The 72089-nt window shown below is 39.4% G+C and overlaps 1 protein-coding gene across 1 annotated transcript; it reads right to left on the bottom strand.

The window, feature by feature from the left end:
• Positions 1-24308: 24308 nt before the first annotated feature.
• Positions 24309-52782, bottom strand: LOC133448480 (uncharacterized). The gene is made up of 6 exons (XM_061727048.1): positions 52638-52782; positions 50163-50495; positions 46747-47016; positions 40155-40424; positions 27043-27168; positions 24309-26928 (listed from the first exon to the last, which is right to left on the bottom strand). Exons 1-6 carry the CDS (start codon positions 52732-52734, stop codon positions 26837-26839), a joined length of 1188 nt encoding a protein of 395 aa, XP_061583032.1. The 5' UTR covers positions 52735-52782; the 3' UTR covers positions 24309-26836.
• Positions 52783-72089: the final 19307 nt, after the last annotated feature.

The following is a 72089-nucleotide window of genomic DNA, read 5'->3' as shown; positions in this document are numbered from 1 at the left end:
TTCTCTGTGTATGTTTATATCTTCTATAGTTCAGATAATTACAGATTAGTACAGAAACAGCTTGTTTTCAAAAGTTTATACACGTTTTTTTCTTTCTAAAAGCTTATTACTAAATATATCAAATATGTTGAGTTTTTTTTTTGCATGAGGACCCTTTACATGAGGTCCAGGCAGGGCCAGCTCTATCTAATTTAGTGCCCCAGGCGAGATTACTCTCCAGCGTTCCCCTCCCCACAAACAATTAAATTACATTAGCCAAAAGAACAATCACAACAATTTAATTTGACAGCAGTAAACTTTCAGGTAACACCTTCCAGTGAGTTTTTCAATTCAACTAAAATTGTACATGTCTGGAATTCCTTTCATTCTATTTCACTTAAAAAAATCACTTAATTTTAATTGACTAAAAACTACATTTACTTGCATTACTAGCAATGTTGCACAATGAAGTAACAACAACAATAACATAGTAGTGTGTCAGAGACCAATTCAAATTACTGTCTTATCTCACCTAAAGCAAGTGCAAGAAATAAACAACTGCATTACCACAAAACAAAAGTTTAATAGAACAACAAAGCTTTCTTTGTTTTCTGTAACTGTTGTAGCCAATTTTTGTGCTGAGTGTGTATGTATGTGTGGGTGGAGGTTGTCATTGCATCACCTGCGCACCTGTGGGCATAGGAGGTAATTGTCATTCAGAGGTCAGGTAAGCGAGACACAGATGATCAGGTGCAGGGGAATTAGGAGCTGGGAAGCCACACAGTTTTTCAACCGTGCATGGAGTGTGTGTGTCCGCATGGTTTGTTCTGTCGCCAGCAGCTTAATGTGTTGTCTTTTTTGATAATATGCAAGTTTGCACTTAATCTTTCATTCAGCACCCTGGTTTTTGTAGGTGTTGTTTTCTGAAGCTTTGCACGTGTAAAATAAAGTGTTGAACGCAGCTCCCTGTCGGACCACTGTCGGTTTTTGGAACCAGCATGAGTTGGAAATGGCTTCAAATTCCCTCACGTGGCATTTTTTGTTGTTAGAGTGCCATTACAGTAACAACAGCATCTGTTTACTATCTATATTTTTATTTCAGTGGACCTGGGGGGTATTCCAAGAAGGAGGTTTAGTGGCTAAACTGGGTATGTTAACCCAGGGTAAATGGTAAACCTGGGTTTTCCGTTCCAAAATGGTCAGGTTAAGTAAGTCACCATGGTAACATAGGCTCTGAACCTAACCTGGTAGGGGGTAGGTTTTATGCCGGTTTTGTTCAGGTTTTGTTCAGATAACCCAGTTATGTTCGGGTATCTAGGCGCAAGTTTAGGAGGGCTGCTGCTTGTTACACATAGAGGCCCAAATCTTCCGTGCAATTCACCGTGAGAGGGTGATAAGACCACGATATGACATTTTATCTTTCCCCGAGGAGTATTTGTGAGAGCGCTACCGTTTTTCAGCAGAATCCCTGATTTATTTGAGTAACCTTCTCCATCCATACACTGTAAACCCTAATAAGTTCACAGAACTCAAAATGTTTTTGTAACTGATTTCCCAAGAATATTTTTGTGATATTCTTAAATGTTTTAAGTTTATATAAAATGAAAATTACAGTTGCCTTAAATTATCTTAATATCATCTTTAAAAAAGTAATATTCCACAACTTATAGTTTGGGAGAAATACACTCACAAATTTCAATATTCCTCAGCTCATAGTCTGTGAGACATACACTCAAAATTCATTCTAAAATCAAATACTGATGCCAGCCCACTACACATATAATCAGCTAATAATGTTAGAAAAAATGAAAGCGACACCACTGTTACAATTCAACCATTTTTAACGTTTAACGTTTGCAATGTATACATTGGAGCACAAACGCGCTTCAACGTGGCTCACAGCAGAACCCGGGTCAAAATGATAGTCACAGAGTGCGTGATCAAATCTGTCTCAATCATTTCAATTAAAGAAATACACTTGACAGAGTTTTCACTTTTTTTATTTTTATTTTTTCAATTCATTTTCCCATTGTTTTCTTCATTCATTTAATACAGGGGTGTCCAAAGTCGGTCCTCGAGGGCCGCAGTCTGTATGTTTTAGTTGTTTCCCTGCATCAACACACCTGATTCTAATTATCGGTCGTCACCACCTTGTCATCAAAGTCTGGATATTTCTGTTGATGACACAGCTCCTTGTATCACGGTTTGATCAGGAGGACTTGCTGCTCCATTTTTCAACCCTCGATAGATGATGTCTTTATGGATTCACCGGGAACTCGCACAACTCTGGGTTAAACAACTCTGGGTTAGTTGAGTTAATTCATAACCGGTGTGTTGGAACCAACTGAGTGGGTTTAGTCGTCATGGGTTCAAGTAACCTCAAGATGAGACTTTAACTCAGTGTTTGTTAAACCTCCTTCTTGGAATACCCCCCCTGAACCGTTAGACGAAGAAACTAAAAACGACCACCAGATGGCGACAAACAGTAGTTTTATTTAGTGTAAGGCCCAATCCCAATTCAACTTCACTCGCCCTTCTTTTCTTCCCTAACCCCTAAAAAAGAAGGGGGAGATTTTAGGGCACTTGAAATCTAGGGCACTTGGCCCAGGTGCTTGTCCCAATTCTCCTACTCCCCCTCGTTTTCATCCCTACCCTGATCAGGAAGCTGAGGCTCAAAAGTAACCGTTAAGATCCCCAACCTGGGCTCAGTTTATCCAAATAACGCCTGAAATTTGACTCGACGTTTTCGGAGATGAGAAGAGCCCCCGCCCCAAGGGAGCAGCAGCAGCTCACAGCCAGGGGGACAGACGTGTCCGCCGGGTCAACCCAGTGCCGTCGTCCCGGGAGAGAAACCTGCAGCTCTGTTGTTACGTGCCACAGAGGTAGGATTTTCTGTGGCTCTGCATTTCTCTTCCACCTTCTCCTCCCCTCCCTACCACTCATTCTCTGCAGGTGAGGTCCATAACCAGCAGCCATTCACCACCCATCTCCCATTGGCCAGCCTCTGGTTCCCTGTCTCTGCCCTCCACCAATCATCTCCATCTGTGCCCTCCTCCAATCAACTCCACCTGTGCCCTCCTCCAATCAACTCCACCTGTGCCCTATAAAAGGGCTGTTTGCCAGTTCCTGCTGGCTCTCTCTCATAGCAAGTTGATGGTTGCTTGCTTGCTTGCTTGCTAGAGTCCAGAAGCACATCCTGCTGTTATTGCTATTATTCTGCTTCATAGTCTGGTGTATATGCCCTGCCTTGGGACAGGTAAGATCGGGGCCCCTATACACAGGCATCACGTAGCAGAATCTATGTTTAGTCACATTAGGTAAGGGATGGTTGCCACTATTGTATTTTTGTCCCACTGGTTAGAGTAGTTAGGCAGACAGGCTTTTGGTTTCCTTATTAGACAGTTAGATAGAACTGTGTTCATCCTTAGCTGCTTATTTGTTATTTTGGCATCATCCACGTCCCCTGGCAGTGGCATACTTTTGTTTGGTCATTTTGTACACTTGTAAATATTGTAAATATCTTGCTGGAGTGTAACTAAAATCAAGCACACCAGTTTAAAACCCTGTGTTGTCTCAGTTATTTGCACCTTTTTATGCTTGGGTTCCCTACTGGTTTAAATGTCATGCTATGTGACCCTTGGTCTCAACACCTGTACATGGCCTGACCAGGGGTTTCGTAACATGAAAGTGGGGGCTCGTCCGGGAAATTTCTGAGCATTTGGGGGTGCAAATACTTGGTTCTCTAGACTTGAGTTGATAGTTGGTTTTTGTGCGTTTTTTGTTGTACCATGGCATCCGGTTTTGATTTAAACCAGTTCATTGCAAACCCTTCCCGTGAGTCATTTGAGAAGTGTCGCAAGGCTGACCTGATTTCGGTGGCCAAACATTATAGTATTGTGACTGACAGTGGTGCCCTTAAAAGGGAGTTAAAACCAGTGGTGCTGGAGGGGTTAGTGGACAGAGGTGTTCTGGGTGGCCCTCTGGAGGCTGGGCTGGTTGGTGCAGCCTCCCTGGAAACAGTGGTGAGGGTAAGGTCGACGCCGACCTTGCCAAAGGGGGACCCTAACGCTTACTCACCGTCCCCAACGGGGTCCCTGGATGGCGCTAAGCTCAAGTTGCGTCTGGCTCGCCTCGACAGAGAGCGGGAGCAGAAAAGGGAACTCCAAGAAGCTGCGGAAAGAGCTCAGAGAGCTGAACTTGACCAGCAGCTTGCCATCCGCAGGCTAGAGCTGGAATTCCAACTGGAGACAGCCATAAGGCTGCGTAAGTTGGAGCTGGAGTCCTCTCCCCAACCTGTGGCACCGTCCACCTTCTCCGCCTTGGTCTCTCCATCCACTGTGGCGGCTCCTGCCTCTTCAATTGGCACCCATGGTCCACTCACCTCCACTGCCTCGCCAACACCACCTGGTAGATATGATTTATTTCGGCACATAGAACTTCCTCCCTTCCGAGAAACGGAAGTGGATTCTTTTTTTCATACTTTTGAACGCCTTGCGACTGTTCTTAATTGGCCAAAAGAGAACTGGTCCACTCTGCTGCAGTGCAAGCTAACCGGTAAAGCACAACACGTAATAGCCTCATTGCCTCTTGCCGATAGTCTTGATTATGATGTGTGTAAGTCTGCTGTACTCGGAGCCTACGAGCTCGTACCCGAAGCCTACAGGCAGCAATTTCGAAACTTCAAGAAAAGTCCCACTCAAACTTTTGTAGAGTTTGCTAGAGAGAAGGGCGAACGGTTTGATAAGTGGTGTGCTGCTAGCAAAGTCACTGATTTTGCTGGACTTCGAGAGCTAATACTCTTAGAGGAGTTTAAGAAGTGTGCTTCAGAGCGTTGTGTTGTTTATTTGAATGAGAAGAAGGTCTCTCAGCTTCATGAAGCCGCTATTTTTGCTGATGAGTACATGTTAACCCATAAGGAGGTGTTTGGGGCGCCTCGAGGTAAGGGTTTTGGTGTGGTTAACTCCGCCCCTCCTGCCGGTGCTAAGGAGGAGAGGGAATGCTATTATTGCCACACTAAGGGTCATGTCCAGAAGGATTGTTTTCAGTTGAGGAGAAAGAATTCTGGTTCCTCTAAACCTGCTAATGCTAAACCGATGGGTTTTGTTAGGACAGTGTCTGAGCAGACTCCAACCAGTGCGGTTCCTACATGCTGTGACGGCTTCAAGCCTTTCACATTTGAGGGCATGGTGTCCTTGGTTGGTGACCCCGGTAGTAAGAAGCCGATTCGTATTTTGAGAGACACTGGGGCGGCTCAGTCCTTCCTGCTAAATGAGGTGCTGCCTCTGTCGGATGCTACATTTTCTGGTGCACACAGCATTGCTCAAGGAATTGATATGAGTTTCATTAAAGTTCCACTACACAATGTGTTTCTTGACACAAAACTGGTTTCTGGCTGCTTTAAGGTAGCTGTGTGCCCTGCTTTGCCTGTTCCTGGTATAGACCTCATTATGGGGAACGACATTGCAGGTGACAAGGTTTGCCCGGTGCTGGAGATTGTTGAACACCCCAATGCCATGGCTATGCCAAGTGGCTCAGATGTCCACCCAGGTACATTTCCAGCCTGTGTGCTTACACGAGCTCAGGCACGTAAGGAGAGTGGGGCGGTTCACTTGTCAGACTCCATTTTGGCCACTCCACTTGCGACTGACGTTTTTCCCCAGCATTCAACTGGCCAAGCGAAGGTAAAATCACAGCCTGTCTATATGCCTTCCATTACACTTCCAGTTACTCGCAACGAGATAATTGCTGCCCAGAAAACTGACCCCTCTTTAGCTCATTGCTTTGCATTGGCTGTTTCCCCTGTGGCTGCAAGGGGCAAACCAATAGCCTATTTTGTGGAAAATGACTTGCTAATGAGGAAATGGTCATTGCCTGCTGCAGCTGGCATGGACTGGGGTGTGATGACCCAGGTGGTTATGCCTACCCCCTTTCGTCACCAGGTTCTGCTGTTGGCTCACGAGACTCCTTGGTCTGGTCATTTGGGGATAACTAAAACTTACGGCAGGGTACGGAAGCATTTCTTTTGGCCTAAGTTACGATCTTCTGTTGCGCAGTTTTGCAAAACCTGTCATCACTGTCAGATCACAGGAATAAACCTGGCCAAATGTGAATTTGGTAAAGCAACAATTACTTATCTGGGCAAGGAGGTTGGTTTGGGAAAGGTACGGCCTGTGCATGCTAAGGTTATGGCTATTGTTAATTATCCAGCCCCAACGAACAAACGCGAGCTGCGACGTTTTATTGGGATGGCTGGCTACTATCGCTCGTTCTGCCGTAACTTTTCCTCCGTCATAGCTCCTTTAACGAGTTTGCTCAGTGATGCTAAACAGTTCGCTTGGACTTCAGATTGTCAGCAGGCCTTTGAGAAGGCCAAGGCTTTGCTTTGCAGTGCCCCGGTGCTTGCTGCTCCAGACTTTACTCTGCCCTTCAAGTTAGAGGTAGACGCAAGTGCTTTGGGAGCTGGGGCTGTATTGCTTCAAGAGGATGCTGATGGAATTGATCACCCCGTCTGTTTCTTCTCTCGAAAGTTTACTAAGCCACAGCTTAATTATTCCACCATTGAGAAGGAAGCACTGGCCTTGATGCTGGCTTTGCAACATTTTGAAGTTTATGTTGGCTCGAGCTCTGTACCTGTCGTCGTCTTCACCGATCATAACCCACTAACATTCTTGTCCAGAATGTATAACCAGAACCAGCGCTTAATGCGATGGGCTCTCATCGTCCAGAACTACAACCTGGACATAAGACATAAGAAAGGTTTAGACAACGTGATGGCTGATGCGTTGTCCCGCATCTAAGTGTCACAATAGTTTTTGTTTTGCTTGTGAACAAACTTAGAGTAAGTTTGTTCTTGTCGGTGGGCGTGTTACGTGCCACAGAGGTAGGATTTTCTGTGGCTCTGCATTTCTCTTCCACCTTCTCCTCCCCTCCCTACCACTCATTCTCTGCAGGTGAGGTCCATAACCAGCAGCCATTCACCACCCATCTCCCATTGGCCAGCCTCTGGTTCCCTGTCTCTGCCCTCCACCAATCATCTCCACCTGTGCCCTCCTCCAATCAACTCCACCTGTGCCCTCCTCCAATCAACTCCACCTGTGCCCTATAAAAGGGCTGTTTGCCAGTTCCTGCTGGCTCTCTCTCATAGCAAGTTGATGGTTGCTTGCTTGCTTGCTAGAGTCCAGAAGCACATCCTGCTGTTATTGCTATTATTCTGCTTCATAGTCTGGTGTATATGCCCTGCCTTGGGACAGGTAAGATCGGGGCCCCTATACACAGGCATCACGTAGCAGAATCTATGTTTAGTCACATTAGGTAAGGGATGGTTGCCACTATTGTATTTTTGTCCCACTGGTTAAAGTAGTTAGGCAGACAGGCTTTTGGTTTCCTTATTAGACAGTTAGATAGAACTGTGTTCATCCTTAGCTGCTTATTTGTTATTTTGGCAACATCCACGTCCCCTGGCAGTGGCATACTTTTGTTTGGTCATTTTGTACACTTGTAAATATTGTAAATATCTTGCTGGAGTGTAACTAAAATCAAGCACACCAGTTTAAAACCCTGTGTTGTCTCAGTTATTTGCACCTTTTTATGCTTGGGTTCCCTACTGGTTTAAATGTCATGCTATGTGACCCTTGGTCTCAACACCTGTACATGGCCTGACCAGGGGTTTCGTAACATCTGTTGAGAATTACGCTGGCTGAAATAAATCATTTAGGAAGATGTTGGTTTAATAGATGAAATCTAACAGTTGTAGCTACGCCTGTTAAGAAATTTGCTCAGAAATTTCGAGATTTCTGTCTGCCGGCTCGGGAGCTTGGGTCCGCGTTAAATCGACGCAGTGCCTACGGCGTAGGGTACGGCGCGCGTCGCCGCGTACATCAACGCAGAACTTACGGCGAAGGTTACGTAACCTACGCCGTAGGCTTTGCGTTGGTGTAACGCGGAACCATAAATCCCTTTATTCTGGCGTGATCTTCGGCAACTTTATCTGAAAGTGTGTAAATTACCCAGATAACAGCTGGATTACTTGGTGGTTTCTGAAAACTATTAGTTTTCTGAAAACTGAAACATCCAAAACAAATCTGACGAGTCACAGGATTATTTCTCTCTATTTCTCACAAAAAAATGCTTGCTCCCTTGGTCACAATCTGAGACGACTCTGCCTGTTTCTCGGTCGGCGAGTCAAATCGACGCAGAGCCTACGGCGTAGTTTACGTAGCATTCTGGGAAATTTTCATAGCCCCTCGCTCGCGAAGTCAGCATGTGAAAACCCTCGATTTGAAGGGGATATTCTCAGCCCCTCGTCCTTGTTATGCCCCCTCCCCCTAGGTGAAAAGAGGAATTGGGACACCACTACCCACACGGGAATGCGCAAAATTTAGGGGAAGTGAAGAAAACGAGGACGAGGGGGTCAATTGGGACGCAGCCTAAGTGTCTAAAGATTTACATTTTATCTACTGTGGCTAACTTTAATGTTCCTAGTTTGAAAAAATTAAATTGAATCACCAGATAATAATTATAATAAAGGTTATTTCTATTATCATTTCATAAAAAACAGACAACTGTTTTTTTCATCAATTAGTTAGATCTCAGTTGGAAAAGTAGAATAAAGTATATAGACGTGGATGGAAATTAGTGTTTGTTTATGATTATGACAGATATCGTCCTCCATATTTTTGTTCTACAGGTGTTAATTCAATTGTACATGGTATTACTGTAGGTTAAAGGTCCATGTTTCTTTTTATTTCCCAGAAAATAATTATCAGATACGTATACAGGAGCATAATTAATTTTAAACTACTGTATCATCATATTTGAAATAAACCATCTGGTGAAAAAAGCCTTCAATAAACGCAAAGTAACAGTAAACTAGATATAAATAAATTAGATCTAGAAAAAGATGTGATCTTAATTTAAATGACTTTGTAAAACTATTAACTGCATCTGCAGACAAAATATCAAGTCTGAGGTTTAAAATTATGTTTGGCTCATTCTATAAAAGACCAACAATAATTTAACAAACAGGTGGCAATTTAGATAATTCATAGTTAACATATTGTTTATATAAGGTAGCGAATCATAACATTTGCATTTTAAAGGAGGAAGTTTACTGAAAGTTATGCTGTTATAAGTTTTCAAACACATGTACAACAAAAAAAAAAGTAAAATAAAGACAAATCCCATTATTTACACACTAAAGAGACTAAACATGCATGATGATGATGGGTGCATGAACGAGAGAGAGGATGGGAGGGACGAGAGCGTGCACTTCAGATCAGCAGCTTAAAAAGTGTGCAGCTGGATTCAGCTAATGTACTGTACAGTTCCTTTCTTGAAGAAAATAAAAGCGCCGCAGCTCCTCCAGCTGGATGTTGTCCGGCTCTTCTTCAGCTGTTTTTGTGAGCAGGTCTTATCCACGAGCGTTGGTCGTCCCTGGAGCAGGTTCTTACGACCAAGGTCACCAAGCGGCAGCAGGAACGGTTAACAGTGGAGTAAAAAAATATAAAAGTGGTCATCAAAATAAACTTTATACAATATACTTAAAGATCTAAAGAAAGCTCTAACTGACTTGATGTAAATTATATTTATTCACCGGCCAAGGAAGGTTGTAACATCTTCATCACGTCACAAATCTGATGTCTCATCTTCTCACAAAAATATCAATATAGACAAAAAGTAAAGCTTAAAATTCATCCATGTAACGAAACTTGAATACTACTTGTAGAAAGTTAATGATTTTCACATTGATATGTAGAAATGATCAGAGAGTTTAGGGAAGTGTTGGTTTTCTGTGAAAGTTGTCATGGCAACTGAACACAAATCATGTTTTCTACATTAAAGCAGAATGAGCTTCATACGAGTTCAACCGTTTCAGATCTACAACAATCCAAAAAACACACTCATCTCTCAAACTGGAAGGAAGGTTGTAACATCTTCATCAGGTCACAAATCTGATGTCTCATCTTCTCACAAAAATATCAATATAGACAAAAAGTAAAGCTTAAAATTCATCCATGTAACAGGGAACTTGATACAAAACAGACAAAGAGAATAGAATAACAACAACAACAGAAATAATCACAGCATTTGAACAAAGTTAATGATGAATTTTAAAGTTTGTCAAATTTCCAACTGCAGTGTTCAAATGTTGTTCTTGAAAACTACTAAGATAGGTAGTTAGTTAATCATTTTTACATTGATAAGGAGGAACAATCAATCAGAGAGTTTAGGGAAGTGTTGGTTTTCTGTGAGAGTTGTCATGGCAACTGAACACGAATCATGTTTTCTACATTAAAGCAGAATGAGCTTCATACGAGTTCAACCATCTCAGATCTACAACAATCTAAGAAACCCTCTCATCTCTCAAACTGGCTGAAATAAAAGGAGACAAATCAAAGTTTCTGCTCTGACAGAAAACACAGTAAAGATGTAAAACATGATGCAGACTACAGGGTCAAAGGTCAATCAGTTTCGTGTTGCTGAGAAAGATTCCTGATCTGGTGGGTTTTACAGATGCATGTGAATTTATTTATTTATTTTTTGGGTGGTTGATTCTCATTTCTGATTTTTCACTTGCCAAAACTGATTTTTGTGGTTCTGATTTCCCTAAACACTGTGATTATACAATTTATTGTAGGCTACACAAGTTGTTTTTTTTTATATATCACAGTTTGTTTTATTCAGCATATTATATTATTAAGTTTCACTCTCAGTAAAATATTTCCACATGAACATGTTATTCCAGCTGAATGTGCTGCTCTGCACGACATGTGCACCAAACGGAGGTGAATGGACTCGGTTGAGTGAGGATGACTTGCAGGTCAACAGCAGGCTGTCAGGCTGAACTCAGGTACTTTCCTTTTCCTGAATGTCCAATGGTGTTGTCTCATTTTGCTCTTTGTTTTTCTCAGAGGAGAGGCTTGTTTCTGTCCGAGAACCTGCAGGGAGAAAAATAAAATTCCAATCTGATAATTGCTTTGTTGGTGTGAATACAAACAGTTTTCACGATAATTGTATAAATCAGTATAAAAAGATCAATAAACCAAACCTACATCTGTTACAACTCAGTTTTAAGCACCCACTCTTTACAAGTAAAAAAATGATGACTGCTCCAACTACGACTGTAGCTAGGACTGCAGTTATAACTCCAACTACAACATACCATCCGCTGTTGGAACCTGGAAAGATCACAAAAGATCAGTTCATCACTCAGGATGTAAATTCTAAATGATAAACAGTTGATTTCAGACCAAACAGCAAAGTAATTGTGTGTATATTTCAAGAGAAATGTAAACTTTAAATCTAACATTTACAGAATAAATCAGTCTCTGTGAGGAGCTTCTCTTCTCTTTTTTTTGTGAAAATGAGTCTCTGTTTCTATTTGGAACTGATGTTAACTATTGATAAAGACCAGAGGTTTAGGTCCAGCTCTTAGTGGACAGAGATGACAGATTTCCTGATACCAAGTGTGAGAGGAAACGCAGGAGGCAAGAAATAAAAATGTGTGTCACCAAGCAAGAGACTGGACAAAGGCGTGGTGAACACGTGCACTTACAGCTGGGAGTGGAACTCAGTTTGGTACTCGTATTCATGACAATCTACGGTAATTATACATTTGTAACAAACTTACTGGCGCTTTAGGTGAATGTGCTCAGCAGCGCTTTTGCTTTGTTAAGTTAATAAATCCCTGTTTTTTGGAACTCCTACCTCCTGCCTCTCTCCTGCATCTGGGTCCTCCTCAACCAATGACCTCAAGTACTTCATCTTTCTACTTTTCAGTGCACTCGCTCATTTCAATTATACACCGAGTTCTGCATCTTCCTCTGTCACAACGATGAACTAAATAACCTCTTTCTTTACATTTAGAAATCGTCATTGGACTTAAATACCATGTACTGATTGATGAGCATCGTTGATACGGTATATATTTCAAATTATTTTGACAGTTTCACGCTAAAGAGGTACGTTAGTAAGTTAATGCAGTTCCTGTGGTGCAAAAACACAAGAGTTAAACTATCTCCAACAGTCATAGGGGCTGTCACACTGGATATTTGCGAGTACATTTCCCAGACCTATAAGCCTGGTAGAGGTGTGCCCAAATTCAGAGAGCACTCCATTGCGCTTTGCCACCTCGGTGGCGCTCTATTCTGGGGTGCCAATGACGTGATCTGTAGTTTGCATTATTCATTTTGGAATACTCAATTTAGGAATATACTGCATGGGATTTGGACTCAGAATAATTGCTATAATTGCCACGGTCAGCTCGAGACAATTGTCTCGAGCTATGTACTCGAGCTGACTGGAGCATCGAGACTGGAGAGATGATTAAAAATGTGATGTCCGCGCACCATGAGCTTAAAAATGGATTGCCACCTTGACAAAAGTACCTTGTGTCCATTTTTCTACATTAGCCGCCCTGACGGTTATTTTGCACATTAGCCGGCTATTTTACACATTCACCTTTTGGCCGGCTATTTTACACATTCACCGCCCTGCCGGCTAATTTACACATTGACCGGCTAGTTTGCAAAATAGCCGTTTTTCTACATTAACCCTAACATATATCCTACTTTCTGGTCAATTTCATTTTACCATTAAAATTGGTACTGTTCGTCATCAGAGTCTGGACTTACCCGTATTTTTTAAGGTGGAATCTAAAAGAGAAAAAACATAAGACATTTTAGAGTTTATTCGTATGATTTGAATTTGAATTAAAATTTTATTTCATGAAACAGTAGTGAAATTGCTTCAGATCCACACTCAGTCTGTTCCATAGCCTTACTCCATTATTTGTTATGCAGAATCTTTTCATTGTAGTTCGATATCGCTGAATCTTGAAATTTAATGTTTCCATTAAATCATACCCTCCCTCTCTTTCATGAAACAGTGTCTGCAAGGGATTTGGTAATAAATTGTTCCTGGCTTTGTATACAAATTGTGCTGTTTGGAATTCTAACATATCATAAAGTTTTGTTATTTTAGACTTTACAAATAATGGATTGCTGTGTTCAAGATGGATTGGTGTGTTCAAGATAACCGACCGACATTGTGAATTATTTCCTCAGTCAACAAGAAAAATAAAGTCAAAAGTATTAACCCTAATTATGAAACTAAAATTAAAATGAAGTATAATTAAACCCTAAACAATCTTAGATCACATAAAGATCACAGCTCCTTTACAGAAGAGACTCGTTTACATCAGTCCTGGATGGGTTATAATCTTATCATTAAGTTCTTACAAGCTAATATGACGAAGTCGTCGGTAAGTTGATGGTAAAGTGCTGGATGAGTCAATTTCTTGATCTGATTTAATAACGTATAAATTGTAAATCAGTATAAAACAGAGGTGTGACAACATACATTTGTGTTTTTACAGTGTGTGCAGCTAATTATCTGTTAAACAGCCTCCTTTAAAATAAATAAATAAATATATACAATAAATTAATACAAGAAAAAGTAAATGCATTTTTTTTTCCACTTTGTTTTTTCTGTAAAATTACTGACTAATGACTTTCAATGTCCTTGACTCTGCCTTAAGGGACGTGTTGCATTGAATGAGTTTACCAGATGTGGTGCAGGAAGATTCAGCAATAGGGTGTTCAACTTGACATATTTAAGCTAAGCATTTATACCTACTATACTGACTAGCATCCCTGAGTTTTGCTCTTTTATAGGATACTTATTGTATCTCCCTTAGAAACATTGAAGCAACAGTGTTTGGAGACTGACCTTGAACTTATACAGAGTTGTATGGGGGAATTAATTTCTGGACTCAAGAAAAATAAATAATCAGTGCTATGTTTGTGTGATGAGTAACAGCTATGTAATTACACTTCACCCCAGTACCCCCCAGTCTGGTGGTTCCTTTTGCTATGTAACATTTATAATGAGTATTACGTGTGTTTTAACATTTCTAAACAGCTCAATTGCGTGGCAAAACCAGTCTTCGTGACCTAATTTTGGTTCTGTGATAAAAAAAAGCCAACAAAAAAACCAAAACAACCAACTCTCATCTCATGCACCGTGTATCTCCTGTAAACTGTAAACTTAAAGTAAAACTCACCAGGGAGGTGCACAAAGGTATCTGTGGAATTAACTTCATGACAGATTTCTCTCTGCTTCACAACACAATGATACTTGTCTTCCTTGGTCACAACAGCAGTCAGGACAACGGTGTAGTAGTTTCCATTTTCAGAGACGTTCTCTGGTTTAGCAGGAACTTTGGTTCCAGTACTGTCCCGCACCTCCACTGTTGGTTTTGGAGAAGCATCTACAACCTTACACTCCAGATGCCCTCCGTCATTAGTTTGAAGAATTTTGATAACAGGAGTTGGACAGGCACCTGTAAACATAATAAAAATAAAATACAGATTTAAACAGAAAATAGTGTGATTGTTTTTCTTGTTATGAGAGGTGTACATTTTAGGTTTTGTCACTCGCAAAAAGACATTTTCAATTAAAAAGAATACTTCATGACTTCAATGACAAGTGCATATAAAGTGATTTATAGGAATATTGTTATGCAACAATCAGCTTGTGGATTCCTCACCAGAATAAATGTTGCTGTAATTTTGTCACATATCAACTCAATAAACCTTCGGCTTCAGAATTGGTCCTATTCTCTATGTATTTCTCAGGTTAATATTTTAAAAAATGTGCTTGTATACCCAACATTTTACCACTGTTTGTAGGATTTGTTTGCAATAGTGTGTTTTAGTATGGTGTTAATATAATCAATAAATCACTCCATTTCAGTTTCTGGACCAGGTTCTGTGCTGCTCAGCTCATGAGTTCTAAATAAGAGGCTATGAAAAGAAAACATTCATAGATAATAAATGGAAACACAGATATATAAATAAGGACTCCATATAAAAACTGTAGAAAATAGCATAACAATGACAATAATCTGCTGTAATATATCCCAGGGCACAGTTCTATGTTTCTTTGCAAAATAAGCATAATGTAAATTTTAAAAAAGAAAAAAAGTTTTCACTAAGAATCAAATCAACATGGAAGAATGTTCCTCAGTCAGTGCTTTTAAATTTCTTAAAAAAAAAAAAAATCCCAAGGTTTTACTTTAGATGCAAGAAACCTCTAAATATCTGGTAAGAGGAGTGTGAACGTGAAAGTCTGAAACGTGGAGGAGTGTTTATACCTGGTTTTTAATATACATTCTAAAATAAACTAGTAAAACAGGTTAAACATGATTGTTGCAATGATTCCAGTTAAACACCTTGTTGCAGCATGATACACAAAAAATCTATGGAAAATAAAAAATATTTTAGTCAAGAAAAGCAAAGTGTGTTGCTGCTAAAATAGGAAATAGTAAGAAAAACAAAAAAACAAACAATCTACAAATCTGGTAATGACACCATCCTAGTTTTGAATCTCCCTTAAGTAAACATCTGGTTTACAGTCTGGACTGTGGGAGGAAACTGAAGAACCAGAAAGCGACGTTAAACACAGAAACACCATAATCTATCCGTCCATATGACACAAACAAAACCGGAAAACTTTTTGCTCTCCGATAACAAGGCATTCCACTACATTACTATAAATACAATCACCCCAGTTGATTTTATAAACTTTATATGGTAGATCTGATATTTTAATATTAACTGTAATTAATTTCGAGGTTTCCTACATCATCGGAGTCGGCATCCTTCACTATTAGAGATAATGTTGAATAAATGTGTCCGTTTATGGAGGAGATGACCTGTGTCGTCATCAGATTAGACTCACCTGGGATGTTTTCTTCAGTTCTGTCTTTTAACCAAATGTAACGCGGAGGTTGTATGCGACCCAATATAAGCATGTTAAAGTTAATAATTAAACAATATAAATGTTTGATGTCGACCGGAAACGTGAAAACAGAAGTGTGACACACCGTTTCAAAGTTGAAATGTTCGTTTTCTTAGAAACGTTCATGTGTCTCAGAAAACAAAACGCTAAATATAATTAATATGGTCTCGTATTAAATCAGTAAATACTTCCAAATTTAGGTGACAATCTGTGTTGTTACATTAAAACGTAATTCATGTTCTAAACACACAGAATTCAGTACAGACTTTAGCTAATACTGAAAAGTTAAACACCAACAACTAAATTTACTTCATTTTCGTTCTACTGAATGTAAAACATACCTGTTTATAACTTGTTTATCTCCATTTATTACATATAAAGTAATTCCTCAAGCCTTTAGGAAGAAGTTTAATTTGGTAAATTCAAAGACTTTGACAAAAACCTGACCAAAGATCCACTAAATATCCGACACCAGTAAACGCCCAGGAACAAAACAAACCAATCAGCATCGATCTTTAATCTAAAGTAACAAATTTATCAGCCTTTTAACTCAATCAGCCAATCAAGGATCAGCATGCTTGAGCGAGGTAAATCCCAACGTTATTCTCCTCTGGTTTCATCCAATGAGAAGTCAGGATGATGATGACGTACAGAGTTTGTCCCCAGAGGAATTACCTGTCGGTCCATGTAATTGAGTTGAAGTATCTGCTCTCTTTGAGATGAGGGAAGTTAAAAATACCCACAAAAATGGGTTTTATCCAATATTTTACACAAAAAGTAATGTTAATAAATATTCATAGGCTGTGGTACACATAAATAACGTTTCTTAGACCTACATTTGAATTTAATTGACCGTTTTAAGCATTATTAACAAGAGTTATCATCGTTATTTGTTAACTTTGAAGAGACTTGTAGAGCTCTGTGTCCATCTGCTGGAGATACTTTGTGCTACACTTTCTGAAATATCTTCCACCCAGATCACTTTATCCAAATACAATTTGGCAAATATGCTGTAAACAAAATAATTATTGTATTCTGTGAATTTTAACCTGATATGTTGAATTATGTCTGATATACTGCATTTAGATCATGAATGTAAAAGTTAAAAACAACAGAGCACCTGTTTTTTATTTTAAATCCCACAGATGATTAACTTTGTTACTCTAACAATTAAGTTTAATACATGATACAACACCTGATAAAACGTATGTTACAGTGATGCTATGTGCAGATAAGAGTTTGATGGTCTTGAAATGACAAAAAACACCAATCTGTCTGGTCTACAGCTGAAGATATGTTTATTACTGACATCAGCCCTAAGAGGTTAAGATGCAATCTAAAAGAGAAAAACATAAGACATTTAGAAATAGTTTTTGTGATTTGATCAATCTGACAGTCACATAAAACTCAAAAGTGTAAAATTAAACAACATTAAAAAGAAGAAAATCAATCTTAGATGACATGAACATTGCAGTTGCTTTACAGAAGAGATTATCAGTTGTGGATGGGTTATAATCTTACTATTTATACTAGTTTCAGACCAAATATCAAAATCATAACAAACATCAGAGAGGTGAGTTGATGGTTAAGAGCTGGATGAGTCACCTCTGATCAAATATTAGACACAATTTATTTATCTGATTTGCATCCTTGACAATTGTATATCAGTAGAAAGTAGAGGTGTGGGAACAAAAAAATGATTTCCAACATGGACAGCTGATTCTCTGACATACAATCCCTTGATATTGAGAAAAATTGTATATTTTTGGGATTGGCAAAGCAGAAGGTCGATTTGTATCTTATCTTGTCATCTGCATCTTCGCCTGTCATAACAACCAACTATAATCCTTTCTTTCTTTCTTTCTTTCTTTCTTTCTTTCTTTCTTTCTTTCTTTCTTTCTTTCTTTCTCTCTCTCTTCTTTCTTTCTTTCTTTCTTTCTTTCTTTCTTTCTTTCTTTCTTTCTTTCTTTCTTTCTTTCTTTCTCTGTCCGTCCGTCCGTCCGTCCGTCCGTCCGTCCGTCCGTCCGCCCGCCCGCCCGCCCGCCCGCCCGCCCGCCCGCCCGCCCGCCCGCCCGCCCATCCATCCATCCATCCATCCATCCATCCATCCATCCATCCATCCATCCATCCATCCATCCATCCATCCATCCATCCATCCATCCATCCATCCATCCATCCATCCATCCATCCATCCATCCATCCATCCATCCATCTATCTATCTATCTATCTATCTATCTATCTATCTATCTATCTATCTATCTATCTATCTATCTATCTATCTATCTATCTATCTATCTATCTCATCCATAGATGTGTTATTCTGTTCTGACACTTCAACAGTCTCTCCTGTAAGTGAGCAACTTTAGAAGTTACATAAAAGTACTTACCGACAATAAGTTCAATCTCAGATCGTCTTGTTGGTTGTTCACGTGGAAAATCACAGGTGTAGTTTCCACTGTCAGCTAACTTTGTTTTCTTAATAACTATGGATGCATTGCCAGACTGTAGTTTATCTGGAAAATGAGTGACTCGACCTCTGAACGTCTCATCTTGACCTGGACGGCCGTTATTGTAATGTTGGCCTTTGTCAAACATAAACACCTCCTTGTCTCCATCTTTCTTCCAGTCAAATAGTTTATCTGTAATGCTTAAAGAACCGAAGGAACAAGGTAGAACAACTTGATCATCTTCTTTCACTGTGATCTTAGTGATTAATGGTCCTGAAAGACAAAATAAAACATGTATTGATTACATATTAGACATAAAGTGATCAAGATAGAAAACATTAGACAAATATAAATGTCTCTTTAATTTACAGTGCTAAAGTACACTAAAATAAAAATAAAGATTGTTTTTAATCTTCTTGAATTTGTTATTTAATTTCATGATGAATTTATTTATCACATTATGAAATATCACTGACATCATTAATGAAACATCAGTCCTGCACAAGTTCTCATCATGGTACTATTGGAACTGCAGGCAAGAAGTAGAAATGTCAAGTCACTTTGCTGTTATCATATTGATGAATAACCCAAACAAGCACAATGATACACAAGACATCAATGATTTGGGAAAGATAAACTCAAAATAGAAAAATAGAAAACCATTAAAGGTGTAAGAACTGGTGAGTACAGTTACAAAAAGCATTTTTGTTTGTTTGGCACATTGTGATGACACAAAAAAATGCCAGTTAGTGTGGAGAACAGTTTACATTACAGTAAGAGACTTGAAATTAAAATGTACATTATATTCCGGCTCAAAATATCCCACAAAATGTTAATATTTTGTTGCATCTAAAAACTATTTCATCATCTCATAATCTCCTTTGTAAAACTTCCTTCAAAATCTATAGGCCTATGTCAGATAAATCTAAAATAAATGATTTATGCATCTTTCTTTTTCTTTCCTGAAATAGTGTGAAACTGATAACTGATAGAAATATTTGCTTGTAAAAAGCTAAACATGATAAATGACTTATCTTTTTTATGAGCCTATCCTGTAAAAAAAGGTCTTTGGGAAGTTAATGATTCGTCAGAGATAAACACTGAGCTGCAGTTCACTTCCTCCTCAAATACTCTGCAGACCCAATGACGTCATATCTAAAGTTATAACATATCTGGAAAAACAAGCATCAAAGATGAAATATAATGATGATGATGAAGTCCTCCATCGCTTTTGTTGCGGAGATGAAGTATTTTATATCATGTCGCTATTTTACAACATCCTCTCAGGAAACCAGCTACAATCTGCAGCTGCAGGTCCACGTTTCCGCATCTCACCATGAACCTGCAGATCATCTTAAAGCTCCAGACTGCCGCATCCATTTGACTCAGATGCATTTGTAAATATGATCTAAATGTTTTCCTTTCCTACCGTTTGCATCAGCAGATATTCCTCCAGACCAGGTCAGGACCCAGAGACACACGAGAGGAAGCAGCTCCATCACTGAACACACCCGAGGATTGAGCATCGCATCTCTGGATGATTTCCGTCTGTGAGCGATCTGATCTCTATCCGAGCTGCAGCCACTCCTTTAAACACCACCCACATGGTTTGTAGTTTCGTTTTAGATTGGCGCGAATAACAGGAAACACATCTCTTCTCGAGAAACATTCAGGCCACGTGTAATTTCATGTACCACATTAAAAAAATGTCTGAGGGGGGAATAAAAATAAATGTCATGTCATCACTTGTAGCCAAATACCAACAAGAACTTCTCTGCAAACACTTGCAGAGATGACAAGTGTTGTTTAGGCAAGTGAAGTTTATTTGTAGAGCACATTTAATGTACAAGACATTTCAAAGTGCTTTACATAAAAAGATGTAAAAAATGCATGAAAAAGTAAAATAGTTTAAAAGCAGAAATTAAAGGCAGACAAATATAAGTTAAAAAGAATAAAACAAATGGGATAAAATAAATGAAGGTGGGTGTACATTGTTGGAGATTACTGAAATGCAGCAGTTTTTAACCAAAACTGTTAATAAAATACCCCATGGCAGTGTGGGGTGTGCAATGTGGGGTTCTGTCTGCAGCTGGAGAGGAACTGCTTTACAGATTATCACACCAAATAAAAAACGCCTGGACATTTAGTGCAAAAACAGGCAAAAAACAATTGAAAACAAAGTCCAGGACTGACACACTTTTTTGTAAATATGTAAAATAGTTCAAAGTTCAAATTGTTCATGTGAAATTGTTTGTTCATGTAATTTCAGAGTTCTTATCCTGCAATAAATTTGAAAAATCCAAATCCGTTTTTATCTTTTCATTCCTTTAAACAGTTATTACACAGTCACAACACACAATATTGAATAACTGCCAGATATTGAAAGTTGAAGTTATCTTGGGAAAAAAATGGACAGGAGCACTGATTCTTTGCACATTTGACAATTCTACACCCATAAAATCAAAATAAATCCAGGCGGCCTGAATGTAATTACAGATATAGGAGGGTTAAACACCACCCACATATAGCCTACGGTTTGTAGTATTGTTTTAGATTCGCGCAAATATCAGGAAACACATCTCTTCTCTGGAAGCAATCAAGTGGCGTGTAAATTCTTGTGCGACAACGACGACATGTCATCACTTGCAGCCAAATTAGAAAACGGACTTCTCTGGGAGATATTTAAATCATACCTCACATAGTGCCCTATCTAGGCTATGTTGTAATTTCAAAGGGTCTTTTTTCTCTTGCAAGTTTATAAAGTCGTGATTTCCCTTTTCATTGTGAGTTATAAAAGGTCAGTTCCTTTTTTATATCTCTCTCTCTCTCTCTCTTTTGCAGGTGTTTTGTCTCTATAAAGTCATGATTTCCAGCTCAGGTGACTCAGGTGTCTTGTTAGGATTCATCCTGGACACCTGTCACCAAGACTCCATCAGCGTGTTAGTGATGGAGGTTTTCTAATCAACTTACTATCAGACTGGAAACTGGTCTTTCAAAGTACATTCGTTGTAGAAATGTGTGGAAGGACACAAGACATGATTCACTTACAGAGAAACTGCAGAAATCATCTTTTTAAAGCTGTTTCATTCAGAATCCAAGACAATCTCTTTTTATTCAGATGGAGTTCTGTGGGTGAAGAGTTTCTCTGATGATGCAACAAACAGGAAAATCATCCATGCAGATGAAGATTTGCATCTGTAACTGGGAAGTTTGAGTAAGAGGAAGTGATTTTTACTACTGTGATCATTACTTAGACTGAGTTTGTTAGTAGCATTAAAGTTTTATTGCAGTGTTTGGTTCGTCCTGTTTTTCTGGTTCTGGAGTTTTAGAACAATCATACTTTTATTTGAACAGAACTTGTCCTCCCGGCTACAACTCCACTTTCACTCATTCATGTCTTTTCTGCTGTTGTTTATCCAAAAACTTATCTGGCCATCTTGCCTGAAACTGTTCGTTCCGCTTGAGATAAAACGGCATTTTAATCTTGAGTTTTTCTCGTCTTTCAGCCTGAGAGCAGCATGAACGTGAACTTTGACCTACAGATCCTGCACACTCACAAGTTGCTTTACATCAGTTTTAGTGTAAAATGGTCTTGTTTAGAGAATCAAACTGCTGTAATTTAAGATGTTATGAGGCAGATAAAGTTCACGTATCAGAACAAGGTACCTGAGATCGAACCACAGAAAAGAGGGAGACCAAACACATTTTTAAATGTCTTTAAAGAGGTTCAGCAGTTGGACGTTGTGACAGACGAAGATGAAGATGACGAGGTGAGATAGAAATTAATCCTCCAGGTGACTTTAAATCAGAGAAGCTAAAAGACTGAAACCACAAACTCTGTTTTATACTGAGTTACAGCTTCCAAACAAGCAAATCAAATAAGGAAACGTGGTGAATATTTAATCAACAGTGACTCATCCAGGACTTTACCATCAACTCACGGACACCTTTAGAGTAGCAGGTTATAAAATACTCCCCTTTGATGTTTGTTCTGACTTCATTCAGACCGACATTAACCCTCTACGTCACACTGTCACGCTGGCATGATCAAATCAAATGACTCATTTTTGATTTACATTTGATTTCATACAGCGCAGGCTATAGTTGTAAATATGTATTTATAGATAATGACATGAACAAATGACTAATTATACTACCTGCTTTTCAAAGAAAATACATATTTATTTGTTATCTTGAGTTCACTTATTACACATTTGTTTGTCAGCAGTCTAAACTCAGATTTCCATTCTTCAACAACCTTCTCTGTGTATGTTTATACGTTCTATAGTTCAGATAATTACAGATCAGCACAGAGACAACTTGTTTTCAAAAGTTTATACAAGCAGGGCCGGCTCTACCTAATTTAATGCCCCAGGCGAGATTACTCTCCGGCACTCCCCTCCCAACACAATGAAATTACAGCAGCCAAAAGAACAATCACAATAAATTAATTTGACGGCAGCAAACTTTCAGGTAACTCTTTCCATTGAGTTTTTCAATTCAACTAAAATTGTACACGTCTGTACTTCCTTTCATTCTATTTCATTTAAAAATCACTTAATTTTAATTGACTAAAAATTATGTTTACTTGCATTACTAACAATGTTGCACAATTCAGTTACAATAACATAGTAGTGTGTCAGAGACCAATTCAAATTACTGTCTTATCTCACCTAAAGCAAGTGCATAAAATAAACAACTGCATTACCACAAAACAAAAGGTTAAAAACACAACAAAGCTTTCTTTCTCTGTTAACCATCTATGTTTTTATTTCAGTGGACCTGAACCGTCACTGAGGAAGAAACTAAAAACAACCACCAGATGGCACAAACAGTAATTTTATTTAGTGTAAGTATCTAACGATTTACATTTTATCTACTGTGGCTAACTTTAATGCTCCTAGATTTAAGGAAAAACAAAAACTGAATTGAATCACCAGATAATAATTATAATAAAGGTTATTTATATTAATTTTATTTCATAAAAAACAGACAACTGGTTTTTCCATCAATTAGTTGGATCTCAGTTGGAAAAGTAGAATAAAGTATAGACGTGGATGGAAATTAGTGTTTGTTTATGATTATGACAGATATCGTCCTCCATATTTTTGTTCTACAGGTGTTAATTCAATTGTACATGGTATTACTGTAGGTTAAAGGTCCATGTTTCTTTTTATTTCCCAGAAAGTAATTATTAGATATACAGGAGCATAATTTATCTTAAACTACCGAATCATCATATTTGAAATAAAGCATCTGGTGAAAAAAGCCTTCAATAAACGCAAAGTAACAGTAAACTTCAAGCAGAGCTGCTGGGCTGAATTTTACTCTTGTATCTTAAGTGGTGACATGAGATTAAAAAATGTGAGTTGATAAATTAGATCTAGAAAAAGATGTGATCTTAATTTAAATGACTTATTAACTGCATCTGCAGACCAAAGATTCAGTCTGAGGTTTAAAATTATGTTTGGCTCATCCTATAAAAGACCAACAATAATTTAACAATCAGGTGGCAATTTGGATAATTAATGGTTGATACAGTATATTGTTTATATAAGGTAGCTATTTATAACATTTACATTTTAAAGGAGGAAGTTTACTGAAAGTTTTGCTGTTATAAGTTTTCAAACAAATGTACAACAAAAAAAAAAAGTAAAATAAAGTCAAATCCCATTATTTACACACTAAAGAGACTAAACATGCATGATGATGATGGGTGCATGAACGAGAGAGAGGATGGGAGGGACGAGAGCGTGCACTTCAGATCAGCAGCTTAAAAAGTGTGCAGCTGGATTCAGCTAATGTACTGTACAGTTCCTTTCTTGAAGAAAATAAAAGCGCCGCAGCTCCTCCAGCTGGATGTTGTCCGGCTCTTCTTCAGCTGTTTTTGTGAGCAGGTCTTATCCACGAGCGTTGGTCGTCCCTGGAGCAGGTTCTTACGACCAAGGTCACCAAGCGGCAGCAGGAACAGTTAACAGTGGAGTAAAAAAATATAAAAGTGGTCATCAAAATAAACTTTATACAATATCCTTAAAGATCTAAAGAAAGCTCTGACTTGATGTAAATTATATTTATTCACCGGCCAAGGAAGGTTGTAACATCTTCATCACGTCACAAATCTGATGTCTCATCTTCTCACAAAAATATCAATATAGACAAAAAGTAAAGCTTAAAATTCATCCATGTAACAGGGAACTTTATACAAAACAAAGAGAATAGAATAACAACAGAAATAATCACAGCATTTGAACAAAGTTTTTTTTAAAGAGTAAATGATGAATTTTAAAGTTTGTCAAATTTCCAACTGCAACTACTAAGATAGATAGTTAATCATTTTTACATTGATAAGGAGAAACAATCAATCAGAGAGTTTAGGGAAGTGTTGGTTTTCTGTGAGAGTTGTCGTGGCAACTGAATCATGTTTTCTACATTAAAGCAGAATGAGCTTCATACGAGTTCAACCATCTCAGATCTACAACAATCTAAGAAACCCTCTCATCTCTCAAACTGGCTGAAATAAAAGGAGACAAATCAAAGTTTCTGTTCTGACTGAAAACACAGTAAAGATGTAAAACATGATGCAGACTACAGGGTCAAAGGTCAATCAGTTTCGTGTTGCTGAGAGAGACTCCTGATCTGGTGGGTTTTACAGATGCATGTGAATTTATTTATTTATTTTTTGGGTGGTTGATTCTGATTTCTCACCTGCCAAAACTGATTTTGTGGTTCTAATTTCCCTAAACACTGTGAGTGAATGAATGAATGAATGAATGAATGAATGAATGAATGAATTTTATTTTTGTGTCATGTCCGAAGACCCATCCCTTACAGGATTATAAGACACCAGAAACAGAAAATCATCAATACACAATATCACACGCACTTAATTGGGAGCTGCACAGTCAGCAAGTGCAAATACTTTATGATCAAAAATCCATTTGAGTTTCTCACTCACACACACTGGCCGGGTTTCCCAGATCAGTTAAGTAGTTCTTAACAGCGAAAGACTTCTTTCAAACCTTCTTAAGGAGCCTGTGAAAGAAAATCGCGTTTCCCAGAGTTGCTCTTGGCTTAAGTATCTCTTTCATTAAGAAGGAAATGAAAGATGCTGCTGACCCAGTCTTTCCAACCATCTTAGTGAACAAAGACTCACAGATCCAGCCGCGTCAGGCAAATCAATATCACACCAAGCAATGAGATATTAAAACAATGCACCCCGCACAAATTTTGATTTATTTTATACTTCAGATTTATATTGTTTAGCATTTATTGGTGACAGCAAAGGGGGAAAAAAAGAAAAATAAGGAATAACAAGTGTGTTCCTGTATATGCTTTATGCGCACAAATAAAACGATCATCATGAATATCATTTATTTGATAATTTGGCTGCTATACAGCATGTTCTCGCTGCAAATCAACTGCGCCACCATGCGCGAAGCAGAACTGTTTTTATGAACGCATTCGTGCGTCAGCACTTCAATCCCCTGGACGTGTGTCGGACCGGGCTGTCAGGCAGCCGTGACACCGATCCTCCTGCGCCGTGGCCGAGCCCGAGCGCACCTATGTGATAACAGGGAAGCAGCAGCTGAAAGAACGGGATCCTTTGATGAATCGTTCATTACAGTCTCAAATATAATCAATGGTGTCGGTTTATATTAAAGAATCTTTTTGCCCAGAAGAAAAAAGAGCGAAGACAACGACCCATAACTATTTTCTTCTCTTGAAAAAACCCACCTGCCGACTCGCGCTGTATGGATGCAGCATCATTCAGAAGAGGAGGAATACGTGCGAGGCGGGGATGATCTCTGCAATCTGAAGCCCTCTATAATTGTAAAAAGAATTTCACTTATCACGGGTTCTTTTTGGAACATAACCCCTGCGAAAAACCAGGGTTTGCTGTAATTCCACGTTGCGATTTGCGAAACTCGCCTTCTCTTGGCTCATGTTTTTGAACGCACACACACGCCCACCCCGTTTACTCCCGGTCTCCGTGTGTGGGGAAAAAAAGCCTCACTGTAGCCAGAAATAACGGAGTAACGCACCGTTTGGATGAAAAAGGGTCATTGAATTATATTTATCATCTTAATTTTTTATTATAACGCACAGGCAGCAGTGAATTAGTGCGTTAGGCAGCAGTGCTGCGTGTGAAAATGCGCTGATAGTGATCGGTGATCGATTTGCCTGGCATCGATTCATTTGGTTTCAGAACCGTACAGCTGCTCCAAAGAGCGTCTGAAAGAGCGAAACTAAAGGACGGTGTTAAGAAGTCATCTGGGAAACACCCATATCTTAGGGTTCTCTCTTAGTTCAAACCTTCTTTGAACCTCTCTTAAATCCTTAAGAGAGGTTGGATCTGGGAAACCCGGCCACTGTGATTATACAATTTCTTTTAATACTGTAGGCGGCACAAGTTGTTTTTTTGTACATCATAGTTTGTTTTATTCAGCATATTATATTATTAAGTTTTACTCTCAGTAAAATATTTCCACATGAACATGTTATTCCAGCTGAATGTGCTGCTGTGCACGACATGTGCACCAAACGGAGGTGAATGGACTCGGTTGAATGAGGATGACTTGCAGGTCAACAGCAGGCTGTCAGGCTGAACTCAGGTACTTTCCTTTTCCTGAATGTCCAATGGTGTTGTCTCATTTTGCTCTTTGTTTTTCTCAGAGGAGAGGCTTGTTTCTGTCCGAGAACCTGCAGGGAGAAAAATAAAATTCCAATCTGATAGTTGCTTTGTTGGTGTGAATACAAACAGTTTTCACGATAATTGTATAAATCAGGATAAAAAGATCAATAAACCAAACGTACCTCTGTTAAAACTCAGTTTTAAGCACCCACTCTTTACAAGTAAAAAAATTATGACTGCTCCAACTACGACTGTAGCTAGGACTGCAGTTATAACTCCAACTACAACATACCATCCGCTGTTGGAACCTGGAAAGATCACAAAAGATCAGTTTATCACTCAGGATGTAAATTCTAAATGATGAACAGTTGATTACACAAAAAAGCAAAGTGTGTGTGTATATTTCAAGAGAAATGTAAACTTTAAATCTAACATTTAAAGAATAAATTGAACAGTCCCTGTAAAACTTGCACATTTAGCCAGCCATTTATAAGTACATAGTCTCATTTTGATCTATTTATATCCCTGTGTGTGTATTTGTGTGGGTGTGTCCATTGTTACATTTTAGTAACTGTATGAAAGTGTAATTGTATGTTCTATAAATCTGTGACTACTTGAAGCTTCTCTATCAATAAAAAAAACATGTAAATACAGGCATATTAGAAAAGATTCAAGTCCCAATTCCTAAGAGCAAAACATCTCTTTCTTTGTGGCTTCTGCAGATACTGGAGCACATTAGAGCAGATCAATCTCAAATTATTAATCATCCTTTTCAGACTGCAGTAGAGGTGTCAAACACATTATTGGTAACAAAAGAGAAACAATAGTGACGATTATGAATTTTGCCTATGAAGCTGTTTTAGATCTTCAAATAAATTCAGAAGAAATCATCACATTCACTTCTGCTGGTTTAAAGCAGCACAACGTAACTTTCAGCTTTTCTGAGTTTGGCGGCATCTTTTGAACAAAAGCGGTAGTGCTTTACCAGAAAGAACACTACGTTTCCCATGAGCACCAGTGCGTACTGCCGGAAAACTCCTGTCCCGTCGCTGCATTTGTTTTGAGAGAAGACGGGACGCTTTTCTGTTTCACCAAGTGAACAGACGGAACACAAAAAAAAATATGTTAAACTGCTGGAAAGGAACTGGAATTTACCGGGATACTTTAAACAAGGAAGCCAGGGAGCGGTATATGGAGAAAATAATGATTATTAACGGTCTGGATCCATATGAAATCCCTACTAAAGAGTGCAGCTCCTTGTCGGAGCGCCACTCTTTAGAAGGATTTACTGCCGCAGTTCTGCACAACCCACGTTTTACTACCTTGTTTAGGAGTGTTTGGCAGCTGCTTTGGTAAATGTTTGATTCGCCATGTGTTTCAATAAATTAGTATAATAGTACAACATACAGTACATGTTTTGGATTACTCTTACTTTTCTTTTCTTTTTTTTTGACTGCTTTGAAGAGGCTCCGAGGCGTGAGCAATATTTTTTTTTCCTCGTGAGATTATTTTTTTTCCTCTGCAGCTACAAATCAAATAGTTAATATTTTTTCCTCAACAAAATTAATCGCACCGCAGAGAGCTGGTCAACAACTGCGTTTAGCAGGAGAAGTGGGGAATAAAACCCGTTTGAATGATCCAACCCCGGTCTGTGAGTGTTTGTTTGTGGTTTAATAAACCCGTGTTTTGATCCGACGCCCGTCTGTGTGCGTGTTTGTTTGTTTACTGAGGAACGTTATGTTTGGTCGGACCCAACGAGAGCCAACGACTCTTTTACTCTTTTAATTTGTTATATCAGATACTTGGCCTGCGTGGTTCTGCCTCCGAGCAGGAAAGCAGTGAAAAGTTAAACCATTAGCGATCTTTTCCCCACGTCTGTTGTGTGTGGAGCTGCCGCAGCCACAACGCAGCAATGGGTTACCAGCTTCTGCGGAGCTGCGCTCCACGCCCCGCCCATTTTCGTCTCGACTACGAATCGGGAAGGAGGGGGAAGTGACGTATGCCGTAAAGCAGTCAAAGCCGTAAAAAATTGTAGTTTTTTAGTGTGGCAGGGTTCCTACCATGCTCGTCAAAGTTACATAGTGCCAGTGAAGGTGATACAGACCCCTCAGACCATGACAGAGGTGTCATTAAACCAATTGGAAGATGATGTACCATCACAATGACTCTGGAAATATGATATTAAGGTTGAAAAGTTACGTAGTGTCGCTTTAAATGTCATAGTTACCACAATTATAGTCAGATGATGAAGCGAGCAGATGATCATTCGAGTGATTAATTAGAGGCATAATGATTACATATTATAGCACAACTACTGTACATCATACTAATGAAGCCAAAATCAGCTGGAAACTAGATGTTAATGACTTTAGATTGACCGGTTATGTAACATCCAGCGCTGCCAGAGACGTGGAAATGTGCAAACAGTGTTTCCATGACACTTTTGCAATAACTGGATTATTGAATTGCCTGAAAACATATCTTGTAAAAGCATACAAAAGGTTTTTGCGATATTTGAGAGTTGTGTTTTTTTGTTTTGTTTTTTGAACAAGAGCCATTTCCATTACATGTTTTCTATTTCAGTGTTTGGATTTTGTGAAAATCTAGGTGACTTGAAATATTTAGAATCTCACTTTAGCTAATACACACTTTTAGACTATTATATTTGATCATTTTAACATACAGATCAGGACACTTCTCACTGCTTTCAACACAATAATTCCCCATCTCATCCCAATCTCATAAACAAACCTAAACTGGGATCAACCACCAAAACTTTGATCATGGATCCTGCACTTTTTCTCCAACAGACCACAAAACATCACAGCAGGAAGTCACAAATCAACCTCTCCCACCCTGAATATTAAACACCTCCGAGCTGCATCTTCAACCCAAACCTTCTCAAACTGTCCTCACAGGACTGAATGACTATCTCCTCTTCAAAGAGTACGATGACGTTCAGATAACACCACTAAAGTCGGACTCAACTCAGAAGGCAGAGACACAATCAAGAGAAGAGGTTCAACATGTGGAGACCAACAGTAACTTGGTGCTAAGCACCAGTAAAAGAAAGGAGACTGGTGAATTTCATGATAGTTAGGAAAACAACATCTTCCTCTCTGCCTAAATGGTGAGGAGGTGGAGGCTGTCAACAACTTCAAGTTCCAGGAGTTTCAAGTCACAAGGGATCTGACTGAACAATTAGCACCTTTTTTCCGTCAGTCAGATGAGAGGATGATTTGTGATCAGGGTTAAAGATCAGCGTGAAAAGCATCATTACTATTCTGTCTTTTTTATCTTCAAGTCAAATCCAGGATCATTATGTCTATACATGGGGTTGCAGACTCAAACAGGCTCAAGAAAGTGATACAAAAAGCGTGAGATGTTTTGGGGGGTGAAGCTGGACTCTTTAGAAACTAATGGAGAGACAGATACTTCAGAAACTACAAAGCATCCTGGGTAACACCTCCCAGTCCCTCCATCAGCTCCTGGTCCAACACAGGAGCAGACGGACTAAAAGACTCAGACCAACCACCTCAAAAACTGAGCGGTGGCAATAAAACTGTACAACTTCTCACTGTGAAACCAATGTTTTACCATACTGTCACTTCAGTTTTAACGGGTTTACAATCTATGTTACAGTTTACTGATTGTTTGCACTATGTTTATAGTCTGGTCTTTTTTGTATTTATTTTATTTATCTTAAAGTGTTGGTTAAATGGAGCACTATTACAAATGGAATTTCCCTTGGGGATAAATAAAGTATTGTGATTCTGATTCATACATTTGCTATAGATGTAGAGGGATTCTCCATTTCAGCTTTAATTTATTTACATAAAAATAAAAACTTTCATATTCTTGTATCGTTTTCAGAGTGTAAACTGGTGTAAACTAACATCCACATTTACAGCAAATAACAATCCTACTGAGCTTCTGTGTATTTTGGATAATTCTTCAGCTTTCTCACCTTAGTTTTATTTTCATTGCTTTTCTCATTTGAAATAAAAGATGTCAGTGAGTTATTGATGATTTAAATATGTACAGTAAATCTCCAAGTCTCTTCAGGGTCAAGATGCAGCAGCTGGTTATGTTCTCGTTCCTCCTCTTGTCTTGTGTTTAGATTTACATAAAGTCTCAGATTATTATCACAAATCAGGACATTTTTAACTGACACAAATGTTTTACTGTCCTACCAGAAAACCTGTACTCACCTCAACTTTACGGTTGTACCATCACTGTGTTTGTCATGATGTTAAAATAAGTCATGCTACTTATATATGCTAATAAACGTTATAGAACTGTGTTTATTTATTTCTATTGTGACATAGATGCTCGTTATTAGCTATTAGGCTTAGCCACATGCTGCTTCGCCATATTTGCTAGTTTCAGATTCTGTTATTCTGTTTATTTAGTACTGTAAATGTATGTTCTTGATTTGATTTCCTTGTCCTCTCAGTTTCACACTTTTCTTGGCATTAATAAACCTCTGGACAGCAGCTTATGGTCTACAGAGTCTTGGTGTTGGAGAAGAGTCTAGCTGACTGTTAATCAGGCGTATCCAGGGCAGAACATACCATGACCTGCATGGCAGAGTCAACACCAGCGTAAACAGAAACACCACCAAACAGGATCTGTGAAGCAACAGTACAGGTCTTTGTTCAGTGGATACTGACAACGACTGGAAACATGCTGCCAAATGTAAATGAATGGAAGCTTAGCGTTTCAGTTGACCTTCAGTCTGTGTAGGGAAAGAATTAACAAATGGATTCAAAGTGAAGTTGTTTTTGCTAGATTAAAAAACAAGAATAGTTTAAACATGTAAAATGTTTTAATATGCTTTCTGCTGAATTTACAACCCTAACCCAAACCCACTGTTTAAGAAGAAGGTTTATCAGGATTTCAATGACACATTTTTGCAAAACAAAAGCCACAATTATAAAAAAACTGTGACAAGACACCACTGCGGTCTAGAATCTGATAATAACATTTTTAAAGGGGGTTTGTTGAATGAATTTGAAAATAATCCATCATGTATGGAGGACAGAGAAATGTTAAAATCATGTTCCATTATTTTACTCTCAGTAAAGAAAATTATTTGTAGTCCTTTCTGCAAATTAACCTGCTTCTTTTCATGGGAGTTATGTCCACTCATCTCATAGATACTCAGTGCACATGATTTAATAAAAAAAGAAAGAAAGAAAGAAGAAAAAGGGTAGGACAGGATGGTGCAGGATTAAACAAGAGTTAACATCTTTGTGTCTTTGATGTGAAGTGAACAGAAGAGACTGAACAGTGATTCCATCGTGGTTGTATTTCTGTTGGACAGGTGTTTTCATACCTTCTCACATGTTTCATATGGTTCAGGTATTCTGATGTCTAGTCACTCAGGGAATGATCAGGGAAACTGTTCATGTCTGCTACTTTGTACACCAACATGAACTAGATTGTATAACACCTGTAGTCTGTGGTAGTTACATGTTTGTGTGTCCTGGAGGCGTTTATGTTGGACGTTACATAGAAGGGGTTGAGCATTTTGATTCATAGTTTCATTCTTGCTCTTTACGTATACATTTCTAATTATCACCATGTTTGCTTTTAAGTTTATTTTTTAGCAACTTTTGTGGATTAATTTAAAACATTTCTCTATCTTTGTTGCGACCGCCTTTTCTTTTTAATAATAATAATAATAATAATAATAATTGTTATGGCAATCTATCCACAAAAAATGCCATATGAGGGAATTTGAAGCCATTTCCAACTCATGCTGGTTCTGAAAGAAGTGGTCCGACAGGGAGCTGCGTTCAACACTTTATTTTGCATGTGAAGCCTCAAAAAACACCTACAAAAACCTGGGTCTGACGAGCCGGTGTATTATCAAAAAACAACACAATAAGCTGCTGGTGATATAACAACCATACGGACCCACACAAACTCTGCACGGTTGAAAAACTGTGTGGCTTCCAGCTCCTAATTCCCCATCTGATCACCTGTGTCTCCCTTACTTAACCTCTGATTGACAATTACATCCCATGCCCACAGGTGCGCAGGTGATGTAATGACAACCTCCACCCACACATACATGCACACACAGCAGAACTCTAAATTGGCTACAACACACCGGCCCCTAATTGTTACTGTATAATAACATAACAATTCAATATCATAGATATACTGGAGCCAATGACAAATCAATAGTGCAAGCGTAATTCAATCAATAATGGTAATGCCAGGTACAGTATGTTCCCATAGCCAGAGGCAACCCCAAGGTTGGGATAAGTCTTTTACATCAGTCTCTAGTCAGCTTCCAGCAGAAGACAGATCTTCGTGACCGGTCGCTCCAGAATGTTGAACTTGGTCTGAACCTTAACAGACCGCACCAGTCCTTGTGCGTCAGGAAAGGTCTGCAACACCTTCCCCAACAACCAGGATCCACGAGGGGCAGTAGAGTCCACAACAAGAACAATGTCCCCTGCGACAAAGCTCCTCTTGTCCTTTGGCCACCGTTGTCGCTCCTCCATCTTTCCAGTATGGGTTAAGCTCCAGTTTGTGCAACCCAGCCTGATCAATGACCTGAGCCTTGGCTCTCTCTTCCTCTTTCTGTCGTTCTTTCTCAGCCCGCTTCTCTGCAGTTTGGATTCCTCTGGAATTTGCCATGCTTTAGTTGACTGTGTCTGAGGCTGAGCCTCAACCCATTCCTCTGCCGAGTCTTCTGAAATGTCACTTGAGCCATCTATGGCCTCTCCTGTCGTTTTCTCCTTCTTGGCCTTCCTCTTCTCCTTTTTTGATTTCTTGTCTTTCTTTTTCTTCTTAATAGATCCCTCGTCCTCTATCTGCTTCAACCTCTGGTTGACTTCAGGGAGAAACCAAGTATATTCCCCTCTCTGCCTCTTCAGCTCCTCTCTGTTCTTTTTTCTCTCATACTGCTGCTTGGCCTTTTTCAGCACCTCTTGTCGTTCCTGTCGTTTCTTTTCTTTTTTTTCTTCGATGCTGTTAGCACTCTCAAAACTGACTCCTCTGAGTGGTCCATTGATAACCCAGCCCAGTAGAGTTTTGACAGCATATGGTCCTTCACCATTGCTGTTTACCACTTGCCATGGTTCCATTAGTTTTGGAGCATTAGTCCCAATTAATAATTCCACATCAGCATCGATAACAGGAATCTCTACAGAGTTTAAATGTGGCCAAGCACTTAATTCTTCTTGCCGTGGAATGTTGTCACGGGTCACAGGCATACTGTGTGTACACATCAGGCAAATCAAAGTAGTTGTTGCTATTGAGTGCAGCTATCTCCAGTCCTGAGATGACATGACTGCCAACAAATTTTTCTTGGTTCATTGTTCTCAACAGAAATTTGGCATTCCTTCCTCTGATCTTTAGCTCCCTCATGAGTCGCTCGGAGCAGAAAGTGGCGGGGCTGCCAGGATCTAGGAATGCATAGGTGGTTAGCATTTATGCTGCCTTTCTTAGCTTTGATGTGTACGGGCACAATTGCCAAGACACAATCCTGTGCTCCAGCCCCTATATGGCCACATGTCTTTGGAGAAACTGTAGGGCTCTTCACTGATGTTTCTTGCTGTGTGTCCTCTAATTTGTTTTTTTCTTTCCTTTGAATGGATGTGGAGGATGGTAGGATGCTTCAGGTTACACACTTTGCAAGACAGACGCCTTTGACAGTCTTTGCTCATATGTCCAACTGATAAACACCCAAAGCACACACCTTTCTTTCTTAAGAAGTAAATTTTCTCTCGATGCAACTTCTTTTCCATTCTGGGACACAACTCCAGTTTGTGATCCTCTTCACACAGCAAACAAAACACCTTTGTTAGCTTATGAGGTGAGTTTTTCTCCCTTTGCATTTGAGTCACAGTTTCAGAATTGACAGGTGCCACGGTGGTAGTAAAACTGCTTCCCTTTCCCTTAGTGCAAACCTGAAAGACCTTATTTCCACCTTTATGCATTGGTGTTGAGATAGATGTGTCCTGAATGTTTCCAAACAGTGGAGGAGACACAATAGCCACTTGTCTCTCAATGAAGTTGACAATATCACTGAAACCTGCTGGACGATGCCTCTCCTGCAGCTCATAAGCAGTGCTTCTCCATCTTCCCCTCAGTTTGTATGGTAGTTTGAGGATTATTGCACGCATGTTCGATGGCATATTGATCTCTGACATGTAGCTTATATCCTCCATAGCATTACAGCAAACGCGTAGAAATAAGGAATAAGCTTGCAAAGCTTTGACGTCCTCTGATTTTATCAGTGGCCATCCAAGAACTTTCTCCATATATGCAGTGGCTATTTTTTTATCATTTCCAAAGCGTTCTTGTAAAAGGATCTTTGCTCTTTGATATCCCCTGTCAGGTGGCATGTGTTGACAGCTCTTGACCAGTTCTTTAGGTTGTCCTTTGGTGTACTGCTCCAAAAAGTATAAGCAGTCTATGCTGCTAGCAGCCTTACCTTCCAATCCATGCTCAAATGCTCTGATAAATGTGTTGTACTCAAGAGGGTCTCCATCAAAAGTTGGTATACTGTACCTCTTGGAGGTAAGGATAATGAAGACTGTTGCTGCCCTAACAGAGCTGTTATATGATTTTGCTGTTGCATGATCGTAAAAAGATCTCCTTGGTCCACGTTAGCTTGCATCAAGCCAGTGCACCGCATAGGTTCTTGTTTAGGATGCGTGGCATGATAAGTTTCCTGAAATCCTTGAAGCATGCTTGGTTTGGGATTCAGAGTGTTAGCCTTTGGTCCAACATGTTGACAAAAGGTTTCCTTGGGTCGTGCACCCAGTGTTGTAGCAGCTTTGTTGACATCTATAGGGGATTGATTGAGCTGATAGTTTGAGACTTTAGGCTGTGCCTCCATTAGCACTGTGGTGTTGCTGCCTCCTGTTGGTGGATGATTGAATTGATACTTGGAGACTTTAGGCTGTGCCTCCATTAGCACTGCGGTGTTGCTGCCTCCTGGATGGTGGATGATTGAATTGATACTTGGAGACTTTAGGCTGTGCCTCCATTAGCACTGCGGTGTTGCTGCCTCCTGTTGGTGGATGATGTGATTGATATTTTGTACTATGTGGAACAAATTCCACAGCAGAGGGTCTGAGAGAAGATTTACATTTTGAACCTTCCAGATATGAATTCATTCCATCCGAATGTGCTCTGGAGCTCTGTACATCAGAACCTCGGTATTGCGCGGCTTTTGCGGCCGCTAAACCGGTGCAAATGACACAAAAAGAGAGCGTCTAATTCACAAAGAACCCGCAAAGGGCGAATTGCATCACAAACTGCGCTGCCAAGCAAATAGTAGCATTGTGCGCCTGTGCCATTTGCATGCATGTAAATTAGGTAATATTCATACATTCGGCGCAAAATTGCCCCCTTTCTATGCAAATAAGCCTCATTGCAAAAACCGTCTAATTCACAAAGGCCAGGGCTATTTGCCACACGCAAAAATAGTGGAGCAAATACCGTCTTTTTGACGCGTGTATTAACTGCGCGCAAACTCACTCCTCACTCCCCATCTCTCTGTTTCTCTCTCTCTTCAATGTCATTCAAGCCTGTGTGATACTGAATGATATTAAGGGTGAAATCTACAGTCAGACATGACTGTAGACAGTCAGATCAAGTGGGGTTGTGGACTTATCTCGGATTTAAAAATAAAAATAACAGGATCTCAGGATTCATCCATACAGTAGGGGCTGCTTTATTACAAACAATTCCACCATATAAACATATAAATCTAGAATGTGTGTGTTTAACAGCTTAATAATGTCATCACATATCACAACATATATCAGACTTATAATAAAATAGCGCTGATCGTGTCCCTGTGAAGCTCAGCGTCAGTCAGGACTCTCAGCTGCTGCTGGAGATGCAGCCGCGGTGAGTGGGCTGCCACCCATCCCTTGAAATACGGAATTGTTACGTAATTTGGAATTAGAATTCATATAAAACAGTTTATTCCGTATTTCACAATCGTTCCATGCACGTCTGTCACATACTCACACACTAGTTAAGCCTAATTATGCCTAAATAATGGTCCGCGTTAAATCGGCGCAGAGCCTACGCCGTAGGGTTGCGCCGTAGGGTTACGCCCAGGGTTTCCGTTGTCCGGTAATTGCCGGACTTTGTCCGGTAAAATATGCCGAAGTCCGGTATTTTATAATCTCTCCGGTCAAAATGTCCGGTGAAAATACTCACTGGGGCTGCGGGACTAGGGACTAGAGTCCCCGGGACTACCGCGGAGGGACACGCCGAGCCTCGGTGCCGAAAGCTGGGAGGAAGCGGAGCTGCGGCGCCGACATCCACGTGTGCTTGATTTATGGTTCCGCGTCGCACCGACGCAGAGCCTACGGCGTAAGGTTTGCGGCGACGCGCACCCTACGCCAGACCCTACGGCGTAGGCTCTGCGTCGGAGCGACGCAGAACCATAATTCCGGCTTAAAAGTAAACAACATGCGCCCAAGTACCCGTGCATGACAGGCAGACACACACGGGGAGAAGAGACAATTTCTTTAATTTTAATTTTTTTAAAAAACTTTATCCTTATGAACGCAATTGTTATATACTTGTTGGTAGTCCAACTTTCCTTATTTTAATCAGAACACTTTCTTTTTTCCTCTTCGGCGTGGAGTAGTGGGCTTGGAGCGGCAGCCATCGGTTAGTTTTTTCTTTTTAGATCCGAGGCTTTGCGTAGATGGCGGCTTCCGCAACTTTCAGGCGCTTTTTCTGCGCAAGCAAGCTTTATAGATGAGGCCCCAGGACTGTTACCGCAGTACCGCGGAGTAGTACTCGGTGCCGGGAGCCGGGAGGAAGCGGAGCTGCGGCGCCGACATCCACGTGTGCGTATATTTATGGTTCCGCGTCGCACCGACGCAGAGCCTACGGCGTAGGCTCTGCGTCGGTGCGACGCAGAACCATAATTCGCCGCGTACCCTACGCCGTAGGTTACGCGCAAGCTTCTGCAATATTTATGTATTTTTTGAAGTTACACTCGCGAGTCAATTGAAGGGACTTATTTTATTTAAAAAACCCTTTTTTTAAATAAAAATACTATTAAATGACTTGCATTGATATCGTACTACTGCATATGATTTATTTTTAACCTCAATAAATTCATATAGCCTATGTGACCGGAATTTCAAACATTTGTCCGGTAAATTGAAACCCTGCCGGTCACATTGTCCGGTGCCAATTTTTTCTAGCGGAAACACTGGTTACGCCGTAGGGTACGCGGCGACGCGCACTGTACGGTGCGCCAGCCGCGTAACCTACGCTGTATGCTCTGCGTCGATTTAACGCGCAACCATAAATCAGCCTTGAACAGCACTGAGGGAGGAGGGAGGAGAGGGAACGGGGCTCTTTGCACAGTGTCTTGAGGATTTACAGGCTGAGCCTACCGTTAGTTCTTAAACTGTAAAAAAAAAAACGGGGGGGGGAGACAAAAGCATGAGTTTGAAAAGTGGGGGGGGACATGCCCCCCCTGTTCCCAGTGGAAATTGCGCCCTTGCGCCTCACGGCGTTTTATTTTCACTCGCTTTATTTTTTATTTCTGCAGTTTTCATTATGGACCAATCTGTGTGCTGAAATATGGAGAACACTGGAAACAGCTCCGCTCGACTCAGACAAGTGCAAATTGCACTCAGCTCCAAAACTTTAGGGGCGTGTCAGCGCCGGTATATCATTAGTGCAAAATCTTTTGTGAATAGGACCTTAAAGCGGGGCAAATTGCGGGCGCAAATGCGGCGCAATTCACAGCGCTATTTGCGGGCGCAATCTATTCTTTGTGGATTTGGCCCTTAGCGTGCACCTCTGACACATTTTGCTTTGAAAGCATCAGTTGCTCAACTTCGTTTGCTATTTTGCAGAGTTTCTTTAATCTGGAATTCCTTTCCTTTTGGTATGATATAATTTTTGTTTCCAACGCTTTAACTGAGAGTTTGACAGGTCTTTTACCATGTTCATTTTCCGGCACACTTTGATTGACAGCTGCGCCCACTCATTTTGCTTTGATTTAGCAGAACTGTCGAAGCTTTTATTCAGAATTGTAGCAGGATTTACCTGTATCCTTTTTGTGAGAAGGCCAATCTCTTCCACACAGCCTTTAACAATTCAGATTTTGTCCTACCATGAGTCTTCGGCGTTGGTTTGCACAGGCTGTCTCTTGTCTCCGTCCCCAATTGAGTGGAATCAGCTGGCACGCACTGGAGCGCAGAGCTTTCCTTGGGTGTAGCGGATCAAAAAACTAAATGAAGCTGAGTTTTTCAACAAAATGATATGGCAATCTATCCACAAAAAATGCCATTTGAGGGAATTTGAAGCCATTTCCAACTCATGCTGGTTCTGAAAGAAGTGGTCCGACAGGGAGCTGCGTTCAACACTTTATTTTGCATGTGAAGCCTCAAAAAACACCTACAAAAACCTGGGTGCTGACGAGCCAGTGTATTATCAAAAAACAACACAATAAGCTGCTGGTGATATAACAACCATACGGACCCACACAAACTCTGCACGGTTGAAAAACTGTGTGGCTTCCAGCTCCTAATTCCCCATCTGATCACCTGTGTCTCCCTTACTTAACCTCTGATTGACAATTACCTCCCATGCCCACAGGTGCGCAGGTGATGCAATGACAACCTCCACCCACACATACATGCACACACAGCAGAACTCTAAATTGGCTACAACAATAATAATAATAATAATAATAATACATTTTATTTATATAGTGCTTTTAAAAGATCTCAAAGACTCTTAATTATAATATTAATTATATTTAATTTAATTAATTAATTATAATTATATTTAATAATACATATTTGATTGAGTTCAGGGATAATAAGATGTAGAAAAATGAAATATTCCCTACATAACTAATGTTACTACTCTACATATGTTACACTTAGTAAGTCGTAAAGTTTATTTTGTATCAAACTAGTTTTGTCAGTAAGTTTCGTTTGATATTTAATATTTATAACAAATATGTGTGTTTTAACATTTTTAAACAGCTCAACTGTGGTGAAACGTTTTATGGTGAAGTTATTTTGATTCTGATAAATAAAAACAAACTCATCTAATGCACCTTGTTTCTCTTTTATAGCCTGATGATAACATATTTATCTATTTTCAATCCCAATCTTATTCATAATTCACAACTTAAATACAGTTTGGGTCCAATTACAGTTGTAATGAGTCACAAACAGAATGACTAAGTTTGTATGTTCCAATGTGCAGAAAAACTGATTAAACACAAAATGACATTCATTGTAAAATGTAAAGTTTAGATGAAACTCACCAGGGAGGCGCACATATATCTCTTCTGATTGAACTTGATGACATATGTCTCTCTGCTTCACAACACAATGATAGTAGTCTTCCTTGGTCAAATTAGCCATCAGGACAATGTAGTAGTTTCCATTTTCAGAGACTTTCTCTTCTTTAGCAGGAACTGGGGTTCCAGTACTGTCCTGCAACTCCATTGCTGGTTTTGGAGAAGTCTCTACAACTTTACACTTCACATGCACTCCATTTTTAACAGGTATGATAACAGGAGTTGGACAGGTACCTGTAAAACATATATAAACATAATGAAAGGAAAGTACAGTTTTAGAAAGAAAATACTGAAATAGTTTTTCATGTTCAGGGTTATGATGTGTGTTTTTAATATTTTTCACCCACAATAAGACATTTTTAGAAAAAAAGCAACAAGTCACTGAAAATACTTAATGACTTAAACAACAGTGCATATAGTACATATGGAGTGATTTAGAGGAACAGGAATATTGAAGTTGTGGATTCCTCACCAAAATAAATGTTTAAATTGATGAAATATAATTAAATATTATAGCACAACTACTGTACATCATACTAATGAAGCCAAAATCAGCTGGAAACTAGATGTTAATGACTTTAGATTGACCGGTTATGTAACATCCAGCGCTGCCAGAGACGTGGAAATGTGCAAACAGTGTTTCCATGACACTTTTGCAATAACTGGATTATTGAATTGCCTGAAAACATATCTTGTAAAAGCATACAAAAGGTTTTTGCGATATTTGAGAGTTGTGTTTTTTTGTTTTGTTTTTTAAACAAGTGCCATTTCCATTGCATGTTTTCTTTTTTAGTGTTTGGATTTTGTGAAAATCTAGGGGACTTGAAACATTTAGAATCTCACTTTAGCTAATACACACTTTTAGACTATTATATTTGATCATTTTAACATACAGATCAGGACACTTCTCACTGCTTTCAACACAATAATTCCCCATCTCATCCCAATCTCATAAACAAACCTAAACTGGGATCAACCACCAAAACTTTGATCATGGATCCTGCACTTTTTCTCCAACAGACCACAAAACATCACAGCAGGAAGTCACAAATCAACCTCTCCCACCCTGAATATTAAACACCTCCGAGCTGCATCTTCAACCCAAACCTTCTCAAACTGTCCTCACAGGACTGAATGACTATCTCCTCTTCAAAGAGTACGATGACGTTCAGATAACACCACTAAAGTCGGACTCAACTCAGAAGGCAGAGACACAATCAAGAGAAGAGGTTCAACATGTGGAGACCAACAGTAACTTGGTGCTAAGCACCAGTAAAAGAAAGGAGACCGGTGAATTTCATGATAGTTAGGAAAACAACATCTTCCTCTCTGCCTAAATGGTGAGGAGGTGGAGGCTGTCAACAACTTCAAGTTCCAGGAGTTTCAAATCACAAGGGATCTGACTGAACAATTAGCACCTTTTTTCCGTCAGTCAGATGAGAGGATGATTTGTGATCAGGGTTAAAGATCAGCGTGAAAAGCATCATTACTGATTTCTGTCTTTTTTATCTTCAAGTCAAATCCAAATATTAAGATTACTTCCTGCTGCACTCAGCCAACATGGATTTATGAGTCTTCGTGGTCTCATCATCACCACAGGATCATTATGTCTATACATGGGGTTGCAGACTCAAACAGGCTCAAGAAAGTGATACAAAAAGCGCGAGATGTTTTGCGGGGTGAAGCTGGACTCTTTAGAAACTAATGGAGAGACAGATACTTCAGAAACTACAAAGCATCCTGGGTAACACCTCCCAGTCCCTCCATCAGCTCCTGGTCCAACACAGGAGCAGACGGACTAAAAGACTCAGACCAACCACCTCAAAAACTGAGCGGTGGCAATAAAACTGTACAACTCCTCACTGTGAAACCAATGTTTTACCATACTGTCACTTCAGTTTTAACGGGTTTACAATCTATGTTACAGTTTACTGATTGTTTGCACTATGTTTATAGTCTGGTCTTTTTTGTATTTATTTTATTTATCTTAAAGTGTTGGTTAAATGGAGCACTATTACAAATAGAATTTCCCTTGGGGATAAATAAAGTATTGTGATTCTGATTCATACATTTACTGTAGATGTAGAGGGATTCTCCATTTCAGCTTTAATTTATTTACATAAAAATAAAAACTTTCATATTCTTGTATCGTTTTCAGAGTGTAAACTGCTGTAAACTAACATCCACATTTACAGCAAATAACAATCCTACTGAGCTTCTGTGTATTTTGGATCATTCTTCAGCTTTCTCACCTTAGTTTTATTTTCATTGCTTTTCTCATTTGAAATAAAAGATGTCAGTGACTTATTGATGATTTAAATATGTACAGTAAATCTCCAAGTCTCTTCAGGGTCAAGATGCAGCAGCTGGTTATGTTCTTGTTCCTCCTCTTGTCTTGTGTTTAGATTTACATAAAGTCTCAGATTATTATCACAAATCAGGACATTTTCAACTGAGACAAAGGTTTTACTGTCCTACCAGAAAACCTGTACTCTTGCCTCCCTCTTTAATGCAGGCGTCCATTGCCCTCCTTTTGAAGAAGGACAAGGACCCTGGATCATGCACTTCTTACAGGCCCTTGTCTTTACTGAATGTGGATGTCAAAGTTTTAGCCAAAGCACTGGCGATTCGTCTTGATAAGATCCTTCCTAGCATCATATCTGAGGAGCAGAATGGTTTCATCAAGGGACGCCAGCTCTTTTATAATGTTCGTACACTTCTAAACGTGATTTTCTCTAAAGATTCTTACAGAGGTGGAACTCCCTACCACTGTCGCTGATAGGAAGAATTAACACAGTGAAAATGACTGTATTGCCTACATTTCTTTTTTTGTTCCAATGCACTCCTTTATTTCTACCAAAATCTTTTTTTAAATCACTTGACCAAATTGTTTCCAACTTTTTATGGGCCGGTAAGACACCCAGAGTGAGGTATTCGCTTCTCAAAAAATTTAAATTTAATGGGGGTCTAGCACTACCAAATTTTTTGCTTTACTATTGGTCAGCGCATATTCACAAACTCATATATTGGCTTCAGTCTCCTGAGTTATTATGGTGCAGATTGGAGGCTCAGTCACTCTCTTCATCCTCTCTAACGGCCTTACTCTCCTCCTCTTTACCATTGAATCCCTCCAAGTTTACAAATAGCCCTGTGGTGCTTTCCTCCCTTAAGATTTGGTCACAGTTTAGGCGCCATTTTAAATTTGCTTCTCCATCCACCTATACACCTGTTACTAAGAATAATTTGTTCCCTCCATCACTAATAGACACCACTTTTACGATTTGGTACAGTCGGGGCATTAAGCACTTCAGGGATCTGTATAAGGATGGTATCTTTTCCACATTTTCAGATTTGAGGTCAAAGTTCGATTTGCCTGCCTCCCATTTGCTTCGTTACTTCCAGCTTCGACACTGTGCCTCTGGCTCTGTTTCCATGCTTCCCTTCCCTTCCTGCGAACCAACCGTGGGATGATCTTCTAACTATGAAACTCAGTCAAAAGTCTCTGATATCTAGGATATATGCACTGTGTATGACATTTGATGGTCATTCTGTAGATAAAGCTCGGGAGGGTTGGGGACGGGAGTTGGGCCTGGACTTCATAGGGGAGCTGTGGGATAAAGCTATCCGTAGCATACGAGCTAGCACGCCTTCTGCTAGACTTGAACTTATTCAGTTCAAGGTGCTGCATAGAGCCCACCTATCAAAATCCCGATTATCGGAAATATATCCGAATGTTGCAGACCTATGCGACAGATGCCAGGGTTCTCCCTGCAATTTAAGTCATATGTTTTTCTCCTGTCCTAGGTTACAGAAATTTTGGAGTGACTATTCCGTGATCATGTCTAAAGTTCTGGGGAAAAAGGCCTCTCTGTTGACTCCTCACATATCAGCCCCATACAGTCAGAAGTATTGGCTTTCACATCTCTTTTAGCAAGACGTCGTATCCTACTTTCATGGAAATCCCCCAAGTCTCCGTCAATTTCTGTCTGGCTTAGTGATGTTATGTTTTTTCTCAAATTGGAGAAGGTGAGATACTCAGTAAAAGGCAACTCAGCTAAATTTGTTCATAAATGGCAATCCTTCGTAGATTACTTTAACTCGTTGAAGACTCTACCCACCGACTGACCCCCCCCTTAATTTTCTTTGCATTACTTTTATTTGTTCTTATTATTGTGATTTATGTTGCATTTTATGTTTTATTTATTTCCATTTAATTGGATATCAGTGATGGGCATTTGCATTCACCACTGCATTTGTTCTTTGTATGCCACATTTGCTCATCCATTACTTTCTTCCATTGATCATTTCTTGCTCATCTGTTTATTTATTATTTAACGCTACAGAGACTCTGTTCCTTAGTTAGGTTTTGTGTGTTTATAAAAAAAAAAGGGGACAATGTATAATGTATAATGCGTATCTTTGATTACATATATCCATGTTGTCATTATATGTTGTTTTTTCTAAAAAGATCAATAAAAAAAAGAAAAAAAAAACAACCTGTACTCACCTCAACTTTACGGTTGTACCATCACTGTGTTTGTCATGATGTTAAAATAAGTCATGCTACTTATATATGCTAATAAACGTTATAGAACTGTGTTTATTTATTTCTATTGTGACATAGATGCTCGTTATTAGCTATTAGGCTTAGCCACATGCTGCTTTCGCCATATTTGCTAGTTTCAGATTCTGCTATTCTGTTTATTTAGTACTGTAAATGTTTGTTCTTGTTTTTATTTCCTTGTCCTCTCAGTTTCACACTTCTTGGCATTAATAAACCTCTGGACAGCAGCTTATGGTCTTCAGAGTCTTTGTGTTGGAGAAGAGTCTAGCGGACTGTTAATCGGGCGTATCCAGGGCAGAACATACCATGACCTGCATGGCAGAGTCAACACCAGCGTAAACAGAAACACCACCAAACAGGATCTGTGAAGCAACAGTACAGGTCTTTGTTCAGTGGATACTGACATCAACTGGAAACATGCTGCCAAATGTAAATGAATGGAAGCTTAGCGTTTCAGTTGACCTTCAGTCTGTGTAGGGAAAGAATTAACAAATGGATTCAAAGTGAAGTTGTTTTTGCTAGATTAAAAAACAAGAATAGTTTGAACATGTAAAATTTTTTAATGTGCTTTCTGCTGAATTTACAACCCTAACCCAAACCCACTGTTTAAGAAGAAGGTTTATCAGGATTTCAATGACACATTTTTGCAAAAGAAAAGCCACAATTATAAAAAACTGTGACAAGACACCACTGCGGTCTAGAATCTGATAATAACATTTTTAAAGGGGGTTTGTTGAATGAATTTGAAAATAATCCATCATGTATGGAGGACAGAGAAATGTTAAAATCATGTTCCATTATTTTACTCTCAGTAAAGAAAATTATTTGTAGTCCGTTCTGCAAACTAACCTGCTTCTTTTCATGGGAGTTATGTCCACTCATCTCATAGATACTCAGTGCACATGATTTTATAAAAAAAGAAAGAAAGAAAGAAATAAGAAAAAAAGGGTAGGACAGGATGGTGCAAGATTAAACAAGAGTTAACGTCTTTGTGTCTTTGATGTGAAGTGAACAGAAGAGACTGAACAGTGATTCCATCGTGGTTGTATTTCTGTTGGACAGGTAACTGTTTTCATACCTTCTCACATGTTTCAGGTATTCTGATGTCTTGTCACTCAGGGAATGATCAGGGAAACTGTTCATGTCTGCTACGTCGGACACTAACATGAACTAGATTGTATCACACCTGTAGTCTGTGGTAGTTACATGTTTGTGTGTTCATGTGTCCTGGAAGCGTTTATGCTGGACGTTACATAGAAGGGGTTGAGCATTTTGATTTATAGTTTCATTCTTGCTCTTTACGTATACATTTCTAATTATCACCATGTTTGCTTTTACGTTTATTTTTTAGCAACTTTTGTGGATTCATTTAAAACATTTCTCTATCTTTGTTGCGACTGCCTTTTCTTTTTAATAATAATAATAATAATAATACATTTTATTTATATAGCGCTTTTAAAAGATCTCAAAGACGCATAATTAAAATATTAATTATATTTAATAATACATATTTGATTGAGTTCAGGGATAATAAGATGTAGAAAAATCAAATATTCCCTACATAACTTATGTTACTACTCTACCTACTCTACCTACCACTTATTAAGTCGTAAAGTTTATTTTGTATCAAACTAGTTTTGTCAGGTGGTTTCTTTTGATATTTAATATTCATAACAAATATGTGTGTTTTAACATTTTTAAACAGCTCAACTGTGTTGAAACATTTTATGGTGAATTTATTTTGATTATGATAAATAAAAACAAACTCATCTCCTGAACCTTGTTTCTCTTTTATAGCCTGATGATAACATATTTATCTATTTTCAATCCAAATCTAGTTTATAATTCATAATTTAAACACAGTTTGGGTCCAATTACAGTTGTAATGAGTCACAAACAGAATGATTAAGTTTACATGTTCCAATGTGCAGAAAAACTGATTAAACACAAAATGACATTCATTGTAAAATGTAAAGTTTAGATGAAACTCACCAGGGAGGCGCACATATATCTCTTCTGATTTAACTTGATGGCATATTTCTCTCTGCTTCACAACACAATGATAGTAGTCTTCCTTGGTCAAATTAGCCGTCAGGACAATGTAGTAGTTTCCATTTTCAGAGACTTTTTCTTCTTTAGCAGGAACTGGGGTTCCAGTACTGTCCTGCAACTCCATTGCTGGTTTTGGAGAAGTGTCTACAACTTTACACTTTACATGCCCTCCATTTTTAACAGGTATGATAACAGGAGTTGGACAGGTACCTGTAAACATAATATAAACATAATGAAAAGAAAGTACAGTTTTAGAAAGAAAATACTGAAATTCTTTTTCATGTTCAGGATTATGATGTGTGTTTTTAATATTTTTCACCCACAATAAGACATTTTCAGAAAAAAAGCACCAAGTCACTGAAAATACTTCATAACTTAAACAACAGTGCATATAGTACATATGGAGTGATTTAGAGGAACTGGAATATTGAAGTTGTGGATTCCTCACCAAAATAAATGTTACCGTAATTTCTGTCACACATCAACTCAATAAACCCTCGGCTTCACAAAAAATAAAACGTTTTTAAGAAGAATCAATTCAACATGGAAGAAGTTCACCAGTCAAAGTGCAATTTATTTAAAGAAAAAAAAATCTACAGGTTTTACTTTAGACACAAGAAACCTCTAAATATCTGGTTAGAAGAGTGTGGGGAGTCTGAAATGTGGAGTGTGTTTACACCTGGTTTTTAATATGCATTCTAAAATAAACTAGTTAAAGAGGCAAAAAACGTGATACTTGTATGTATTTTTGTTTGTTGCAATGATTCCAATTAAAATACTTGTTGCAGGATTATACAATCTATAGAAAATAAAATACTCTTTAGTGAAGAGAAGCAGAGTGTCGCTGTAGTCTAAACTAGAACATATAGGGAAAAAAACAACACAATCTACAAATCTGGCTTTGACATCCTAGTTTGTGATGTCCTTTAATTTAACAGTTGACTGGTTTACAGTCTGGAGGATGGGAGGAAACTGAAGAACCAGAAAGCCACGTTAAACTCTAATAAAGAAACACCACAATCTACGATATGCATAAATCTAGAGACCTTTTTGCTCTCCGGACACAAGGTCATCTACTAGATTACTATAAATAAAATCATTGCTGTTGTTTTAGAAACTTAAATGGTAGACCTGATATATTAATATTAATTGTAATTCATTTTTGAGGCGTCCTACATCATTGTAGTCGGCATCCTTAGAGATAATGTTGAGTAAACGTGTGCGTTTATGGAGGAGATGATCTGTGTCGTCATCAGATTAGACTCACCTGGGATGTTTTCTTCCGTTCTGTCTTTTAACCAAATGTAACGCGGAGGTTGTATGCGACCCAATATATGCATGTTAAAGTTAATAATTAAACATTACAAATGTTTGATGTCGACCGGAAACGTGAATACAGAAGTGCGACACACCGTTTCGAAGTTTAAATGTTTGTTTTTTTAGATACATTCCGGTGTCTCAGAAAACAATACGCTAAATATTATTAATATGGTCTCGTATTAATTCAGTAAATAGTTGACAATTTAGGTGACAATCTGTGTTGTTACATTAAAAAGTAAATCATGTCAAAAACACAGAGAATTCAGTACTAACTTTAGCTAATATGGAAAAGTTAAACACCAACAACTAAATTTACCTCGTTTTCGTTCAACAGAATTTAAAACATACCTGTTTATAATTAGTTTATCTGCCTTTATTACATATAAAGTAATTCCTCAGGCCTTTAGGAAGAAGTTTAATTTGGTAAATTCAAAGACCTTGACAAAAAACTTTCCGATGATCCACTAAATCTCTGACATCAGTAAACGCCCAGTAACAAAACAAACCAATCAGCATCGATCTTTAATCTAAAGTGACACATTTATCAGCCTTTTAACTCTTTGGCCAATCAGAGAAGAGCATGCTGGTGCTAGGTAAATCCCAACGTTATTCTCCTCTGGTTTCATCCAATGAGAAATCAGGATGATGATGACGTACAGAGTTTGTCCCCAGAGGAATTACCTGTCGGTCCATGTATTTGAGCTGAAGTATCTGCTCTCTTTGAGATGATGGAAGTTAAAAATACCCACAAAAATGGGTTTTATCCAATATACACAAAAAATAATGTTAATAAATATTCATAGGGTGTGCTACACATAAATAACGTTTCTTAAACATACATTTGAATGTAATTGACCGTTTTAAGCATTATTGACAAGAGTTATCATCGTTGTTTGTTAACTTTGAAGAGACTTGTAGAGCTCTGTGTCCATCTGCTGGAGATACTTTGTGCTACACTTTCTGAAATATCTTCCATTCAGATCACTTTATCCAATTAAAATTTGGCACGGATGCTGTAAACAAAATAATTATTGCATTCTGGAAATTTTAACCTGATATATTGAATTATGTCTGATATGCTGCATTTAGATAATGAATGTAAAAGTTAAAAACAACAGAGCACCTGTTTTTCCATTTTAAATCCCACAGGTGATTAACTTTGTTACTTTAACAATTACATTTAATATATGATACAACACCTGATACAATTTACATTACAGTGATGCTATGTGCAGATAAGAGTTTGATGGTCTTGAAATGAAAAAAAACACCAATCTGTCTGGTCTACAGCTGAAGATATGTTTATTACTGACATCAGCCCTAAGAGGTTAAGATGCAATCTAAAAGAGAAAAACACAAGACATTTAGAAATAGTTTTTGTGATTTGATCAATCTGACAGTCACATAAAACTCAAAAGTGTAAAATTAAACAATATTAAAAAGAAGAAAATCAATCTTAGATGAGATGAACATTGCAGTTGCTTTACAGAAGAGATTATCAGTTGTGGATGGGTTATAATCTTACTATTTATACTAGTTTCAGACCAAATATCAAAATCATAACAAACATCAGAGAGGTGAGTTGATGGTTAAGAGCTGGATGAGTCACCTCTGATCAAATATTAGACACAATTTATTTATCTGATTTGCATCCTTGACAATTGTATATCAGTAGAAAGTAGAGGTGTGGGAACAAAAAAATGATTTCCAACATGGACAGCTGATTCTCTGACATACAATCCCTTGATATTGAGAAAAATTGTATATTTTTGGGATTGGCAAAGCAGAAGGTCGATTTGTATCTTATCTTGTCATCTGCATCTTTGCCTGTCATAACATTCAACTATAACCTCTTTAACATCTATCTATCTATCTATCTATCTATCTATCTATCTATCTATCTATCTATCTATCTATCTATCTATCTATCTATCTATCTATCTATCTATCTATCTATCTATCTATCTATCTATCTATCTATCTATCTATCTATCTATCTATCTATCTATCTTTAGATGTTACATAAACGTACTCACCGACAATAAGTTCAATCTCAGATCGTCTTGTTGGTTGTTCACGTGGAAAATCACAGGTGTAGTTTCCACTATCAGCTAACTTTGTTTTCTTAATAACTATGGATGCATTGCCAGACTGTAGTTTATCTGGAAAATGAGTGACTCGACCTCTGAACGTCTCATCTTGACCTGGAAGGCCGTTATTGTAATGTTGGCCTTTGTCAAACATAAACACCTCCTTGTCTCCATCTTTCTTCCAGTCAAAGAGTTTATCTGTAATGCTTAAAGAACCGAATGAACAAGGTAGAACAACTTGATCATCTTCTTTCACTGTGATCTTAGTGATTAATGGTCCTGAAAGACAAAATAAAACATGTATTCATTACATATTAGACATAAAGCGATCAAGATAGAAAACATTAGACAAATATACATCAATTCAATTTACAGTGCTAAAGTATACTAAAAATAAAAATAATTATTGTTTTTGCCTTCATTCTTCCGGCTCTCGGCGAAGGCGGACACTTTTTCTGCTCCTCTCCTCCCTATCTGCCCTGCTGCTGCTTTTTGTCCTGTCTTGTCTTTTCAGAGCCTCTCTTTTCACTCCTCCGAAACTCTACAATCATGGAATTGGTTACCTGGTCTCTCAGCACAATTAACCAAATTTTTCAGACAAGGCAGCCCTCCTGCCCCGACGGGACATTTTTTGCCGGACACATGATGGACTCCTATTGGAGGATTGGAGGATTTTGTGTCTGTCGATCATGTCCGACGAGGACGCTGAAGATGCCTTCATAATTGGACTAATGATAACAGGATTTCTGCTGTTTGGAGTTGGTGGATTCTTGGTATATCGACAAACGCGTCGTCGAAAGCTGTTCTGGCCCTTTCTAAGCTGCCCGACGTTGCTGAGGGGATAAGCACGGCGACCAACACTCAGACTTTAACGTTGGATAAGACCTTGGAGAAGTTGGAAGCTTGGCTTGGCGGGAATTGATCAATAATTCGTCTATTTGGAGTCGCCATTGATGAACCAGAGAATTAAGGCAGATGGAAAATTACTGGGATCTGCCTGTTTTCAATACAATTGTTGATGTTATAATCCGACCTTGACAGAGCAGCCTGGCAGGCCGCTCCAGTCACAATCTCCCTGTAGGAATGAAAACAAGATGCTCTGTCCCCCCCCCCTAGCCCCCCCCATTCCAAGAACACCTGCGGACTGTACCAGAACTGTACCGGGCCGTCTGATAACATCAAGGACAATGGCTGAGCATCAGCTTTGGGGCGAAGTTCACAGACTTACCGCTTACTCACACACAATGATAAATACACCTTCCTTTAAAGTCAATGCCTTCCCCGGCCCCCCCTATTATCAGCCCCCCCAACACAGTCAACAGGTTTGAGAGCCGCGCCAATGGCCGCGGTGCTCACTTGGGGTACTGTGCCGGGATCCCCCCGCCCCTAGATTAGATTATTAATCTTCTTGAATTTGTTACTGAATTTCATGATGAATTTGTGTTTATCACATTAATAAATATCACTGACATCATTAATGAAACATCAGTTCTCCTCGTGGTACTATTGGAGCTGCATGCAAGAAGTAGAAAAATATTGTCACTTTACTATTATCATATTGATGAATAACCCAAAAAAACACAAAGATGTCACTGATTTTGGAAAAGTAAACTCAAAATAGAAAAATATAAAACCATCAAAGATGTAAGAACTGGTGAGTACAGTTACAAAACGTGTTTTTGTTTGTTTGGCACGTTGTGATGACACTAAACAAACACTAAATGATTCCTGTTAGTGAGGAGAACAGTTTACATTAAGAGACTTGAAACAAATGTACATTATATTCTGGCTCAAGTATCCCACAAAATGTTAATATATTGTTGCATCTAAAAACTATTTTATCATCTCATAATCTTCTTTGTAAAACCTCCTTCAAAATCTATAGGCCTATGTCAGATAAATCTAAAATAAATGATTCAATGGCTTTCTTTTTATTTATTTTCCAGAAATAGTGTGAAACTGATAACTGATGCTAATATTTGCTTATAAAAGATAAACATTATGAATGACTTATATTTTTTATGAGCCTATCCTGTAAAAAAAAAAGGTCTTTGGGAAGTTAATGATTAGTCGGAGATAAACACTGAGCTGCAGTTCACTTCCTCCTCAAATACTCTGCAGACCCAATTACGTCATATCTAAAGTTATAACATCTCTGAAAAAAACAAGCATCAAAAATGAAATATAATGATGATGAAGTCCTCCATTGCTTTTGTTGCGGAGATTAAGTATTTTATATCATATCATGATGATGTCGCTATTTTACAACATCCTCTGAGGAAACCAGCTACATTCTGCAGCTGCAGGTCCACGTTTCCGCATCTCACCATGAACCTGCAGATCATCTTAAAGCTCCAGACTGCCGCATCGATTTGACACAGATGCATTTGTAAAGATAATCTAAATGTTTTCCTTTCCTACCGTTTGCATCAGCAGATATTCCTCCAGACCATGTCAGGACCCAGAGACACACGAGAGGAAGCAGCTCCATCACTGAACACACCCGAGGATTGAGCATCGCATCTCTGGATGATTTCCGTCTGTGAGCGATCTGATCTCTATACGAGCTGCAGCCACTCCTTTAAACACCACCCACATATACAGTAAGGATTGTAGTTTCGTTTTAGATTCCCGCCAATACCAGGAAACACACCTCTTCTCGAGAAACATTCAAGCGACATGTACCACATTAAAAAATGTCTGAGGGGGGAATAAAAATAAATGTCATGTCATTTGTAGCCAAACAACAACAAGAACTTCTCTGCAAACACTTGCAGAGATGACAAGTGTTGTTTAGGCAAGTGAAGTTTATTTGTACAGCACATTTCATGTACAAGACATTTCAAAGTGCTTTACATAAAAAGATGTAAAAAATGCATAAAAAAGTAAAATAGTTTAAAAGCAGAAATTAAAGACAGACAAATATAAGTTAAAAAGAATAAAACAAATGGGATAAAATAAATGAAGGTGGGTGTACATTGTTGGAGATTACTGAAATGCAGCAGTTTTTAACCAAAACTGTTAATAAAATACCCCATGGCAGTGTGGGGTGTGCAATGTGGGGTTCTGTCTGCAGCTGGAGAGGAACTGCTTTACAGATTATCACACCAAATAAAAAACGCCTGGACATTTAGTGCAAAAACAGGCAAAAAACAATTGAAAACAAAGTCCAGGACTGACACACTTTTTTGTAAATATGTAAAATAGTTCAAAGTTCAAATTGTTCATGTGAAATTGTTTGTTCATGTCATTTCAGAGTTCTTATCCTGCAATAAATTTGAAAAATCCAAATCCGTTTTTATCTTTTCATTCCTTTAAACAGTTATTACACAGTCAGAACACACAATATTGAATAACTGCCAGATATTGAAAGTTGAAGTTATCTTGCGAAAAAAAATGGACAGGAGCACTGATTCTTTGCACATTTGACAATTCTACACCCATAAAATCAAAATAAATCCAGGCGGCCTGAATGTAATTACAGATATAGGAGGGTTAAACACCACCCACATATAGCCTAAGGTTTGTAGTTTTGTTTTAGATTTGCGCGAATACCAGGAAACACATCTCTTCTCTGGAAGCAATCAAGTGACGTGTAAATTCATGTGCGACAACGACGACATGTCATCACTTGTAGCCATGCGCGTCGCCACCATATATTTTGGGGGCCCACTCTTGAAAAAAAGTCGTTCGGACCCCCCCACATTTCAGCGTGTTTTCATTGCTTCACAATCAAATCCGTTCCACTTTATGAGTAGGAGATTACACATATCTACAGAAATCCACTCCGCGTTTTACTTCTGTTTTTTAACACGGCAGCAGCAGCATCATTCAAAGCATTCAGTCAGTCTGAGGCAAGCCGATGTGGAGATGCCGAGATGGAAATAAGAAATTAAGTAAGTTACCAAGTTTTACCTTGAGTGGCCAAACAGCAAAATTGCGTTGTTCCATGGTCAAACACAGCCAGCTTATATATATATATCGACGCAGAGCCTACGGCGGGGGGTACGGCGTACGTGCGCGTCGCCGCGTAGCTTACGCCGTAGGTTCTGCGTTGGTGTAACGCGGAACCATAAATCAGCTCCGGAGCCGGCAGCAGACAGAAATCAGCCTTTATTCTGGCGAGGTTGCAAAAAACGTGCAAAAAAGTGATTATGTACATTCACTGAGTGAATATTATGAAAGTAAAATATATATTTCTCGCTGTATGACGACTAAAAGCATTCTGGGATTTTATTTTGTCCCAAGAAAACTAGTTTTTTCTTTTTAAATCAGAGGGTGTTGTGTAAAATTCCCATTGTGACGTACTGGGTGCCTTCACAGGTGTTGAACCCTGGCCTGCTTCTTGTTACACCTCACATCCTTGATAATACTGTAGTAGGCCTGTATGGTTCATCTGGAAACAACAGGATTGAATAAAATGATGTTGTTGTTAAGAAATCTTGTAAGCCATTCTTTTACTTTTTTTTTATATAAGAAAATAGGGATAAGTAGTCAACTAATATAAAATAACATGACGCCGTGGGTTGGTTTTCCTCCCAACCTTCCCAATTTTTTCAGTCACCAGCCGCCACTGATATATTATATATTTGTATTTCCTCATTACTTTTTTTTCAAGAGATTTTTTGTTGCATGACATTATTAATCCTCATTTAATAAAGTGCCTAAAAAGTGCCAAAAAAGTTGTCAGTGTCAGTCCTCTATGAATTAAATAAAAACATAATAGTAGCTCCAAGGAAAAACAAAGAGAGAGGGAGATTATTTTGGGTGTAAAATGCAGAATGCGGGAAATTGAATCTACTATTTTCAAAATTTTCTGGGGGGGGACCCCCAGACCCCCCCCAAAAAAGTGTCCCCCCCACATTACAAAAGCTGCTGACGCCCATGCTTGTAGCCAAATTAGAAAACTGACTTCTCTGTGAGATATTTAAATCATACCTCAAATAGTTCCCTATCTAGGCTATGTTGTGATTTCAAAGGGTTTTTTCTCTTGCAAGTTTATAAAGTCGTGATTTCTCTTTTCATTGTGAGTTATAAAATGTCAGTTCCTTTTTTATATATCTCTCTCTCTTTTGCAGGTGTTTTGTCTCTATAAAGTCAGGATTTCCAGTTCAGGTGACTCAGGTGTCTTGTTAGGATTCATCCTAGGCACCTGTCACTAATCTGTGAGTTTAAACTTCTAACCTGCTCATTCCTCATAACCTGGACCTTAAGAGTTGCAAACACTTGCAGAGATGAGCAAGGCAAGTTTATTTGTACAGCACATTTCATGTACAAGACAATTCAAAGTGATTTACATAAAAATATGTTAAAAATGCATTAAATAAATCAGCTTAACTTTTAAATCTTCACAAGTCTGGTGCTAACTTGAGAAAATAAATGTTATTAGCTCTCAGAATCAGCTACCTGAGCTGTCAGGATAAATGAAAGACAGCATCATGGATGGGATGTGGTCTCATAATCAACTTACTTTCACGCTGGAAACTGGTCTTTCACTGTACAGTCGTTGTAGAAATGTGTGGAAGGACACAAGACATGAGTTAAGTTACCCTTTTGCGTCTGTTCTCCCCCACGACACAAGAAAACTCAACATATTTGCAACATATTTGATATATTTAGTAAAAACCTTTGAGAAAGAAAAAAACTTTTATAAACTTTTGAAAACAAGTTGTTTCTGTGCTAATCTGTAATTATCTGAACTATAGAATGTATAAACATACACAGAGATGGTTGTTGAAGAATGGAAATCTGAGTTGAGACTGCAGGCAAACAAATGTTTACTAAGTGAACTCAAGATAACAAATAAATATGTATTTCTTTGAAAAACCAGTGGTATAATTAGTCATTTGTTCATGTCATTATCTATTAATACAAAAAAAAAGGGTAACTTTACATGAAGTACTCTACCTTATTTGTGTGACACAAGACATGATTCACTTACAGAGAAACTGCAAAAATAATCTTTTTAAAGCTGTTTCATTCTGAATCTCAGTTTATCTCTTATTATTCAGATGAAGTTTTGTGGGTGAAGAGTTCCTCTGATGATGCAACAAACAGGAAAATAATCCGTTCAGGTGAAGATTTGCATCTATAACTGGGAAGTTTGAGTAAGAGGAAGTGCTTTTTACTACTGTGATCATCACTTAGACTGAGTTTGTTAGTAGTATTAAAGTTTTATTGCAGTGTTCAGTGCGTCCTGTTTTTCTGGTTCTGGAGTTTTAGAAAAATCATACTTTTATTTGAACAGAACTTGTCCTCCCGGCTACAACTCCACTTTCACTCATTCATGTCTTTTCTGCTGTTGTTTATCCAAAAACTTATCTGGCCATCTTGCCGGAACCTGTCGTTCCGCTATAGATATAAACGACATTTTAATCTCCAGTTTTTCTCGTTCTTCAGCCTGAGAGCAGCATGAACGTGAACTTTGACCTACAGATCCTGCACACTCACAAGTTGCTTTACATCAGTTTTAGTGTGAAGCTGTCTTGTTTAGAGAATCAAACTGCTGTAATTTAAGATGTTATGAGGCAGATAAAGTTCACGTATCAGAACAAGGTACCTGAGATCAAACCACAGAGAAAAGAGAGACCAAACACATTTTTAAAGTCTCTAAAGAGGTTCAGCTGTTGGACGTTGTGACAGACGAAGATGAAGATGACGAGGTGAGATAGAAATTAATCCTCCAGGTGACTTTAAATCAGAGAAGCTAAAAGACTAAAACCACAAATTCATACTGTTTTATACTGAGTTACAGCTTCCAAACAAGCAAATCAAATAAGGAAATGTGGTGAATATTTAATCAATGGTGACTCATCCAGGACTTTACCATTAACTCACAGACACCTTTAGAGTAGCAGGTTATAAAATACTCCCCTTTGATGTTTGTTCTGACTTCATTCAGACCGACATTAACCCTCTACGTCCCACTGTCACGCTGGCATGATCAAATCAAATGACTCAAGTCATACAGCGGAGGGTATAGTTGTAAATATGTATTAATAGATAATGACATGAACAAATGACTAATTATACCACCGGTTTTTCAAAGAAAATACATATTTATTTGTTATCTTGAGTTCACTTATAAAACATTTGTTTGTCTGCAGTCTAAACTCAGATTTCCATTCTTCCACAACCTTCTCTGTGTATGTTTATACATTCTATAGTTCAGATAATTACAGATTAGCACAGAAACAATTTGTTTTCAAAAGTTTATAAAAGTTTTTTTCTTTCTCAAAGGTTTTTACTAAATATATCAAATATGTTGCAAATATGTTGAGTTTTCTTGTGTCGTGGGGGAGAACAGACCCAAAAAGGGTAACTTTACATGAAGTACTCTACCTAATTTAATGCCCCAGGCGAGATTACTCTCCGGCGCTCCCCTCCCCACACACAATGAAATTACAGCAGACACAAGAACAATCACAACAATTTAATTTCACAGCAGCAAACTTTCAGGTAACTCTTTCCAGTGTGTTTTTCAATTCAACTAAACGTGTTCACGTCTGGATTTCCTTGCATTATATTTCACTTAAAAAAATCACTTAATTTAAATTCTCTATATTTATTTCTTTTTCCATTTTAGTTTAACAAGCCAAAACTAGTGAATAAAAAAAAATGTGTGACTTCTTCCGGCTCTCGGCGAAGGCGGACGGTTTTTCTGCTCCTCTCCTCCCTATCTGCCCTGCTGCTGCTTTTTGTCCTGTCTTGTCTTTTCAGAGCCTCTCTTTTCACTCCTCCGAAACTCTACAATCATGGAATTGGTTACCTGGTCTCTCAGCACAATTGACCAAATTTGCAGGAGACAAGGCAGCCCTCCTGCCCCGACGGGACATTTTTCGCCGGACACATGATGGACTCCTATTGGAGGATTGGAGGATTTTGTGTCTGTCGATCATGTCCGACGAGGACGTTGAAGATGCCTTCATAATTGGACTAATGATAACAGGATTTCTGCTGTTTGGAGTTGGTGGATTCCTGGTAGGCTATATCGACAAACGCATAAGTCGTCGAAAGCTGTTCTGGCCCTTTCTAAGCTGCCCGACGTTGCTGAGGGGATAAGCACGGCGACCAACACTCAGACTTTAACGTTGGATAAGACCTTGGAGAAGTTGGAAGCTTGGCTTGTACTGGTTCAATTTCACTGTGCTGGGACGCCAGCTCAGCGACAATAAAGGCTATTCTATTCTATAAACCTGCTAACAGATAAAATTTGAAATACTGGCTCATCTCACCTAAAGCAAGTGCATGAAATAAACAACTGCATTACCACAAAACAAAAGGTTAAAGACACAACAAAGCTTTTTTTGTTTTTTTGTAACAACAGCATCTGTTTACTATCTATGTTTTTATTTCAGTGGACCTGGGGCCTGTACTACGAAGCAAGTTCAACATACCCAGGATATCTTTTCCATATCCAGATTCACTAACCCGGACAATTGCAATCACGCTAAGCGGTCACACGACGGTGGTTATCAACTCGGTATATCGACCCAGGTTTCTCCAATCTGGATATGAGCGCGTGCACATAAAAGGGGCGGTGTTTTCAGCGCATGACCAATTGCAAGCATGGAGAAGTCCGCTGTCAGAGCCGCTTATTTCAGTAGCGAAGAGCAAACAATAATTTTACGGAAATATGATGAGTATAGGCATATAATACAGGCAAAAAGCAACACAGTTGCAGCTGCAAAATGCAGGAAAGACAGCTGGCAAAAGATCGCTGACTGTATAAATGCGTAAGTTCATAGGGGATAAGTAGATCTGACTATAATTACAGTTGTCTATTCTGTTAAATGCATGTGTTGCTTAGATGTATTCGTATGGCGTGTATGACAATTGTAGCCTCATTCCTTCAGCTGCAACCCCAGCGGAGTGAAACGCACATGGGAGCAAATAAAAAATAAATATAAAAACATAATTCAAAGCGGTAAGTAGGCTCACTTTCATATCTTAGAAGTACAACAAGTACAAGGCTTTAGTGTTTCTATCACTCTCTGTTTTAGGATGATATCAGTATACAAAAGCACAATGAAATAGCATTGACATTACTTGCAGCAAACAGGAAAAAAAATGACAAGAAGAAGATCGGAGGGATCCTCTCACGATCCGCGCAGCGAGCTCCACTGGATTCTCTTCGAAAGGGCATGCCATTTTCCAAGAGAGCTGATTGGTCAGTGGGCGGTGCTTTTATACCCGGCGATCTGTATCTCGAACATAACCTGCTCCGGAGCAGGTTAGCTGTTCATCATAAGTTACCATGGCGATGTACCCCGGTAAGAAGTGAACCACCGTCGTAGTCCTGAAAACCCAGGGTTAAACCTGAAGTTACCTCGCTAACCCCAAATCCCGCTTCGTAGTACAGGCCCCTGAACCGTCACTGAGTAAGAAACGAAAAACACCCACCAGATGATGACAAACAGTAGTTTTATTTAGTGTAAGTGTCTATCGATTTACATTTTATCTACTGTGGCTAACTTTAATGTTCCTAGATTTAAGGATAGAAGTGGATTGAAATTAGTGTTTGTTTGTTTATGATTATGAAAGATATCGTCCTCCATATTTTTGTTCTAGAGATGTTAATTCAATTGTACAGGGTATTACTGTAGGTTAAAGGTCCATTTTTCTTTTTATTTCCCAGAAAGTAATTATTAGATATACAGGAGAACTACTGTATCATTATATTTAAAATAAAGCATCAGGATAAAAAAGCTTTCAATAAACGTTTGTGTAAAAGTTAAACCACTCGATTTAATGTCGTTGTGAGGTTTTTCGTTGAGATTTGACGTCATAAATTAGTGTTTATCTGTAAACAGCAGAGGGCGCCAAATCACTGAGAATAAAGGTGATGAAGAAACTTGACTGAAAGAAACTTTATGAATTCATAACATGAATTTAAATTTCCCCACCAATTAAGGAAAACGGGCACCATCTGCAGTTTCATGAAAATATCAACGCTGGAATAGAAATGATCCGTTTTAAGACACAAACAAGTCGCCACTGTGCAGATGTTTAACTGTTTGCAATAAAAGACTTGTAATTAAGAGCTGATGGAGATCAGAAGGCAGGAAAACATAAAAAAGAGTGTAAACATGTGCACTCTCACATGCTCACACATGTCCGGACAGTAAAACCTCTGAACTCCTGGCCTTTTAGCTCGGTCACACAAGTTTATTTGGCCCTTTAGTCCAGTCAGGTAGCGCTGCATCAGGGCGCTCATGTGGACTAAAAGTCCAGCAGGGAGCCAGTTGAGTGGGTTTTCACAGACAAATGAGTGTTTAATAGAAATCTTCTGCATCTGTGAACTCATGACTCAGAGTTCAAGAGGGCAGAGACGGGTGTTTTATGTGTTGCAGGGGCGGTTGGGGAAAGTCATCCTGATTCCTGAAGGTTCCTGAAGTTCTGACTCCTCACCAGTCAATTAAAACTGAAAGTGACTTTTAAATGAGGTGAAACAACAAAGTAAAGTCCAGTTTTCCTTCTGTTCGAGCTTTTTAGGAGCATCTCACAAGTGGCATTTTGCTCGTTAGAAGTGTATGCTGCCGTCTGATAAATCTGGCCCACCCTGGCGAGTTTAAATATTTGAATCCATTTACAAATACAGCCTGGTTTTGTCTGGCACCAGCCAGCACACAGACCACCTCGGACTCTCAGAGCTAGGACCAACTGTTCACTAAAGTCCCTCAAAAATCTGAACTTAATGACCTGCACTCAGTGTTATTGACACAGTAGCAGCGCCAGGCATTTAACCATCCGTGCAACTTTAACATTTAAAGAAATATCAGATGGTAGGATCTCATAGTAGAAAAAAGGAAAGATATGAAAGCAAGACTTTTGTTGGTATTTAGTTTACATCGAGTAATACTAACTGGAACCAACTTTAGTGCAAAAAGAAAAAAGCTGGGCTGGATTCAGAAATCATCTCCTCTCACAGAAAAACAACTTCCTGATGAGGGACAAACTTACTGGCAGAAAACTGATGAATTTAAAGTCTTGACGGAGCGAACATGAAGAAAAGGACAGATATGTCATGATTAAGTACAAAGTTTCAGGGATTTATTCAATTTTATCTCGGTTGAAAGGACTTTTTGTCCAAGAGTTTCAGAACATGTAAACATGGACACTCCTACTGTTTTATTACAATCATCCTCGTGGTTTGAAGGATTATTATCCTGAAATATTGTCATTGTGATCCAGTCTTCATTTAAAAAGGATATCTTTTATAATAACATAATTTTTCTGTGATTAGTAGGAGATGCGGTGTCATCACAGATCCAGATCAGTAAATCTATCCAGATTCCCCTCTTTTATCTGCATTTCTCTGTATCTTAGATGTAGATAGAGGAAAGTCCAACTTCACCTAAAACTGTCTGCATAGAACGGATCTGTAAAACTTGGGTAAAAAGAAAACTGTTGTATTGTATCTCTGGGGTATTTACACAACGTTTCATTTAAACTTCAGGAAATATTGTCAGCTTTCAAGGTCGTGATTCAAGGCCTCGTTAACCTCCGTGTCGTCATTTCTCCAAGTGTCTCAGCCGGCAACGCTCCAACAACCACTGTTTTTAATATTCAGGCTGTAATAAAACGTTTCATTATCCCGAGGAAGTCATTGTCTGAAGCAGCTTCTTAGCGACATCACTGCGGTGAGGGATTCATTTACTCTGAGACGATCTAACTGTCGTATGACGTCTATGTGCTGGGCCTCATCAGCGCGGAGACATTTACGTACGGATACAGAGTTCATTTTGGGTCATGTGATTTATGAAATTAGACGTCACCACCAGTTTAAAACCTCGGCTTGTTCAGCAGTAAATCAGTTCAGTTGATAATAGGAGATAAAGAGCAGCAGTGGTGAATATCTGCCGTCAGACTCAGCTGGGACCGCAGTAATAAACCGGTGCAGGTTGTACCCTCCACACAAGCGCCTCCTGGCAGTCCTCTCCCAGTCCTCCCCCTCTGCTCAGCACCACCTCCTCCTCTTCTCCTTTCATCCAAACCATCCTGGACTCCAGCTCCTCCTCTGCTGTCCAACGCCAGTCCTGTCTCCATCAGTCATTCATCTCATCTTGTAAAAAAATAAAATAGTCCTTCATCGCTTTTCAAACAATGATATTCTGTGTTCAACACGAAGGCCGATGCAAATGCTCTGCTTTCTGTCTGATTATTTAAAAAGATAATCTTTTCCTTTGTGGATTGATAAAAGAAAAACAAAAGTAGTACACAAAAAGGGAAAAAGAAGATAATGCAGGTCGTGACTCCAGATATCAAAGCCTAGAAGAACCACTAGAACTGATACCCAACTTGATCCAATGCTGTTGACTGCAAAGTAGAATGTCGTAGGCTGGATTCAAACCTTTCCACACTCAGACCTGGAATCCTTTCATGGATAATTGTATAAATGTAAGATGTTATCATGAATCTGTACGAGCCCCATGTGGGACCACCAGCGACCGCGACCCGGACCATCGTGGAGACGGGGTGAGGTGATGACGGTGACGACCACGTCTCTGAGCTTGGACGCCGAGTGCCTCAGATGGCGACGTTAACGTTAAGTCCCTGGTACAGATCTAGTTCTGGCGGCAGATCCAACATCGAGATGCCGGTTGGATGACACAAGGACCAGGCTGTACAAATGAGACAGACGAGTGTGTGTTTAAGATCCGTGAACTGCTGTGTTGCTCTAGAGAGAGAGAGAGAGAGAACGAGGAGGAGACCAAGGGACACGTTAGACTTCTCACTCGTTCACTTGCATGAAAGGTGTGTGATGGTGTGTGTGTGTGATGGTGTGTGTGTGTGTGTGTGTGTCCTCAGTCTTCCTGGGCAGTATTCCTGGGGGAAAAATGCTTCCTGGCAGGAAATAAGTTCACTTTCAGACTCAGTGCTGCTCACACGCACAAGCAGCTCCACACGTCTGTTTGTATTGTTGATATGAAATCCCACATCTCTTCGCCTCATATTGACCCAGCATTCACCACAAAAGCAGCTCCTCCCTCAGCCCGCCATAGTCATGAATAACTCTACATAAACCTTGTTTGTTCAGTTTCATTTAGAAGGCAGTCATATGTGCGTTACCTGCAGTTTAGCGGGTGTTCATTACCCATCATTTTACCAAGACCCTCATCAGTTATACGGCTCAGAGAGCAGCTCGCTGGTTCGCTCGGCATAAGGTGCGTTTCCATGGAGAAACTCCTCTTATTATATTTTAAGGTCAAATGTGCTTCATAGAACGATATTAGGACTTTTGTGTATCTCATGAAAAAATTAATTCATGCAATTTAAATAAATAAATAAATAAAATGGTCCAATGTGTTCATAGAGATACAAAGAATATTAATTAGAAAGCTGTTAAAGACAGAATTGAGAGAGGTTTTAATCTTAATTTAAAATAAATACTTTAAAATAATATAATTTTCTGTATTATTTCATGTATCGAGCATCGAGGGGCTTCAATCCGTTTTTTTTTTTTACTTCCACTCTTCACAGGTTTTCTTTTTCCTTAAAGGGTTTTATTATGGCATCTAATACCTATTTTAAACAGGCCTTGAATGTCTTAAAAACAAGCTTTTGATTGTTTTTGCTAAATAAATTAGAAATTCAGCCTCTGAGCCATGTCTTTGTCTTCCCATTCTCTAACCTCATTCTCTATGAGGGATTTTGAGTGGGCGGGGCTATGATAATGAGGCTCTGTGCTGACTCAATGACGCGGTACACCGCTACGAAAAAATGGCGGAAGCTCCGGCCGGCGGAGTTAGTTGTGGGCGTGGTTTCACGCTTCGCTCCCGTCGTTATGTAACGAAAGGGAGCAGAATCTGAACGGCTCGTAGAAGCCACATCACACTGGATGGATCATCCGGGCGGCTGTACAGACACTGCAGAATCTGGTTGCTTTCCTCCTTCTCTGAGTTGGCAGGCTGAGGGGAGACCACTTTATATATGTTAAAGCAAGAAAAAACATGTTTTTCATAATAGGTCACCTTTAAAGTTGGAACGTTATTTTTCAACCCTTCGATTGTGAGCATATCTAGTTTTTCATTACTTTTTTTTAACTGATCATGCAGAATAGGTGGATTTGTGTTTTTATGCAGTTTTTATGCCGTGTGATGCAGGTGTCGTCCCAGAGGTCCCGTGTGGTCGTGTTCAGAGGTGGACTGGTGGACGTGGGGGTCGGAGAGATCCACTGGAGGTCAACGGCCTATAAACAAACACTCGCCTGCTCACAGAGAATCCCGTCTGTCTCTGTTAAGCAGTTTAAAAAGAGGATGGAAGAACTCTGAATGAGCAACAATGTTTTCATTACTGGTGAAAGACTTGACTTGTTTTATTCACAACTAGGAGTTTTACATGGCAGACAAGTCTAGTTTAGTCCAATTAAGGACAATATACTCCAATTATTCCAGTTCAATCAAATACTTTTCATCATATGCCACTTCATAAGAAAAAGCAATCAGAATTAAAGTCAATCCTAGTTTATAATTTTTATCCCATCTCAACACTCATTCGGACATGAAGACAACTATTGGTTCAGCGGTCATCCTGATTTACAGATGAAAACCTGCCCAGAAGAGAAGGTGTCAGATAGTAGCTTCATCCATGCCGGTGAGATAAAAACACGATCCTCTCAAACATCTGCTCACCAGATGATACCGTACACTCACTGCTGCCGGGAGGAAGCGCTTCGATGAGCGTGCAGAGTAAAAACACAAAACCGCGGTAGGTTTTTTAGCACATTAGCGTGTTGGGTGTTTAAACCGCAGTTTAGCTGGATTATAAAGATTTAAGAAGAATTCCTGAGTCTGAGCAGCGTTTCCTCCACACATCTGTCCGACCAACACCACAGCACTCCCTCTCGCCATCAACCAAGCTGCTGATCAAGTGGTGTGTTTCGGTAACACACGTCCGTGGGTATTTCCACACCCAGGCGATCGCCGGGGTCTCTGCCGTTCGAGGCTTGTTTTACAATTGAACGATGAAGACTGCAATTTACTGTGAGCTCGTAAAACGCTGTTCACACCACGATTCGAGGCGTTTCATGTCTGCAGAGGCTCGTAAATTCTTCCAGCTCACAGTTTCGCTCTACCCATGACCCCGGCCTGTCTGGGTAAACGAGGCAGCTTCCTCATATTTGCACAGTCACCCAGATGCATTAACGCACACACGGATATGCTTTGCGCAGTAAGCGCACGTGTCCTGGATCACCAGGTGAAGAGCACTAATACAGACAGAATCGGGCGTTAATCTCTTCAAAAGACACACACGTCTAACCTTTTCTTAACCCTCACCGACGTTCCCCCTCAAATTATGTCCGTTTACTTCGTGAGAACTTGTTTTATGAGCTTGGAGGGAAGTTATGCTCCTGCAACATGAGTGTTTACAAGTACGTTTCTGTAGAACTTCATGCTAGCTGAGGTTTTGGCAGTTTGCTGGTCTGGAACAATCCTGTTTGTGTAATGATCGGGAGGAAAGACATCAGCAGGGATCCCAGAGATGAAACAGTTCCTGCTCGGTAAGTTTGGGAAGAGTTTCAAGCCCATTTCCAAACATATTTGGAGTCCATCACTCAGCAAATGCAAATACAGAATATCTGCTTTCTGCTATCTGTCTTTAGCTTCTCCAGAGAACTTTACAGTGTGTTTCTCATTTGACCCTAACTCTCATACGGTGCTTCTTGCTGTGCAAGAGTGGAAATCATTCACAACAGTCACTCAGAAAGGATCTAAGAAAGATCAGATCAAGTTTACAACATAGACTTAATAAATATGACTTGTGTGCAGGAGAAAGTGTTTTCTCTGCAAAAAGAACACAGCAGCATTAATTACACCAAATTCAGACTTTTTCTTTTTGTTGCCCATCACCACATTTGTGAAAACCAAACATCTCATGCCTTCTGATGCATTTTTACCACAAGTCAATAAAGCTAACATGAAACAAAGCAACAGTAACCCTCATCTAACAATACCCTATAACTGACAATCATAACATTGTGTCCCCAACATCCAACAGAGCGAATGATCATCAGAGTTGATAAGAGCCCACTGCAGGAGTCAAGATGATGGAGCCAAATTCCAGACGTCAACCTGACTGAAATACAGTAGTGGGACTTTAAGAAAGCCACGCACAAACGACATGCCCGTAACCCTCGATGAACCGACGCAGCACAGTGAAGAACAGGCTCAAATATCTCTGTAATCTGAGACTGATAACTTTGTACACGAAAGCAAACTGTTGCAGCTACAAGCTCTTCAATCGTGGATAGTTTTCAAAAGTCTCTTTCAACATTTTGCCTTTTGTTTTTGTAAATAATAATCTGCAATGTAAAACTCTATATGTGAAAGAGTTCGGCCTTTTTTGTTCAGATGACTGCACAGTTACGTTTTGTGATGCGTGGATGAAACAATACATGCTTTGATGCAGTTTTTGGACAAACACACTCAAACCCTGGCTAAATGATTGGAACCTTTCTAAAAGTAAAATAAACTCATTCATTATGTAACTGAGACAACAAACACACATATTTCTCCATGTGGAAGTGAACAGCAGGAATGAACATCTGTATTTGCTCTTGTCAGGAGCAGACTGGGGGATTGTTTGCACGTCGAATGCACAGACTGACCCAGAAACTGTCAGGAAAAGAGCTACGACAACACACACTGCCTGTTTGCTGTAACCATCCACAAAAAAAAAAGACTTATTCCAAGTCTTAAAGGTTGATTTAAACCCATGCATGTGATATAAACCGCTGATTCTCTCACTTGCTCCTGATTCCACAGCAGACATATCAAAAGGAGAAATTTTGAACCTAAAAAGGTGGTACGTTTGAGCGAGTAGCGTTTCTGACCCGATGGGGGCGGACACAGCTGCTGTGTTGACACTGACAATACTGTGTTAAGGACCGGAGACACGTCTTGTAATACCACTTTGTCCCACTGGAGGATCTCCTTTTGTGCTCAGAGATGGCGTTACTACATAGGGTGACTTTAACTCTGGAAGAGGTCAAATTTTACTTGAGGGCAAGTCAAAGCACAGACAAAGCAAAACCTGCTGTAACCATGGTTACCATGGTGTTTTATAAAATGACCTGATACAATCACAGGCATCCATTTGGCAGTTTAAAGCTGGCTTTTTTTTTTTAGATCCTGGACCCTAAAATCTTTATGTTTTAGATCCCCAGAATTGAAAGGAGCTAGCAAAATTCCACTCATTAATATAATGCAACACTACAGACATGAACTAAATGATTATTTTAGCCCTGAGCTTCCTCAAAGGGAAGACAATAAGTTACATGATCAGAAGCAGATCATGTTGCGCAACAAATCTGGTCTCTTTCTTTATGAGCACGATTGATAAAAAGGCTATATAAACTTCAAAAACATGCAGACCATGAAATCTTGAAAATCCTCCGCTCCAGCTCTTCTGCACTCAGACTTCTCGTGTTGTACCTGAAATCATCCGGAGCCCCTTTCCCAGTTTGGGGATCTCAACTCTGACTTCCTTGGGGACGATTTGGGATTTCACTCCCCACATCTGTACCAGCTCTTCTTTCCTGACGCCTTCTTGATCTCCTCATTCTCCTTCTTCCTGACCAGCAGGGATTTCCGCATGTTATCGAAACTGAGATCTTCAGCTGCTTTTCAGCCGCGACAGAAGCAGCTTGGCAGTCTGGGTCTTAGCTCGGCTGTTATCTGCTGCTTTCTGTGATGCGTACCACCAGCTCTTAAGTACGTTTAACCCATAGCTCACAGAGATTATTCCTGTATGTTATGAGTCTTGTGAAAACTTTAACTTTAACTGTACGTGAACAGCTTTGAACAAAGAGTTAAGAGCTCGTTTCTGCTGCAACACCTGCAGGAGCAAAGCGAGCCAGCAGCTTTCAGCTGGATTTGATCACCTGTCAGTCACAGAAGCATTTCCTAGACAAGACAGGTGGTTCGAAAGCGCCCCAGTCCGCTCAGTGAGCAAACGTGGCCTCCCCATCGTCTGCCCGTGAATCCTGCTTTGTTCCAGGATGTGACCAACACACCCACCTGCTATAATCTCTATTAAACATCATTAGCATTCCTCCCATACTTCCCATGCTCGGTTCGTCTCAAACAATTAGCATTCTGCTCGTATTCGTCCAATTTCTCCGACAGGATTCCTGACAGACATCTCCTGTCACCACCTGCTGCTGAGCACCTGCGAGCAACAGGGGATGCCCACTGAGGAGCTCCGTCCTCTTCCCTGATACCCACTGATACCGTCTCCACGGAGACGCATCCAAACATGCCAACGAGTTTTTTCTGTTTCCTTCACTTGTCTGTTTCGCTCACTGGATATTACTTTTGATCCATCCCGAGTTTCAACCCCATGTCATCGTTTAGTTTCTCTGTCTTCATGCACAGACTGCTTCTTCACTGGTATCACTGCTTTTTCTTTCTCCTCAAAGTCCTCATTTTTTTGTCTCTTTTAAAAGTATTTTCTGCCTGTCCATAACAGTGATGTTGAGGTGATGATATGCAGGAATAGGACGGTAGGAAAGCAAAGCAGGGCCGGACAGTGGGCTCCTTTATCCCGCTGTAATATACAAAGAGAAGCCAGAGGGGCCCCTCGGCCCCTCGGCCCCTCGGCCACACTGTGAAGGATATGAGAGCTGAGGCTGCAGGTAGACGATCCGAGCCCCCTCTACAATACCGCTTCTGTACCGCTTCTGTACCGACTCGTACGGATGCACACGTGCTTTCATGTGAGGACTCAAGTCTTTTCTGGAACCTCGCTTTCTGGACGTTTAACCCTGTATTTACCCTCACACCTTCATACTCGCCCTGGGCTTGAGCTGTTCACCTACATTTGTCTTAAAGATACACTTTGCAGTGATGCCAATTCTGACCAAGTGGAGGCAGCATCAGGCGAGAAAGTTCAAGGGTCAGGCCCCGACATAAAGCGCGATGAAGTGCGAATACACTAAAGGATAATAACAGTATTAGGCAGCAATGATACCTTAAAAAAACTCCTGAACAGAAGCTGACTGGAGTCCTGCAGGGTTGTCAGGCTCTGCTTCGAAGGATGGATATTACATAAATTTGTTAGGAGGTTTGAAGGTGGCCTCACAGTTTTGCCAGATTTTTTCATCATATGATTCAGCATTTTCCTTATTTTTGAAAGTAAGAAGCCCAAACCATCACAACAGAGCAGGCTAGCACTGATTCAATCAAAAAAGAGAAAACATCTTCATTTCTTTTTTTTTGTTACATATCGTGACGTAGTGTTTTATAACTTGTTCTACTTGATCACCAATGATCACAGGGAATATGAACCATTGATTCCACCTAAAATGTATTACTATGTCTTTGGTTTTGGACACATTAATGGTCAGAAAAGATGAGCTACACCCGTCTAAAGTCAGACGGTTCAGTGCCGTGGTCCTTGTTGTCACCAGGAAGCGATGGCGCTGTAACTGTCGTCTGTCTCACACCGACTCTTGCTCCAGTCACAAGCAGCTTCACCTCTGTACTGTCGTTTTTCTGCGTTGTTGTTCTGTGTGAAACTTACAGGTCCAGATTGGGCCTAACCCTGTAACACCTCTGTACCAGCTTTGAGAATGGTAAACAGAGGTTAAACGAGGGCTCTTAAAACTAGCATCCAGAAAGGTTTAACGGGATGCAATGATGGATCCAAATTCTACACAGAAGATAAAATCGATCAGTTATGGTGAGAGTGAACCTGTTACTAGAATCAATATTATGACCTGATGTGTAAAACTATGCGGTTTTACCACATGACTGTATTCTGCTTTGAGGACAACTATCTATATTGTTTCAGATGTCAGCCTCACTATGATGATATCCTGACACAAAACTCATTTAACCTTTTAAGGTCAAGTTGGTCGATTTCAGAAAAAAAGCAATTAAAAAAGGTTTTTTTTACAGCATCAATGAGCTCAAGTAAAAGATGAAGTCAGACATGACAAACATTCCTCCAATAAATTAGCTAACGTGAAGCTGTTTCGTTTCTTTTTTATTAATGTTCCAAATTCTCTGTAAGAACATTTAACTCATGTGTGGGGGAACTTACATTAATTCCCTAAAACCCAGTTTTTGCTGCAGTTGCAGGTTTGGCATCGTGGCGACTCTGTGCAGGCTCGGGACACTCTTTTCTTTTCCATTCACAACCACTGAAAAACTTGAAACTTAACAGTTTTAGTCTCTTCATATATGTCTAAAGAACATTACATAACACATAAACAGACTTTTGTCCAGCTTCTGTTTTATTGAATATGATTAAAACAGATTAATTGCTGTTATTTTGTGATGAGAGCTGGTCTTTACCATTTTTAAGTATTTAAGAAAGCCTCCATTCAAACAGAAGGATTTCTAATCATCCGTCTCTTTTCTTCACGTAAGTGAGTGGAGAAGGTTAAAGGTTCAGACGTCTTCCTATGGATGGTGACCCGAGAAAGGGCTCTTTCATGGGGCTTCTTATTCAGCAGCTCGGAGGGAAATCGTGGCGGCCGTCTGTGTTTTGGCCACGTGAATCTCTTAGTTTGAAGTTTCTCCCACATGATGGAGATTAGGAGTCCAGAGACGCCGTGGTCTTGTGTTTTTTCTGCCCGACTCCTTCCTCCTTTCTCTCACACATGTTTGTCTTGCTAATGATGAGGAAGAAAAGGGAGGAAGAGCACAGGAGGAAAGACACATGCCTTTTTGTTCCTGTCAGAGTATCAACACGTGAGTGTAAAGGAAAGACGGAGGCCTCCCAGCGCGGCCTCAAGCCGGGCCGGGCCGGGCCGGGCCGGATCGGACATTTTTGATCAGCTAATTTTTATCCTGCGAAGTTCTGTCATTTGAAAGTATAATTGCTGTTTCTTTTATTATGTGTGTTTGAGGAGGTTGATTTATGTGTCTCTAATCACAGGTGATGAATATTCATTTCAGAGGTGTGTTGCTGTTGACAACCGGAGGGAAATACATGTTTTTATTTGTATTTTTCTTTGTTTATTTGGATCGCTGGGGGAGGAGTATCATTAGAACATGCTGGCAGGTTGTTTTTGATCTGACGATGACTTGAAACCTACAAGAAGGTTTCTGGCAGCCTTTTAGTTTTTACCCCCTTACGGCTCCAGAGGCCGAGGTTTCACACTGATTCCTGGTTCTCATTGAATAAAAGCAGAGGTAATAAACCAAAAATATCAAGGAAAAATAAAAGAGAGATTATAAGCTACGGCAGACTTCACAAATGTATTAACAGTAAATAAATGAATTCAGTTTATTCACTTCTTAAGCCAAAAGTACAATCCATCAACGTCCTTCTCCACATCTAAAACTACTAAAGTAATAAGTTAGTGTCATTGTTCATAAATAGCAATCTTTATCCAGAAACTGACATGTGCAGTCACGGCTGTCATTCAAGTCAGTTGAAACTCTGACCAGATCCTACTGCTGTGAAATGATACCACACTTGAGTTCTGCTTCATCTGTTTTCATAACTGAACATTTACACAAGTAGCCTGACAGATCAGACCCACATCCAGAGAAAAACCATCCATTTAGCAGCCTCATCCAACGGTTGCTTATCAAACTACCTTTGCATGCAGTTGGTTAGCGCTATGGCCAATCAGAGCAACGAGCAAAGGTGACGCATTCAGAGGGAAAAAAGCAAGTCAACGGCAGAGTGAAATGTGTGGAAGAGGAAATTAAACTTTTGCAGCAGCCTGGCAGCAAAACTGTAAACACACCTACCTTGCAAAGGAATAGTTTGAGTGCTGTCTTCTGTACAGTTTTCAAAGAAAAATACTGAATCTTTAATTGTTGATGCTGAAAAAACGGTTTAAATATCTATTAATCCTCAGCCGCAGCCATCTACACTGTTTACATCATCATGTCAAGCCCGCCCAGAGACTAC

Source organism: Cololabis saira, chromosome 8, assembly GCF_033807715.1.
Source record: "Cololabis saira isolate AMF1-May2022 chromosome 8, fColSai1.1, whole genome shotgun sequence".
In the NCBI taxonomy this organism is placed as follows: domain Eukaryota; kingdom Metazoa; phylum Chordata; class Actinopteri; order Beloniformes; family Belonidae; genus Cololabis; species Cololabis saira.
The sequence above is the reverse complement of the archived record's forward strand: the minus strand, read 5'-3'. Positions and strand labels throughout refer to the sequence as shown.

Coding starts and splice junctions, on each gene's coding strand:
- LOC133448480 (XM_061727048.1), bottom strand. CDS start 52,734: ATGCTCAATCCTCGGGTGTGTTCAGTGATGGAGCTGCTTCCTCTCGTG. Junction 47,017..50,162: donor TGAGATTGAACTTATTGTCG/GTGAGTACGTTT, acceptor TTATGTTTACAG/GTACCTGTCCAACTCCTGTT. Junction 26,929..27,042: donor AAAACTGAGTTTTAACAGAG/GTACGTTTGGTT, acceptor TTCTCCCTGCAG/GTTCTCGGACAGAAACAAGC.